Source organism: Musca domestica, unplaced genomic scaffold (assembly GCF_030504385.1).
Source record: "Musca domestica strain aabys unplaced genomic scaffold, Musca_domestica.polishedcontigs.V.1.1 12, whole genome shotgun sequence".
Lineage (NCBI taxonomy): Eukaryota > Metazoa > Arthropoda > Insecta > Diptera > Muscidae > Musca > Musca domestica.
The window spans coordinates 644592-705539 of NW_026712155.1; the positions used below are offsets into that span (position 1 = coordinate 644592).

At 38.8% G+C, this 60948-nt stretch overlaps 3 protein-coding genes across 6 annotated transcripts; all 3 read left to right on the plus strand.

The window, feature by feature from the left end:
• The first annotated feature begins 25885 nt into the window (after positions 1–25885).
• On the plus strand, positions 25886–35361 carry LOC101901324 (uncharacterized). Of its 3 annotated transcripts, none has more exons than XM_059132337.1 (9): positions 25886–25910; positions 29074–29190; positions 29250–29422; positions 30638–31378; positions 32133–32366; positions 32438–32879; positions 32932–33960; positions 34021–34341; positions 34413–35361. In XM_059132337.1, the coding sequence occupies exons 2-9, from the start codon at positions 29148–29150 to the stop codon at positions 35216–35218; spliced, it is 3789 nt and encodes a 1262-aa protein (XP_058988320.1). In that variant the 5' UTR covers positions 25886–25910; positions 29074–29147; the 3' UTR covers positions 35219–35361. The 3 variants fall into 3 exon arrangements, with proteins under 3 accessions (XP_058988320.1, XP_058988319.1, XP_019893881.2); XM_059132336.1 differs by having other exon boundaries at positions 25901–26019; XM_020038322.2 differs by lacking the exon at positions 25886–25910 and having other exon boundaries at positions 28919–29190.
• Positions 35362–35426: 65 nt separating this feature from the next.
• Positions 35427–45004, plus strand: LOC101901154 (uncharacterized). 2 transcript variants are annotated; one of them, XM_005187888.4, is made up of 9 exons: positions 35427–35567; positions 37045–37155; positions 37216–37388; positions 37709–38458; positions 38515–38751; positions 38814–39255; positions 39318–40346; positions 40406–40726; positions 40783–45004. In XM_005187888.4, exons 2-9 carry the CDS (start codon positions 37065–37067, stop codon positions 41586–41588), a joined length of 3849 nt encoding a protein of 1282 aa, XP_005187945.2. In that variant the 5' UTR covers positions 35427–35567; positions 37045–37064; the 3' UTR covers positions 41589–45004. The 2 variants fall into 2 exon arrangements, with proteins under 2 accessions (XP_005187945.2, XP_011294330.2); XM_011296028.3 differs by lacking the exon at positions 35427–35567 and having other exon boundaries at positions 36984–37155.
• LOC101900980 (uncharacterized) lies at positions 44875–49362 on the plus strand. The gene is given in 8 exon segments (XM_005187887.4): positions 44875–45073; positions 45134–45306; positions 45374–46111; positions 46179–46412; positions 46475–47083; positions 47085–48443; positions 48505–48982; positions 49060–49362. Coding segments are annotated over 8 exon segments (3816 nt in total). The 5' UTR covers positions 44875–45033; the 3' UTR covers positions 49245–49362.
• The last annotated feature ends 11586 nt before the right edge of the window (positions 49363–60948 follow it).

Below are 60948 nucleotides of genomic sequence, written 5' to 3' on the forward strand. Positions count from 1 at the left end.
GAGGAGCTGCTAAACACGTTTCTATCGGCGATAACTAGCGTTCGCCACACATTATCCACTTTAGCGTAGTTCGATCGGAAATAATAAAACAATGCAAGATGTCCCTTTGCAGAATTCACCCAAAACCCGTAATGCAACAAAAGACGTACGTACGTACTTGGTCTGTTCAATGGCGATGTTATCATATAACCCAGAGCCTTGTCAATTGCGTGTTGGGAAATAATCGAAATCACTGCAGTTAGAGACAATTTGTGGTTTGTTTATAACCTCCGCCATAAGATGGGAGGTAGATTAAAGTTGTCATTCCATTTTGTAACACCTCAAAAATGTCTGCAGGATTTTTTATTTGAAGTCCTCACACTTACAAAAGAAACAAGTTAAAAAGCAGTATGTTCCGCTGGGCCGATAAATAAATAAATAAATAAAATAACAAAAAGAATCCATAAAAAACTCTGTTAAAATCTTACAAAATACCGAATATAGGGAGTTCCCGTTATTTTGGGGTCTATACGAAGACGTGAGTTACCGACAAAAGTCGATAAAATTAAAATGCCTATAATTTCGGTAATTAACGAAATTTTTCGGCAAGTTAGCGACATAATCAAAACTATCAACTTTAACTTCTTTTTTATATCAAAAATTTGGTTTTCAAAGTTACCGATTTTTGTCGATCAAAATATGAGTTAGAGAATCCCACTACAGGATATGCATCGTCAATTTTGTGTCAACGGCTGTAGTACCCATTACGAAGTGTAAATACCTAATTTGAAACAATTCCGGTGAATAATGTCGCTCAAATCCTCAAAATAACGAATATAGAGAGGTTCGGTTATGTGGGTGTTATAGGAAGACCTGCACCCGGCATATGCAATTTTTTGTCATAAGCTGTAGTATGAGCTTCAAATACAAAATTTGAAATAGATCCGGTGAATAATGCATTAAAAATGCCAAATGTATGGAAGTACCGTTACATGGGGCTATACGATGATTTGGACCATATGCATTTGCAATTATCTCTCATAGACTGTAGTACCCATTAGGAACATCAAATACGAAATTTGAAACAATTCCGGCGAATAACGTATCTAAAATCATCAAAATACTGAATATAGGGAGGCACAAATATATGGGGCTATACGAAGACCTCATAGGTTGCAGTAACCATTACGAACTATCTTTACGAAATTTAGTTCGGAAGCTAGAGTGATTTCCACAGACGAAAAGACGGATGGGCAGACGGTTAAATCGACATTGAATTTTATGCTGATCAAAAATATATACACCTTGTGGGGTCTAAAATGTATATTTCGGGGTTTACAAACGGACTGACAAACTTAATATACCCTCCATACTATAGCGGAGGGTATAAAAAACTCGGGAGTTGTATGAGCCAACTTAATTAGTTTAAGAGATTGTCACCACGTGAAGAAAGAAGATAATAAAATACGATGACTTGCTGTTGAAAATGTAAAGCTACCCAGCAAAAAATCTCATTACCAAATAATGGCTTTATTAAGTAAACTGTATGTAATAGGTAAAGCAAGTACTTGCCAAAATGCCATCAATACCAAGTAAATAAGTACAATGCGGCAATTGTTCTAAACTAGAGTCGAATTTGTTTATTGCCTCCATCACACTTCAATATTTGTTGTTGGTTTATTATAACTGGTAATACTGATGGTATCTAATAAGCCTGTAACGTTCGTAATCGTGGCACAGTATGTAGTGTGTTTAACTTCGAATAATAAGAATGCGGGTTTAATACCAGCAGTGAACAAAATAAAAAGTTTTAGTGATCAAGGAAAAGCTACTTGTAAAATTATATTGGAATTACTGGTGCGTAGGTTGATTCTTAAGTACCTAGCTAAAGAATACTTTCTATGAAATGAATATTTCATTGTCTAGGAGTATAAAAATATTTCATGATCAAAGCATATACACTTTCCCAGCAAAATATGCTATATAAAATATACTATATAGGTCGACTATTTGTTCATTTTAGGATCTCATTGAATGTATACTTTGAATGTCATTACTACATCCAACATTCCCATATTAAAAATACGAATTATGAAACATCTAAACATTTGAAAAAATATATATTTTATTTTAATCACTCACACAGCCGAACGCAAATAAGTAGTTCGTAAGTAAGTTAGTTATAAATTAGGAGATTGCTAGGATGTAGGACATATTTAAATTATTCACATTTAATTATTATTTTTGGTTTTATGAGAAATCATCAAAATGAGATAATTTATTAACGTCTGACGGCATTCCTGTTGCTTTTATGAACTTTAATAAGTACGTTACCGTACTCATCATTTCGCCTTTTGTTGGGTCGTTCCCACCGTCCCATTCCCCGTCGCATGAAGAGAAACCATGACATTGTACGACACAATATCATCACTGCTGACAGTCAACATTAGCAATGACACATTAAACAAATAACTTACTCGCAACAGCATCAGCACCAGCAGCAGCAACAACAACAACTGTTTAAAATGTTACACTCTCATTTGCCGAGCATCGTGCGTATACAGACATGCCGACGGACGACGGGGGGATGGCTGGATAGACTGATAGATACACTTACTTGTACTGTTCTGTTAAAAACATCTCATATTGCATGAACACAATAAAACAAACATTTGACAAGTACTTGTCAGATTTATGACAGACATGGTACTCGTGGGACGTTTGGGGGCGAAACAAGTTCCTTGGCAGAGCACGGCACAAGAACTCACTGTCTGTCCCTGGCCCTCCGCCACTGACATGCAAACTACCAAAGGACTCCGGCAGGATGATGACGATAATGGCAAAGTACGAAAATAACAGTCTGCGTGTTCATACAGAGCACAGAATGTAATATTTCAAGCAATTTCACTGGCTGGTGTTTCGGGGCAAGGATACTGGAGGACGTTTTAAGGATGATAAATTGAAGTAGCTCCTCGAACAAGTGTTTGAGCTAGTCAATGTTTTAATGAAATAATCCTGGGAAGATCTTCTTCAATCCCTGACAATATGCAGTATTTGCAGCACTTCGCACAGATGCAACAAATACATGACGCAACAGCAACAATAGCAACAACATTGCAGCGAATTAATTGTGTTTTGGCTTTCAGTGTAATAGGATTTCGAGAATGCACTCAAATGTTTGTTCGGTACTTGCCCGTTGTGGCGAGAGGCAGAAGTTCAGATGCACATCTTTCATAATGAACTCAACGTTGTCGTGCAGACTGCGAATGCGACTCGAAGCAGAGTACATTTTGGCATGTTCTTCCCAATGCCACCACGAAAAAGGCTAGAACTTGGAAAAAGGACCAAATGTTTCCACACTCGTTACTTAGTTGGGGCGTTTGAAAACCTGATCCCACACAGAGTTATAAAAGGTCTGCATTCCCTCAAATCTCTCTGACTCTCAAATTTCGATTGAATTAAAATGGTTTCGTTCAATACTGGAAGACTTAAAGCAACCTAAAAGTAGCCCTGAGCGTAGAAAAAGAGATATCGCCGAATGTAGAGGCTTTTAATTTAGTCCTCTAATGCGGATATAAAAGATTCTACAAATGTTTTCGATATTTACATAAATATGTCCATCCATGCTTTTCATGCGTCATAAAACGAATGTAGTCAAGTTGCCCATTTAATTTTTCTCTAAAGAGGCAATCTCTTGAACTGGTTATGACCAACATTTCGGCCACTAAATTCAAATAGCATCTGCCCTCTTTGGCTTCCATTTACTTGAGCAGCAAGCGGAAGGAGTAGCTACAATCAATGCCTCATATATTCAATAAGCATTCCATAAATGTAGCAGTTTGTTGCTCTGCATGGGGGTTAAGGAGAGATAGAGAACGCTTGTATTTGAAAGAATGTGGCCAAGACTTAATAAAATGCTTTACATAATTTGGGCAGGATCTCATCCGGAGCTATTTTGAAGAAGTAACCACACAACCACAGGCCTCTGCTTCGATGCACGAGCAGAGCAGGAAAACTTAATTAAAATCAAATCGGAAAAAATCTTAAATGTCAAGAATGTCATGCATACATGCACGCACACACCTACCGTACACAAACATAGTACACGTACATGTGGGCCACAGCCATACATAGCAATTTATGCTCGCAAAACAAAAAAAAAAAAGGAAAAAAGAAAATATTTGTCCTGGCATAAAAGAAACTTGCCAACGCACACCGACACACTTCATTATCCACTTCCCAAAAGCCGAACGAACAGCCAGGAAGGCATTAAGTCATTTTATAAGCTGTAGGAATTCGTCTCGTTTTTTTTTTTTTTTTTTGCTCCTCTGACTCATGGAATTTTGATTATTTTATGCAATGCTCTCAATCCACCATTGTCCTTGTTATTGTAATCGCAAGCTGTTGTTGTAAAACCTTGTCACGAGGGTTTGTTAAGATAGCCACTTGGTTTCACTTCACTAGCCCAGCAAATGATGACGGCAAATAGCAACAAGCCAAAGCTGTTCTAATATTGAAATATTTTCAATATTGTCAAATGGATTGCAAATTATATTCGATCTTATAACCGATACAATTGTGGATTCTAAACCACAATCATTCATTCGTGTCGCATTATGTTTTTCTGCTGGTTGGTGTGTCTAATGGATTGGGGAACATGGCTCATTGTGGGAGCATGGCTCAGAAATTAACTATATCGGGACACCCTTGATTGTCATATACAGATAATTTAAAGATTTCAGTTCAAGCACATTTGATGTAATTTGGAAGTTTGGGTCATCAGCATGGACAAATCTTCTTAGCTAAAAGAAATTCAAGATAAGTCCATGCTGTGGCAGCTGAAATAAAATACCTTCAACCATATGGATAGAGACGGTATGTATCATTTGATACGGCTACGTGCCTCATCGAAATAACGGGTTTAGACCCTAGGTCTCTTTGTACCAAATCCTATGTCCGTCCATCTGTCTGGCTGGTGCGCACGATAACTCTCGAAGGGAGAATCCGATTTGGTCCAAACTTGGTATATAGTAATATTATTATCAAACATAGATCGAGTTCCGAGATAGGCAATATCAGTCCACTCCTTCTGGTACCTTCTCCACAAAAGGTCGAAATATTCAAAAAATATTTTACTGCACAGGAAAAGAAGCAATAATCCGATGTTGTTCCAACTTTGCAAATCCTAATATTTACCAAATTCTCGGTCAAGTGCAAAAAAGGATAATATCGACCCACTCCATCAAGTACCTCCCCCACAAAGGGTCAACATTTTGATTAATTACAACTCTTAAAAAAATGTGATATAAGAGTTCGATTATCTTCAAATATGACACATCCCAATATTTTTATTAACCCAAGGTCTGGTGTTAAGACGGCTCATAAAACGCGAAATTAGCATTCGATTTCATTTAGACTTAGAACATCTGAATATTCCCATCAACACAGGATCGTTATAAAAACGGTAGAGATCGGACCAATCCTTTTTGTCCCTCCCCTACAAGGGGTCAAAATTTTGAATATCCATGATGGTCATAAAACGCAAAATAAGCATCAGGTTCTCTTTATATTTCGCACATTCCGTTATTTCTGCTAACACAAGATCTGTTGTAAAGATGGATATATCGGTCCACTCCTTCTGGTACCACCCCAAAGGTTCAAAATTTTGAATGTACATGCAGCTCATAAAAAGCGAAATTAACATCCGATTCCATTCTAGACTTTGTACATATCAATATTTCCATTAACACAAGATCTGTTATAAAGATGGTAGAAATGGGACCTATTCTTTTGCAACCTCTCCCACATAGGGTTCAAGATTTTGAAAAACAAAACGCTTAAAGAAAGCGAAATAAGCATCCAACTCTCCTCAAATTTCACACATACAAAATATTTTTGCTAATACAAGATCTGTTGTGAAGATGATATAAATCTGCAAACCCCCTTCCCTTCTGCCTCACCCAGGACTGGTCACAATTTTCATTATTTAATTAAAAGATGTGATTGCACGAGCAAGCCTTTACTACTCTTTCGTGAAAAACTCTTAATACATTTGCACTTCTCGTCATAAATATTGGATATTAAGAATTTTCTGTATTGAAACCAAAGCGCATCCAAAGATGGATATAAAATCTTTATTGAGTTGGTTTTAATTGCACAAAAACCTTATTTAATTTAATTTCCCTCTAGTACCGACATATGCATCTGTGAGGGACCCAAGGGAGTCGCTCATGTCCGACATCTGCCAAAATGAAATTTCGTCATATCGTTATAATCTATCTCTTGAGAAAAAGTAGATACTTTGCCCAATGTGCCCGAAACGTCGGTGTTACATTCCTTCATTTGTATTTGTGGCGTACATGTATGTATGTGTTCATATTCGGCAAATATTGATTGAATGTTCATTTTAGTCAAATAAGTTTCCTAATTTGATTTTATAGATATTTTTAAATTTCTTCAGCCCTTTGTTTTGTTTGAGAGTCGGTACACCGAGGAGAGTTCGATGTTTGTGCGGTGCACGAGGAATTGCAACAACATCAAGTTGCACTCAGTGAACAAGTGGCAACTTAACAACTTTTGTTTGCCAATATCTAAAATGTTCCGTAGCCAAGGTCCACAGCAGATGGACAAACACATACAACCGCACAATACAATCGAAGGCACTGATCAGCAATTAAGAAATGAAATTTTACCAAAGTGAAGAGAAATTGTTTGCTAAATTCAAACAGAAAGATTGGCTCATCGACTCGTTCTTATGTTATTGAATTAGGGATAACAATTCCAAATACCAAGGTCCGTTAAATCTGTTTATGAGGAAAGTAGACTCCAAACTAGTTCAAAAGCCACGTCAGGCTTTAAAGTGTAAACGAAATGCAAACTCTAATCAAACGATGTCACGTCAAGGTCTGGGAAGATGGAGGGTGGAGGGTGTAGGAAGGCGTGCGTCGGCACTTTTAGCAAGAGCTTCGACCGAAAGACGCTCGGCACCTTGAGCGATATAACTTAACAACATTGTTAGGAATAATTACATTAGAAATAGCTGTCTTTGTGAATTTCTTTCAGACTTCTGGCAATGTGGGAGATGTTAATGGCATTCAACAGTAATTTCTCCACTAAGGAATTTTTCGAGATTCAAAATGAGGGGATGGGAATGGTTCCCATGTGAGAAGTTGGTAAGTTCACAAACTGTGATTTTAAAATTGCAATACTTATTACATTGAATGTGTGTGCCTGTTCAAATTTTCAAATGGCAAGAATTACAAAACTTACAGTTTGGAACGGAGCAATGAATAGCTTTTGCAACGTTGAAATGAACCTAGCCGCGACCCGATTCTTTCACACATTTCAAAATGCTGTTGGAAGCTTTCATTCTGGGTGTTCCTTCCCATTTAGCTGACACATGAATGAACCATGGATTTGTTGTCATACACGTTGCAGTCTAATTTATGACGGATCGAAATATTAGGGCGGTTTCACTACCATTCCATTAACTGTTTAAGATCCTCTAATTCCAATACTCTCGTTGTTTAATCGGGCCATTCAAGAGTAAATAAACTAAAATATTTTTTATTTATATATAGTCATAAAAAAGTCAAATTGTCCCCCAGATTTCGATCTGTCCCATTACTCTTTGCGAATTTGCGACAAGCTGTGAACAAAAGCTTCATTAGTTGTTTTCATTGTTTTGGAAAGCGTGCGCCAATATGAATAAGTTTAAGATGCCGTAAAGGAAAGCGGAAGAGAGTTACGTGAACCATAATAGTCTTCCGTTAACATATAAACGTCTCAGGGTCTGCTACGGTTCTAAATGTGTGTGTTCCGTTTAAAGGAAAAAAGGGGATATCATGTTTAGGGTATTCCAACAAGTCTATCTCTCTGAATTATAATTTCATTTGCCTACCACGCCGTAGCCAACCAATTACGGTGGTGACGGTATCTCCAAAAGGAAGAGTACACTTCACACACGCTTTCTCATTTTAGAGTTTCGTGTCTCTACAGACATGATTGTTATAGGACTCTGTCATTGAAGAAGACGAGCATTCATGATGAGACGATTTTTTATTTGCGCTTGCATTATATAATTAAATTTAGAACATAGCAAGGCACACAAAAGGAGAACATCATGGAGGAAAGAAGTCCATTAAGTTATATGGACGAAAATGACGAAATTTTTACTACACATCAGTCTCAAGAATGATATAATTCTGTTTTTTTTATCAAAAATTAAATTGGATTCATTAAATATGTAGGTAGTAATAGTCCGAAGCAACTATCAAAAAATCAGAAAAAATATGGATAACAATTTAGATCTTTCAGGTCGGAAGCATTTCTGTATTTCACAACAAATAGCACTTTAGCTGTTTTTTATATGAAAATTTTCTAGGTATGCTCTTAATTCCATTTGGGATACGATTAAATTTAGATCACAAATTCTGTTCTATTCTTAGATTAGATGTTCAAAGTGTTTTTTCTTTCACTTTTCTTAATATCTTCTCTATTTTAGTATGGTAGTTAGATATCAACATTTGGTGTTCAGCTAGATCAGAACGATTTCTCCAAAACTCACATTGACCTTCTAAAATCTAATTACAATAAGGATTCAATCTGCGAGGAACAGATTTATGTATATAAGAGTACATAGTATTTGCTTCATATTAATATTCAATGCTCTATCAGACTATACGCTTCTTTTTTGGTTTATTTAATATGAAGTGTCAAATTTTCCATGTGTAGAAGTTGCACACATCGTGTAATACATGGACGACATGAGTAAAGTACACAAGCACTTTTTCGATGACAGTGAGCCTAATTTTATTGGCAAAATATAATTCAATCAAAATATATAAAATTATAAATATATTATAAAATTTTTGCGATTAGAAGCATCATATATTTTTTTTTTTAGAAAATACTATATTAACAAAATGTAATCAAACGAAACGAAAAAAAAACATACTCATATGTGTGATAGCAAGAATTATGAAAATGGCAATTTTGACATACGCGCGGGAATACACATGGATAATAAAAGTGGCAGCACATGTGTAAAACTCTTACCGTTGATAGCAGCTTTACAATATAAACCCTCTTCACTTCAATGGAATTTGCCACTTTAATAACAAAACTTTTTTTTTGTTGGCGCAAAATTATTTACGTCATTTTTAGAATTTCCGACATATTTGTAATTCTTGCGCCAAAAATATTTTTTAGAATTTGAAGCTTTACGAAGACTATTAATTACGCTTAAACTGAATAATCATCACATATTTATGAAATTTATTGTTTTCCTTTCTTTTGTTATCCCGACAACTCTCCCTGCTATAAAACTAATATCAAAGATTTTGATATTAGTTTTATAGCAGGGAGAGTTGTCGGGATAACAAAACCGTTTTTTTTAATCCTTAGGAATTGAAACTAATTTTGAATGTTAAAGGTAAATTAAATAGTTTAATTCTAAATTAAAATTTAATTCTAATTTAATGAGTTTGATACATGAAGAAATTGCTGCACCTTGATTTTACTTACAGACCGAAAGTAAGATACGAAACATAACATTTGGGAGATTTAATCTAGAGTTGGAGGCCTTTAAACTAAATAGTAATAGAACAAAAAATTATAAATAAATGACTTTTGAAAGCTACAAATCGCATAGTGTTTCACTACAGATCGGCATAATTTTTTAGTCACTTCTCACAAAACACTGACTATCTGCGGTACACTATCTACGCCATGCAATATTCCTCAGTGGTCAATTACTGCGACCATTTTATGGACTAACTTCCTTCTGGACACAACAACTCACACACACACACACACACTTTTTCATCAGTCAATTATTGGTGATATGCAAATGAAACGACATGATTGGGTGGTGTGGGCTTGGATATTGACTGACTAAAGAAACCCCATCGACAAACGAAGATGCTGAAGAGAAACCAACAGAAAAGGAGACAACCCGAAAGTCAAACAAGTTGCAAATCGACATATTGACAAGTCAAACGGAGTTAACAACTTTTGGGGTTTGGGGCTGTAAATCATGTTCATGACAAACAACATAGCTTAGTGGATCTACGTATGAATGGCTGGCATTTTTTGTTTTTGGGCCTCAGCCCTCTTCCTACAAGGACGACGACGAAAAAACAATAAAACAACATAAACTATCAGTCATGTGTCCCAAAACGGAAACTGCCACAGAGTAGCAAAAGTGTTTTCCATGTTTGTTTTCACCATTTCCATCCATTCAGTACATCATTTAGTCGCAACGGTCCAGTGGCCAGCAATCATTTTGCCACAGCATAAACTAACAAATGTAAGCAGACAATTTGCATATTCCTCAATGCTCTGGGGAATCGATTCACAATTCCATGTGTGTGATGAGTTCAGCATAAGCAGATTGTCTTCATCCACTCCCTTTTCTGACCATGGGTGATTTTGCTGGGGATTTCATTGGCCACTGAATGTTTAAGGTATGACAACTTTTTCGGATGGCAACATGTAGAGATGGAGAAGAAACTGATTCTCGTTTGGTTGCACTTTGTTGTATGCGACCGCTGCAATCCAAGTAAATAAAATTAATAAATTTCTATGTACATTTTATTATCTTAGGTCATTTATTGCTACAGTTGAAAAAAAATCTATAATCCGTCATAATTTTTTTCGGATGATGAACTATTATTGAACTTCGTTTGGGAGTAGTGCTAATATTTTCAAGAGACTTTAAAAGAGTAACTTTGAAGAATCTAATATTAAATATAGCCACTGACGACGTTAAACCAAATTTCAAATTTGAAAAGGTTATGAACCATTACTCACTACCGTTACGCATTACTTGGTAAATTATTGAGCGAGATAATTAGGTTATTTTTTGGCTTACTGGTAATGACAAAAAGTCATGATTTGGACAAACATATTTAGATTATTTGTTTTTTTGTTTTCAGATTCGAGAAGTAATTTTAACAAAATCGGGCACTTGATGTACTTGTCTTAAGCCTTGATCTACAAAATTAAAAGGCATCGACGTCCGATAATCTTTTTTTAAGAAGTATAGTTTTAACTTAATATGAATCTGCGTTCGCAAACATTTTTATACCCTACACCACATAGTGGTAAGGGTATTGTGACTTTGTGCATTTGTTTGCAGCAATAAGAAGGAAGCGAGATAGACATAGTTACTTTTGAGGATCTACATAGAATCACTTTCTGTGACGATTTATGCATGTTTGTCTGTCCGTCCATGGATCGGATCGGATAAGATTTTGATCAACCGATTTCGAGTTAATTGTGCACCAAATAGCTAATATAAGTCCGAATGTACTGTATTTCGGTACATCCCACTGAAATCAGTCTAGAAGAAAGTAACTGAAATTTGGAGAAAGTAGTAAATTTGGACTTATATTAGCTATTTGGTACACAATTAACTCGAAATCGGTTGATCAAAATCTGATCCGATCAAAATCTTCATTCGAATTGGTCTTTTAAGTCCCTCACATGAGTAATATGCACTCCAGAAGAATGATATTTGGTACCGGACATCAGATACTGCTCGAAAATACCTCTGTCAAATTTTATCGAGATCGGTTCAGATTAGGATACAGCACCCATATATATCTTTATCCTCTATCAGGTTTTTGTGCACCAAATGGCTAATATCAGCCCAAATGGACTGAATTCTGGCAATTATGACTGAATTCATCCTTTAAACCAGTACTTCAAATTTGGTGTAAATCGGTTCAGATATAGCTATAGATCCCATATATATGTTTTATCTTATTTGGGGTTAAAAGTCTCTCACAAGCGTAACATCCATTCCAAAACCAGCTATCAAGCTATCATAGACAGCTCTGAAATAAGTATATCATCCGGTTCAGATTTGGATATAGGTCCGTTTACATCCTTAACCGATTTTGGGTTACTTGTGCACCAAATAGCCAAAATCAGTCCAAATGACCTGAATTTTGGCATATCCGGCCGAATCCAGTCTAGCTATAGCTCCCATATATATGTTTCATCTGATTTGGTGTTTAAGTCCCTCACATTCGTAATATGCTTGCGACAACAATGGTATTTGGTACTAGTTATCAGATACAGTCAAGAAATACATCTTCCAATTGTTATCATGATCGGTTTAGATTAGGATATATGTCCCATATATATCTTCAACCGATTTCGGGTTAATTGAGCATCAAATCACCAATATCTGTCAAAAAGTCCAGAATTTCGGTACATCCGACCGAATTCAGTCTAGACACAATAAAACAAATAAATAAATTTGGAGAAAACCGCTTCAGATATAGCTATAGCTCCCATATTTATACTTTATCCGATTTGGTGTTCAAGTCTCTCACATTCGACAACAATGATATTTGGTACCAGATATATTATAAAGCTCGGAAATTCCTTTGCCAGATTTTATCGAGAACGGCAAAGATTTGGAAATAGCTCCCATATATATCCTTAATCTGATTTCAGTTTTATTGCGCAAATAATGGCTAATATCGGGTCAAATGGAGTGATATAAATTTTTTAATACAATCCTTCTCCAAATGATATTATGCACTCTAAGCAAACTATAACTGCTATAACTGCAAATGTTGATAGGTGGTATGATCAACTTGAAATAAATTCTTTTGTTACGGGAGCTCTACTAAAGATGCATAGTGCATAGTGTAGGGTTTCATATAGTCGGTCCCGCACGTCTTTTGAGTTTTCCTTACTACTTTATTCTTAAAATTTTAAGACTTTAGTTCTCTGAGGGATTTTTTCTCATTAAAAATGTTTTAAAAGTAGAATAAGCCAAATAGGGTATTTGACCCGTAGTCCTTTGGTATGTAGACTATGTTCTTTCATACTAGCCTCTATTATCACCTTTTTCAATGAGTTTAGTACATAAGACAATAAAATATAAATTGTATCAAAGCTCGTCTAAAACTAACAATAGAGGCGATGAACAAGAGTTTTATTTGAAAACAAGGTCAATAAAAGTTAACTTCGAACACTTAAACATCTTCGACGGTTCCAAAATTGCCATATAATGTAAACTTTTAATCACATTAATTCAGATTGCAAATGCCAAAATAAATCAATAGCAACGAACAAGACAACAATGCTATTTATTTATCGGCCATCCCCTATTTCGCATACTTGGCTCGGGAATTTGTCAATATGAAGACACCGACAGGCGTAGCCAAGAAGAACTAAAAGTTTTATTTGTTGGAACATTTGTTCCCGAAATATAGTCCTACGGAGAGAAAAGTAACTTGGGAACCAGCGAAACCACAGAATCGAAGAGGGCGATTGGCGAGAATCACTTAACAGTAAACGTCAAACAATATCTCAACACTTCTATGCATCTCACCGTCAGAAATGACCATAGTTGGTGTTATGTGAGTGGCATTGCCTTAAATTATCTTTAGGCAGTCAGTGGAAGAATCTTCATTCAGGAGTAGTACATCATGGACGTGTATAGCTCATTTAAGGGCATGGATTTCCCAGTGTATACTCAGAGTTTTTTCATGAACATCCCACTCTGAACGATGAATCCAACAAACGGTCGGAGATCTAACTATTGGTTGCTGTTACTCTTTGTATGGGAAGCCAAACATTTTTCTAACTTTCCTCTCGCCTCTTCAACAAAAAGTTTGATTGAAATTTTATGGGATTTGTCAGAAGGAATCATTGTAAGCTCTTTATTAACCAACGCTTAAATGGTTTTAGTGCTAATTGGTGTGTGTGTGTGTGTGCGGCCAGACCACCAGCGAAATCGCTCAGCTCATGCCAGTACGGTCCACCACACATCCACAATGAGTTGTCTAATTAAGTGAAAACTTTCGACCAGAGGAGACAATTGTTTTGTGTCTTTCCAAGAGGCAAAGTGACAGCGTGGGTGTTTGTCGTGGTTCAATAGGACAACTTAATTCCACTCTAAGTTGTTCCATTTAATTCCTTACAATAGGTATTCCTCCATCTTACGAACCAACACACACACATACAGCCTCAATTAGTGGAAGACGTCAGACTGGCATTCGAAGAAATGGTCGAACGGCCGGACGGACGGATAAAATAAAAGCTTATTTACAGTGCAGTGCTGTTATCTTCATGAACACAAATTAAATTATGGCCCTAAGCAAATGGCAAGTTGAGACAAAAAATCCGAAAAATAAGTGGGTGGTGCGTTGTGTATTTGAACTTTGTCCCGCAGGCATACACAAGATAATGGCGCCCACACTCTCAACCCTTTGCTAGACAATTTGCAACCTGCAGCGCAAACAAGGAAGTGACAGCTGTCGGTAGCAGGCCAAGCTGACGGCCATACCCGAATTTTAATTCACTAAAAACTAATTTTTATTTATTCCGACTGATTTTTCATAGTTTCTTATAATATCTAGCTGTAACGCGTTTCCCAGGGACAAGCCACTGGTGTAACTACTTACACTACAGACAGAGGTACTTTTCTTTGAAGCGATGGTGGTTCTGCAATAGCAAAGGGACTTTGACATACACACATGCTGAATTTCGAGCTGCCCTCTAGATTGCGCCATAAAAGATTAAAGCTATTGTAATGAGGAGAGGCGTAGGGGACGTTAATAATAATAAGATACTTCAAATGCTATCATTACTTTTTAAAGATTACCTCTGCGAACATATTTTCTCTGTAAACACAATCAAATATCCTTCTGCAACAAGCTCCCAGACCCGTTCGCTCGCGCTTCTTCATTCAAGGGGTGGGATGTTTACTGCTAAACCGAACGTGCCGTTATGTGCGTATCCGAAAGGAAAAAACTCAAGTACTTTGCTTTAGCATATGTCCTTGTCATTTACATGCATGCACGTTTGCGATTACAAAGACCAAAGGAATCAGAAGCCCTCAAGGTAAATATTTTTCACATTTAAAATCGAGCATCGTTTCTCCCACACCTAAACGGAGTCCGAAACGACGATGGGATTGCCCTTTCCACGTTTGCCAACATCTCGCGGGTGCAATAAAGTAACGTCAAACAGCTTTTCGCAGTGACAAACTACCAAAAATATTTATTATTCTCTGACTATGTATGTGCACATGTATGTACGAAGACGCCTCTGCTCTAAAGTACACTGAGAAGAATCACACGGAGTAATCACCCACTCGTGACTTTTAACTTATCAAACGGTAACTGATTGTTTTAACGGGGGGAATGTCATAGGAATAAAATACTTCCCTGTATGTATGCGTAATAAGGTAATGGATGATCACATACATGCGACCGGGAGTAGTGGCCAGTCATCCAAATATTTTCAATTTCAATCAAATTTAAATTATGAAAACAGAAATTTTAGTAATCAATTAATACATAATTTTTTCAATTAGTTAATATCATATTCTAGTTATTATTGCAACTATTTAAAGGGCAAGAGCGTTCAAGAGCGTTTTTGACCTGGTCATCCCACAATTATTGTTATTGAAGGTATTTATTTTTCTGAATGGTGTCTGGTAATAGAATTCTCCAAGGGTCATTGATGATTGAACGCCAGGTAGCAGTTAGGTAAGCTCCAATTTATCCTCAAATAGTTATCGATTTTTTTCGGTGAGACACGCTATAAGGACTATTTCGTTCAGTGTGCATAACTCAATGGAATTTGTGTGCGTCGGAGGACAGGCGCGTGTATCCTTTTAAATTCAACACAAAGTGTTGTTCGCTTATCCTTCATTTTCTTTTGCCTCATCAACACGACTAAATTTGAAATGTGGGTTGGTCTCTCCCATTCGATCTCTGAATTTCCACATACAAAGCCACAGTGGCTATAAAATGTAAAAGAAAATATATACTCTAATACACACTTTCCTTCCTTCCTTTCTGAAACTTTCCATTATAGTAACGATCCAAATCACAGGAGTCAGGTATGTATCTCTCATCGGATTTGAAGAGTTGGCTTTTTTTCCCAACAATCACCTTCGCCTGCATTCCACTGTGTATCCATTCACTCCTTATTGCTATTGTCGTTGTTGGTTGGTGTTTTTATTGCGTTACTCATTTCTCCCAGAGTCCCAACACGGCTGCAATGACAATAGCGTTTACGAACTTGTACACGAGCAGTATTTTTGATAAGTATTTCTTGCGCGATGAACTTCTCAGTTTTGTGGTGGCTGACTCCAATATAGTTCTCCCACATTAGTCGCCATGAATATTTACTTGCATCCATATGAATACCTATGAAGTGAATTTATGCATACAGCGAAGAAGTAGAAGTAGTGAGTGTGTGTGCGTGAGAGAGAGGAAAACACTTGATTGTTTGCCCTCAATGCCAAACGCAAACAAAAAAAAAAAAACATACGAACGGAAAAGAAAAACGTATCACCTCACATAAAACTGACTCGACATTTCAAGTTGTGGGTCATAATTTATTTAAGCCATGGCATAAAACTGAGTGCACACGTATAATGTTTTGGGTTCCAATCTTCCCATGCCAACCAAATCCTGGCAACAGACTGTTCGCTCAAGTGTGAAATGTTGTAGCCGTTTGCCGGTTTTCCCCCGATTTAATGCTTGCAGCCAGGACAATTTGAACAGAAATTGATTTGTTGGGCTACTTTAAAGCTTGTGTCGGCCATATTCGAGTGTTTACAGTTCCCGTTCCGAGGTAATGTGTGGCAACAACAAAGATTCATATACATTTAATGGGAGTAAACTAGGGCCGAGATATTTTTAATTATCCCAACCATAAAACGTCGGTAGACCTAAACGTAAATCTACAAAGTAATGAAAATGTGCCCCAAACCAAACCAATGCCGCTGTTCCCCCAATAATTTGAATGCTTTTTGTTAGCCCCAAAATGCCTTTAACAATAAACATTCAACTGTTGCCGAAGAGTCTGTGTGTCTTGTTGGCGCATTTGTTGTTGGTGTTTTATTTTATTAATAACAAACATTTGCCTTGGAAGTCTTCCGCAAGTAGTGTGGCCCAACATCTCGCCATAAATACCGAAAAACAAGAGATCTCAGTAGAAATGCCAAACGACCACATGGCAAACACAATTTTAATCAAACTCTATCCGAATAGGTATAAGGTATACATGTATATGTGCCTCACACATACAGACGTACCCATCCACAATATTAGTGTTAAATAAAATAAACATAAAAAACCTGAAAGATCAAGCGAATGGCAAACAAACCACCCTCAAACCAAATATTCAAACGCACGCACACGTTCAGAGGCTCTCTTCGAATGGCCGTAATGAAACTGAAAGCTCTGCCAGGACTAAGAGGATAGTCCCATAGGTATTTACTAAAGAACATCATCCATTTTGAAAATGTTTGCTTCCATACTTGAATTAACCCCAATGCGACCAAGGATCCATATCCAGGACGTTATGTGCTTCGCAGCAAAAACGCAAAAACAATAACGAACTCACAACAAGTGGAAGTGGACTACAGGGTGTTGCAATTAGGAATTCCCATGAACACACCGAAGCCGCGACTTCAAAAAATTCTTGTATACAGAATTGGGCTTTTAAAGATTCATAATTCAGCTTTGATTAATAGACATTAATGGGTATTATTTTTCGTTTTTTTTTTTGTCGCAAAGAACTGATTGCTGTTTTATTCTTTTAATGCACACTAAAATGTACAAATTTCTTTTTAGTTCACAAGTCAAAATTATGCTATGAAAAATACAGGTAAACCAAAATTACAGTTACGATGTCAACTTAGGGAGCACCCTGTTCATAGTTGCGTTAGTTGTTATCCATCGAGCCGTCTGAAGTACTCGTTTCAGATTACACCCATCACTTAACATCCCCAGTGATTTTGCAGCACTCAAGCAAATTAAATGAAATGACTACAAAACAGAAATCATAAAATTTATCTCTGAAGGAAGATCTGCAGATTCATTCCCTTTTACACGGACTGGCGTGTAAAAGCGCCATACAACCCCCATGTAACAACATCCCACTGCCACCTTGGCATTCACTACACCAAGCAGATGACCACAGAGCCGTTGGTGTTCAGACTACAGCTTGTGATTTCAGTTCACACATTCCCGAGGTGCTAATTTCAGCATAATAACCCCAACTCAAGTACGTGATGTAGGCAAATTACGCAATTTATATGCACCCTAATTCAGCCCAGAAAAAAGCAAAGACCAGCACCACTACACCGCCACCAACAGAAATGTTTGCCCCTCCTCTCCAAATATGTCTTCTCTATCTGTCTCCATCGATGGTAGCCTTTGTGTCATTTATTTATGGAAAGGAACAACAAACCTAATTACACGTTGACCAAATATTTAACAAATACACCAGAAAAAGAGTATCAAATTACCTTTAATCAGGACGATTCCAGCCCACATATATAGGAAAAATGCGGTATCCCCTTTCAAAATAAACAAAAAAGGGACAAATCTATGTACTACGCAGACGAAAAAAGTGCTTCAGAAGATTCCATAATAAGTAAGTCGTCTTATGGGAAATGAAATTATATTTTGTGGAGCAAAAAAAAAACTCATCAAACTCGCTCGTGAAATATTACATATATTCACTTCTCTACTATCATTGTCTGCGAGGAATTTGAACAAACAAAGGAACAAATGCATTGTGGGAATTACAGGTGTGTTTCATAACTCGGTTATTTATAAATTTTTGTATAAACCGTTACTTGAGGTTAAAATGGGAAATCCCAATTTGTTCAATTTTTCCATTTTTTCTCAAAAATGACAATATTTTAACAATCGACCCAAATTATTTCATATTTGCTCTGATCCAGAACCTGCTAGATTTGCATTTTTCGATATCATAAAGGGAAATCGGTCTTTGCATTCTTGCAGTTCTGGAACAGACCATTTTTATTTAAGACGCCATTAATCGTTGCCAAACTCATTTTAGAAAATCTAAATGAATGAAATAAAATATACCTGTCTTTTTATATCCTCCACAATAGTATGGACGGTATATTTAGATTATCATTCCATTTGTAACACTTCGAAATATACATTTTAGACCCCACAAAGTATTGATATACTTGATCAGCATAAAATTCTATGTCAATTTAGTGATGTCCGTGTTGTAAATGTTGATTTGTACCTCCCTATATTCGGTATTTTGACGAATTCGAATTGTTTCAAATTTCGTATTTGTACTACAGCCTGTAACAGAAAATTGCCTATGCAGGAACACCATCCTAGCCTGTGCACATCCTTGTTTTCATCTGGACCCCAATATAACGGTAACTCCCTATATTCTGCGTTCTTAAGGCTAACAGAATTGGTAATGATTTTTTTTTTAAATTTAAAATTTCGTTCCCTTTGGTGGAGGGTACTCAAAGTTCGGCCCGGCTGAATTTACTTGCTTGAAGTACATTCTTAATGTTATAAAAAAATCTTACAATTTATTTAAAAAATAATCAACCAAAAATCTTAATTTAATTAACCAAATTGAGTTATTATTCATTAAGCAGAACGTTATTAGAGGTAGTATTCATTTAAAGGTATATTTTGGTTAATATGCAAAAGGTGATGTTTCCCAAACTAAACTTCATAAGCCCTAATTGAACAAAATAGTTAGCACTTTTATTAATTTTTATATATAACTTGCAAATCAAATATTCAAACTTTTTGATTTTTATTCATGTTCATTTAAATGTTTAAGATTTATTGATCATGAAGAGATTGTTAGATATTTTTAAAGATTAACTCACTTTTATTTAAAAAAAGGACAATGTTTGCAATCCGAGTTTTGGGACTAATGCAGTAGAATATCTCTTAAATATCTCTTTTCCCGAATCATGTGCTATCACACGCTTTTGAGCAAAGATACTTGCTCACCTGTTCTAGAGATACTTGCTAGGTTAATAAGTGAGACGAAGTGATTTTTGTCAGACGTTAAAAGCCGTATAAATGTTCTTTAATTTCTAAGAATAGTTTTGAGTATTTAGATTTTCAAATAATTGGCATTCTACATAGCCTTATGTATTTCACAGTGGCACTTTAGGATAACCTGCTGCCTTTTTTTGCTCTCAACAAATATATTTTTTTAAGTAGACATGAGTACTTTTCCAGCAATATTGACTGGGCAGCTGCATTTACTGTGATTATGAACACTAGACAATTTCATTAGTTTACAAATGTTTAAAGTACGAAATCTCTGTTCAGAGAAGAGGTTTGAGCAAAATCGACGTTCAGAAAACAAGCATATACTTAGGTTAAAATACGTTGAAGCATATAATAAATTCTTCCTTTGGCAACAAGTTGCGTGTCATCGGACCATTCTGCAACTGGACAAAGTCAAAAGTGGATAGACGGTTTGGAGCGTTTTTGTATCATTGAAACCGAAGTTGCACACATAGGAATATATGTGATCCGCAAACAAACGAACTGCACCTGCTGCTCACCATGACATTGTCATGGAAACCAACGAATTATTTAATTGTCTCGTTTCACTTTGTTCACTTGTAGCTTTCATGCACTTAAACGCATTTTACGCAGAGGCAATCATCCGAATAACAACAGACTGCTTCCAATTCTAACATGCCCATTGTGGAGAGCATATTTTATCAAATGAAAATAGATCAAAACAAACAAATAAAAATGCTAATAGCCACTGCCATAACCACCAACCCACTCCCGCCAGCCCATAAAATGTATGGCACTCCACCTAATGGCCACAAGCACGCGAATCTGGCCATTGGAGCGTGAAACCAGCTAATAAAGCCAACAATGTCAAACCCCAAATGTGTGATGCACTTGAGCAACGTCGGCTGCCGAAGTTGATGCAGCTACACTACAGTGTCACAAAGAGCCCGACAGACGTACGTACATATGTACTGTGCGTTCATCAGCTGAGCAGAGCTCCTGTATTGAACAGATAAACCGGTTGGCACTGCATGGAGCGCGTCTTAGGAACAAAGCAACTTCTACATTGTTATGCTCGCGGCTAATCATGCGACAACTTTTAATGAATTGGAAATTGGTATTGTCTAATGAAATCATTGGCATTGTCAACTGGGTTGGTAAGCAACAGACTCATGAGCATATGCAACCTACATATTGCCACGCACGAGACAAGTGTTTCGTCCAGCTGTTTCACTTCCAATGAAAAAAATAGGCAAAACAACAAGCGGTTGTAAAACATTCGACACATTAATCCTCAAAAATATTACCAAAGTTGGCTTGTGGGTACCGAAAAGACCCACGACTTTGCAACACTCAGCCTTTTTATTTTGAATTTCATCTCGAAAGCCGTGGCACAAGTTTGGCCAACCCTCGAAGATCAGCTTAAAATGTTGCCTCCTTTTGTTGACTTATCAAACCCACAGACACACATCCGTGTCCGGCTTCGTTGTCTTGCCCAAAGAAGATACAATTCGCTGCCGAGGATAACTGTTGGTCACGACACTCCCAATCTTACACTCCATTGCGAAGCGAAGCAGACAGCCCGAAATAAGTTTTAACACAGGCGACAATTAAGTTTTCTGTCAGTTTCGTGGGCGAATGCTTAAATGGAATTGAAATAAGATATCACAGGCTTTGTTTGCGCTGCGTGATTGAGTATCTGAACAGCGATAGGAGGAAGCATCGATGTCACGAAAGGATGGTTACAAATGTCACGGGCAGAGTGTTGTACGAATTTGTCAATTTATTAAAAAAGAATGCAGTCTGCATCCAAAACAATTGATGGGAATTCCCACACATATGAGCGCACTCAGACGAGGAACTGAATATTATTCGATCGCAAAAAGTAGTCATTGAATACGGCCAGTGATACTCACTTTGACGTCAGCCTTTATTTGTACAATTAATCGTCTACAGGGGAGTTGATGAGTATTGATATTTTTGAACGTAAAAACCGCAGTGGTCATAAAACTTTCCCAGAAATGTAAAATTCGTTTTGCTTCGAATATAATTCAATGTCATTTAAAAACATTCTTCCTTACTCTCTTGAAAATGAGCCGAGACAAGAAAGTGAAAGGTTATCAGATAAAAAGCTAAGACCTGGGTAAAAAGTCAAAAAACACTTTTGACTTTATGGTTCAAATATCTTTTTTGCATCTAAAATTTTGCCCGCCCGCCCGTCTATAGAAATCACTCTAGCTTCTGAACGAACTGAAGTGGATTGATAATATTTTACCCAAATGTATTTTAGGTCCGTAGAACCTTAGGTGTTGAAAACGGACAGTATTTTGAGTTTTTTGCTGTAAATTGCCAGTTGGTGTTCCTAGTATGTGGGCAACATTCTTGCATAGAACTGTCCCATATAATTGTACCTCCAAATATTCGGTATTTTTATGACACTTTTATCGGGATTGTTTCAAATTTTGTATTTGGAGTCGTAATGGGTTTTACATCCTATGACTGACAATTGTAAATACTACAGAAAATTGCCACACACTTGTATGACCTCCTCCATATAACAGTATCACCCAACTTTCCATATTTTCATGATTTGAGCCACATTATTCAGATCAGATATTTGGATTTTTTATATTTTAGCAACATTTTTCAACGCATTTTCTTACATCTTGCTAGTTTTTTTCCAAATAGTGTAGGATATCAAAAGATCGGCAATGCCGCACTAAGCAAAATGTTTAGTTTTATATCATATTCTCATTTTATTAATACGTACATTTTGCTAAGATGTTTACATAAAATCAAAGATATATCTTTACACAGAGAATTGCAGCTATATGAGCTCGAACATTTTTTATCTTTGCAGGACAATGGCTTTTCTCTAACTCAAATGAAAACAATAAGAAAAGCTCCAAAGCCGGGCGGGACCGACTTATGATACCCCACACTACTATGCATTTTCACTAAAATGATCAAGCTTGATTCTAGGCTAAATTCGGTAGTATTTGCCAAATTCGATCTTATTTGTACTAATTTTACCCATATGGACCTATTTTATGCAAATTCAATAGAGTTCGTCATACAATGACAAAAGGACGGGCAGACGGACATACATAAATCTACTCAGAATGTGATTGTATGAAGATCATCAAGAAGAACGTTGGGTCTACCTCCTTCCCTTCTGCATGTTTTTCGAGCAAATGCACATGGACATAATAAGGTATAATACGGAGTGATATATTCAAGTTAAATTGGTACCCACTTCACTGGGTCATTACTTGAAAAATGTTCAATGGAACAATGTTATGCTCAGCATTGGAATACCACAAGTGTTTCATCAGATTTTATCCCATTGTGAAGATCGTTCAATGCAAGTTGGCCAACACACCAAGCGTTAGCACATATATTTTCATTCAACAAATGCACACCAAATGTGGGACCGTGGCTGTCGATGAGTCGCACTGGTCTGTTCTTTCATAGTTGATTGAGACAGACGATGATGACTCAATTAAATGGAATCTTCTGCGGTAGGCCAGTACAAAACAGGTATGTATGCTAAAGGTTGCACATGTGGTTTTCGCACAAAAGCTTTGGTTTACATTCAAATTGGCCTTAGTCATACTTTGACAGATACAATCAGCGAATAGCAGACTCACAAGTTTCAATAAAAGAAATATTCCGGAATAGCACCAAGAGCTGGAAAAGCTACACAACTGTTTACCAGAAATTGTTATCAGATTTCACTCATCTTCTCTGGTATCAGGGGTTTCAGTTATCGACAAAATGTATACAAAAGTTGTAATAAATTGTAATAACAATTTCTGGGTGTCTGAATGCTTTAGTTTGTCCTGGCACCAGCATATATATGTACTCCTTACCCGACCATGTCATCGAAGAAACCCTAACGTGTCTAACAGACTTGTCATTCGACAAAAGAACGTTGTCAGTGAGATGAGATGGGTTTTGATGGAACGCATGACATCACAAAGTTGTCAAACTGAGTTTGATAAAGGGTTCGATGTGTTCATCATCATATCCCAAAATTCATTGTTCGGACCATAATGTTGTATGCTTGTGAAATTCTGTCAAGTCATGTGATACACACCTGCACGGTCATTCTGAAATGTCAATTGCGCATAACTACACACATAATTACCTACATTTTTTTAACACTAGGATTAATTAACTATGTTGGGACAACAAAAAAAAAAAAAGAAATTAAAAACCAGGTTAAGTTGTCATAAATCTAACCAAAAGGCCAAAGACAAAGATCCAGAACAAATAACAGCACTTTCCGCACACTGTGCAAAAATCGGAGCTTCAAAATTTGGCAGAACACTTTGTAATTTGTCTATGATGGTTGGTATTGAAAATGAGGTACATCGGTCCGCCGCCATGTAACGGTACCTTCCGATATTCTGCACTTTGATGTTTTTCGCCACATTTTCCAAGGATTTGTCTAAAAATTGGTATTAGTAATTCGTAATGGGTTCTAGCTTAGTTGGCGGAGCATAGTATATATAGGTACATGTTTTGGTATAGCCCACATAAAGCTCTAACGGCATTTATAGATGACAATCCTTGAAGTATAAAATTGTCTATAGAGTTTTCCGATTTGGTATGGCCCCCATATGACGGCCTCACCTACTTTATGGCTTTTTGAAGTTTAAAGAGGAACGCGTTTAAATTCAGATGTTTCCATACAAAAACTTAATGTTTTTTTTCTTCTTTTGTTCTACTAACCTTGAGCCAAATTCAAAAATAAAAAAATAAGTTCAAAATTCAATTTTTAAATTGTTGAGGATGAATCTCAGTGGAAGGTAGCCCTTTATTACAGCATAAGTGATATAAACACTTTTTACAAAGAGCCACATTCGATATTAAGTTAGATACCTGGCACTTGCTAGTAAATAAAATCCGAAGTTGTTCGTCGAATTCTATGTATATGACTTTTTTAATATTTAAATGGAATGGGTGTTATGTTAGTCATTAATAGGTAAACGATATGCACCGCTTCCTTTTATTTTGTCAATTTTTATGAATTCATGACACTGGTCTCCAGGTTACAACCCGCACAAATAGGTATATTCCAATGGGGAGTGTTTCTCAGACTGTCATGCGACCCTCTTATTTCATCACTCTCACTTCAAACACACAGAAATGTACATCTTATTCATTTCGTCATAATTCTCTATGCGCTAAAAAGCACGAGCGTAACATGGGCTTACTCTCCATATTCTCTTCGCCTTTATTTAAGAGCCTCAGGGTGTACAAAAAGAAAACACACGATTTTTAGCAAGTTTTTGGTAAGCTATTATAGCTCAACTAAAAACAAAAATGATTATAAATAAATGCTTCCTCATTACAAACGCTAACTGACACTGGAGAACAAATGTGTGAATACATGTTCGAATCAGAGTAGTTGGTACATGTGTTCCTACTCACATGTGTTCAATCTTAAGCAGGACACAATAACAACAATTATTTATGATTTTAATAAATTTTATAATTAGAACTGAATACTTTCTACATGAAGGTAAAAAATCTGAAACTATGGTACGACACAAAAGTAATCATTGCGCTGATTGGTGGTAAAGTGTTAATCGTAAGACCCAGCAGAAAGTTTATTGCGGTGTAACACTTTTATCTGCGACTGTTTCGCCTTTGGAGCATTTACGAGTTTGTTGTTTTCGTTTTGTGAGTTGTTGTTTTTTAGTTGAAATACAACAATTTCGTAGAACACGCATATGCTCATTAACAGTGGCCCAGTGAGATAACGGAGAGCCCGAATGAATTATAATTTGAAAGATAACAAACACCTACGAACCTATTATCTATTCCTCACATTTGTTGTTTGTGTTGTGGTTGGCAAAAGGTTTCAAATGTCTTGCTTTAAGACGACGATAACAAGAGCTGTATAATACATGAATGATTTGACTAAAAATTTATTTTCATTTTCGTTTGTCATGGCTTTGGGTCACCGTGCCACAGAGCTTTTGGCAACTTTAAATGCCATGCAGTTGGCTGTCGCCAGTCTTACAGTCGGTGTCTGCAGAGACTGGACATTTTGGAAAGAGAAGAAACATCGGACATTTTCGCTTCACCAACAACGACGAGGTATAACAAATAACAAATTCTACAATTCCGCACCTACAGTTGTCCAGTCTGTTGTGTAATTCTTCCCAAACGGAGGTCGGTTGGCTAGCAGTGTTCTTAGCATTGGAACGTGAGTAATTCTAACACAGTAATAATTGGAAACTAATGGAAGCACCAAACTAATGAAATACCCGCGATTTGGCCGCGATCAGCTGAAATGTTTTTTGTGTTATGTGAAATGAATGGGACATAAATCTGTGCGAATGAATGCATCGAATGAGTGGATTTATGAAAACAACAATAATTGGGGGATAGTAAAAAACGAGGCGAGCGCTGTTTCAGTGCAGCAAAAAAACAAACAAACGATTCCGCAAATATTTAAGTAATTTGGCAAGACTTGCACAGTGGAAATTTAGGAAATTTAGTGTGAAAAATCTACGGTTGTACGGACACTCACTTTCGAATGAAATCGTGCTTGCCTGAGTGTAAAATAATGGTTACAACAATGAGAAATACAAACAAATGTCCAATCCAAGGTACAGGTGAAAACAAATTAGAACGTATCAGATTGTTCCTCTGACAGATGTATGGTCCTCACTCCACATGTGTCTGTTCATTTAAACATATTCTGATTATTAAAAAAATGTTGTCCCTTTATGGGAGCTGTTACGATGGTGTGGAACAATATTGGCCATTTTCGAACCTGACCCTCTGATTACTTCCTCCATATTATATGACATAAATGTATATATTTTTTGGACCAGAAGAAGCTGACCGATGTTGCCCTAGATCTAGGTTTGGTAAACTCGGACACTTTCTTCAAGAGTTATCGCTAGATCAACTCAAAATGTCCCGATACGAATTTCGTGCAAAGAGACCTAGAGCTTAGAACCATTATTTTAAATGATATATACACTATCTTTAGCCATATGACTGAGGGCATAGTTAGGGGTCACCAGCAACTTTCTTGAACAAAATATAGGCATTAAAGGAGTAAAAAGAGAGATACCTGTAAAGAATGTAAGAACAGGCATTAGTATTTTTCGGTAGTTTGGTTCCAATCGTACTTTTGTAAAAACCACGTACAACATGGTGGCATAAATAAATATTTTTTTCCTTTCAAAACATATACAGAGTTTGTGTGTGTATTGTTTTGAACGAAAATGAAAATAATTTGAAATTATTATGAATTTTGATGTAACAAAAAGGCATAATTTCCAGGTTAACGGCCAACAAAATGTATTATTTTGCGATAACACAACACTGTCCCTCTATTTTGGATTCGATTTTGTGGAGAAACCCCAATATATCACTTATATTTTGTGGGTTTTCCCCAATACAGTGATTCTGTGAGAAAAGTACAACAAACAAAACCAATTGTTAAATGTTGGAAAATATATTTGAGACTATAAGACTCCGGTACAGAGTCGCATTATCCTCGATTCTTCGAAGTTGAGCAACCTTTCCTATTGACAACAAAGCGATAACAGAACTACTTTTTCCTTGTGGAGATGCATGGTAGAAAAATACGGGTAACACCAAGTGTTGTTGTACAACAATCGTAACAACAACCACATACATATTTGTTTTTGTAAGTAATACAAGTGTCAGAGTTATATGTCCAAAAATGTAAACAAAATAATTAATTTTCAATAAATTATTTAAATTTCAAAAATATACATTTTTGGAATTTGGTTCATTAAATTGAAAATGCAGAAGAATACTTCTTAAAATATGTAATTTTAATGCATTCACTCACATCATTCCCCTGAATGCATAGTTCTTAGCTGTTGGTCCTAATTTCTCAACACTTCAAGCAATCGCTGGAAAATCGCGGAAAAGGCAACATCCCTTTCAAGTTGAAACCAAACAGCATACATACAGTACAGTATTCTACATTTTGCAATTTTAGGAAACATGAAATATACGAATATATTATCTAACGAGGTGTCGCTGTTCCTTAACCACAAAAAAGTTTCCGAACCATCGCCTTTGGCGTTTTGTTAAGTACAACGGCGATTTTTTCTATTATTAGTCAAAAATGTGTTCACATTGCCCTGCAGTGAAATTTTATATCAAAAAAGGGTATACCTATTGTATATCAAGAAATGGAATTAAATCACAAAATGTCGTATCGAGTTTCCGAACCATCGCCTTTGGCGTTTTGTTAAGTACAACGGCGATTTTTTCTATTATTAGTCAAAAATGTGTTCACATTGTCCTGCAGTGAAATTTTATATCAAAAAAGGGTATACCTATTGTATATCAAGAAATGGAATTAAATCACAAAATGTCGTATCGAGTTTGGCAGTAGTATTACTATAGAATCCAATCAGCTGGGACTTGCTGTACCTGTAATAATTATACCATGGTGGAGATGGGTATTTACATATATTTTTTTTTTTTTTTTTTTTTTGCAAACAAAAACCTTTTCAACAACAAAATATTTCATCACATAGTAAAATATTCTAATAATTACTCCATTGAATTTGTTTCTCGCAGTCGCAGGCTATATAATTTGATGTCGAAATTTGTCATGTCACGTTTGATGTGAATAGAATACAAACAATGAGTTTGCAAATTTTAAAATGTAATCTATCAATCGTGCACAGTGACTTCCAATGATTTTTATTTATTTTACTTTTTTCTTGTTACTTATCAATTATATAAATCAGGATTCCTCTTTCTCAATATTTGGGTCTATGAGTGCTTCCAGAGCTGAAATATTCGGCGTGCTTCCAGCCGATGTATTTGCATTATGTGTGTTCAAATGCAAACAAATGCAGAAAGCCCCAAAACACTGTTGCAACAATTTAATAAATTAGGTCAATCGCATTCAGTTAACGACGCACAACAATGGCGTGATGACGTTTTGCACTTCTGTGGAGAGAATTGTCGCTAACAAATATTTTTTTTATTTATTTGATTATTTTTTGTTGTAGACATTAAGATAAAATTTTGTAGCTGTCTAACAAAAAACCCAGTGTGCCTGCACTATCCGTTTGTTTACAATACAAATTACATTTCAGTTTCAAAACGAAAATACAATTTTATAGTTTTTTAGCTTTTAGTTGTTTAGTTTTTAAGTGAACGTGCAGCGAACAAGTTCCAACCGTCTCACAAACACACCAACTTCCAATCGGATTGTTGTGGCATTTCGGTTAAGTAAATTTACCTTTTGCAGATCCAACAACAGCAAATTCCAGTTACTCTTGCATACCTGTAGCTGACACCGCCAAGAGCTATTGAGTTGTGAGGATGGCTACAACTACTTTCAAGATAAATGGGGTTCCATACACAGGTGTGTCCGATCAGTACTTAAACAAAACGTCGGGGATCTTACATTTTTTCTGTTTTCAGTGAATCTCTCAACTCTGGCTCCCGACATTACGTTAAACAATTTCATTAGAGACCATGCCCAATTGACGGCTACCAAATTCATGTGCCTGGAGGGAGGATGCGGGGCCTGCGTTGTGTCAGTATCGGGTAAACATCCCGTCACTGGTGATATGAAAACATGGGCCGTCAATTCGGTGAGTGTACAGAAAACCAAAAATAATTTCTTTAATTATTTTAACTTTTATTGAATTAACAAAATTATTAATTACCCAATCGTTATATTGTTTCCCACTTTCAAAAAAGCAAAAGAGCAAAGTTAATAGAAAATAAAAGTGGGATTTATGGGAAAGAAGGTAGTTGAATGAGGCAAATAACACTCCTAAATGGAACCACTCTCTCTCTCTCTGTCTCCTAAAAATTTACTTTCTTTCCGGTAAACCTGTAGTAGTGTGAGTTTAATGAAGTACGTAAAAAATAAGACAATATCATACCTTTAAGTGACTGCTATTTAATTTAAATATCTTTCACCCGATTCGGTTCCAATCAAAATACATCCATGAAATTTAGATTAATTTTTTTTATTCCTTGATCTCATACCATTTATTACCAACCGATTTTAAATAAGCTGCGGTTGCTTGAAGAACAAACGCTGTCGCTGCGAAACATTCACAGAGAACTTGCGAACTTTCAGGGTGACGAATGTGTTATTGAAAATTTTGTTTTGGGTTTCGAATTTTGTCGAAAGTAGTTTTATAGAAATTAATTGTTGGCAAGGTATGGCAGAAGGATTGAATTTGAAAAACATGTTTGATTTTTTACACTTTTCTCCCGATATTTTTATATGAAAGAAAATCGCAAAAAAAAAAACAAATGAAACGCCTTGGATTTTTTCCTTTCTAATCCCAAAACGGAAACATTTGTTCTTCCCAAAAACCGGAATATGAATTTAAGTTTAACCGAATTTTGTTTTTTTTTTTTTAATTATTTTTTTTATTATTTATAAGAATAGAAACACATACACAAAAAAACCGTATACATGTTATGACATTTCAAGAGTACCAATAGAAAACGTATTCAGGTGACAGCTATGGCCTACCTTGTCTTCATTGTACCATGGGTATATCGACACGGAACAATGAATATATTTTTTTATTCCATTTAGAAAAAAAGGTCCTCTAAAATTAAATTACAAATTTCTATTTTTTTCAATTTGGTTCTGTTAGTAGAAATTGCTGTCAAACTTCCGTACTATTCTCACTTGAAGAAGATAATTTCGGCGTACATTTCAAAATTCCCTTAAAACTTAATAAATCTTTGTCTGATAATCAATTCTAATTTAGTGATCTTAAAACTGTTCTACAAGAAAATTTATTTGAGCGTTCCACATTGTTGTTCTATCATCTCTTTAGTGTCTAACGCTGTTGAACACGTGCAGCGATTTGGAAATTACGACCTGTGAAGGAATTGGCAATAAACGTGATGGCTATCATCCCATACAAAAGCGAATGGCCAAGATGAATGGAACTCAATGTGGGTTCTGTACACCAGGGTTCGTAATGAATATGTACAGCTTGCTGGAATCGAAGGATGGAAAAGTAACCATGGATGAAGTGGAGAACTCTTTCGGTGGCAATATCTGTCGCTGTACTGGCTATAGACCCATTTTGGACGCAATGAAATCGTTTGCTTTAGACAGCACCATAAAAATACCGGAGGAGTGTCAAGATATCGAGGATCTTACAAACAAGAAGTGTCCGAAGACTGGACAAATGTGCGCGGGTCAATGTCATAAGTCCTTAGAATTTCTACTTTACGCCGACGGCAGTCAGTGGTATTGGCCAAAAAAATTGGACGAACTCTTTGCCACGCTTTCGAAAATAGACTCTAACGAACACTATATGCTCGTGGCTGGCAACACGGCTCACGGCGTCTATCGTCGATCGGATTCGTTGAAACATTTTATTGACGTAAATGGAATAGCTGATTTGAAGAAACATGACTTGTCCAAGGATGGCTTAGTCCTGGGTGGTAATCTCAGCCTCACCGAGGCAATGGACATATTCACTGAGGCTTCAAAGCAACCCGGATTTGAATACTGTCAACAGCTCTGGCACCACTTCGATTTGATTGCAAACGTTCCCGTGCGAAACGTAAGTAGACGAGCGTAAAATTGGTTTGATTGCATGTCGTGTTTGCGTCACGGCACGCCTGAGTCGTTCCGGTCGATGCAATGATGAGTTCACAATAACAATGTAGTTGGACTGAATGTTGTGTGCTTGAGTTATACCAGAGTTCGGATTGAACGGCGATACAAAAATATTGCATATTGTCATCATCTCACATCATTTCTTGACAACAGCACACAACACCATTCATCAGAAGAGAATACAACGAAATCATTTTACACTCATTCACAAAATCATTGACACCATATCGAATCATGCGAATGATCGCACTGTTGCTTGATTTAAGGATAAATGGTTTTCTTGCCGAATATTTTATTTCTAATTTATTTATTTTTTTTTTTTTCGACAAAAATTATAAAAGTTTTTTTTTTTTATATTTCGACCTCGATTGTTCGTTGCACTGCATTAGAATGTCAACGAATAGTAAACGAATCATTCGAATGTTTTCGTATTTTTGGTGCATCACCTACAGTAGTGTTTGCTTGACATGTAACGGCTCCGACAAATGATGTGTTAAAATGCAACAACAGCATTGTCGTATTGTCGAATTAATGCAATTCAATAGAAGTGAAAGAGGGAATACATGAAAAATATGGATTATTTCATTCCGAACTCTGATGCATGCCTGTAATGGAACTAATTATCGACAACAAAACCTTAAATATATTTGAATTTGATTGCAATTTAAGTTAAATTAAAATATCTGATTCCATTGCAGACTGGAACATTGGCCGGCAACATTTACACCAAAAGGGAACATGAAGAATTTCCATCGGACGTGTTCCTGACTTTTGAGGCCCTAAACGCCCAAGTCGTTGTTGGTTATTCCAGCGAGAAGCGCGAAACCATGTCCTTGGTTGATTATGTCAGAGACAAAACTTCCAAAACAGTAATCCTTTCATTCAATTTACCGGCGTACCCTAAAGAAAACTTTATTTTCAAGTCGTACAAGGTAAGCCACTGGCGTACGCCCGACGCAACAACTACCTAACCCTTCCAACCCTTCTCTTTTGGAATGCATAGATAATGCCTCGAGCTCAAAACGCTCACGCATTTGTTAATGCCGCTTTCCTGCTGGAGGTAGAATCGTCAACGGGCGTTGTAAACACCTGCAGTCTCTGCTTCGGTGGCATACGCCCAGACTTTGTCCACGCTTCTTCAGTGGAGGCAGTTCTTAAGGGGCAGTGTTTTTATGAAAAATCTGTCGTGGAGAAAATCTTTGCAGAATTGGCAACTGCGCTGCAACCCAATGAGGTCCTGCCCGACCCCTCCCCCGACTATCGCCGCAAGTTGGCCTGCGGTCTTTTGTTGAAGTTTCTTTTAGAGAGTGCACCCGCAGATAAAGTGAAGCCGGAATTTCGCAGTGGAGGTCCCATTTTGAAGAGAGAGCTTTCATCGGGTATTCAGACCTTTGATACGCAGAAAAAATTCTACCCCGTCACTCAGCCAGTTGAAAAAATAGAAGGTAAGGTAATGATTGAAAGTTTGACAACGCACTCATCCAAACCTATTCCCAGGTCTCATCCAGTGCTCCGGCGAAGCTACTTACATGAACGACACACTGACACCCCACAATGCTGTGCACTGTGCCTTTGTTACAGCCACCAAGGTTGGCAGCACCATCGAACAAATCGATGCCTCCGAAGCTATTCGGGTTCCTGGAGTTGTGGCATTCTATTCTGCCAAAGACATTCCGGGAAGTAATACTTATGTAGACGAGGGTTTCGGCTATGAGAAAGAAGAGATATTCTGTTCACAAACAGTGCGTTATTACGATCAGCCCTTGGGCATGATCGTGGCATTGAGTAGTGATATTGCAAACCGCGCCGCATCCAAGGTCAGAGTTATTTACTCCAAAGGGTCCGAGGTGATAATGCCGACACTACCAGACGTTTTCGCCAACAATTGTCTGGAGCGAATTCACAGTATTAGCCCTTCGAAGATCGAGGACATCAAGTTGTCCGAGGCCGCAGATATTTCGGGCAAGGGTATTTTTGAAATCGGTCTGCAGTACCATTTCACAATGGAACCTCAAACGTGTGTTGCAGTGCCATTTGAACAAGGTCTGCAGGTGTGGGCCACAACTCAGTGGATGGATCATACACAAGCGGTTATTTCGAAAATGCTTCAAATCAAGGCAGCTGACGTCCAGTTGAAAGTCAGGCGTCTTGGTGGTGCTTACGGCAGCAAAATCAGTAGGGGCAACCTGGTGGCTTGTGCAGCATCATTGGCCGCGTATAAACTGAACCGTCCCGCCCGATTTGTCCAGACGATTGAATCGATGATGAACTGTAATGGCAAACGCTGGGGTTGTCGTTCGGATTACGAGTTTCACATCAAGGCCAATGGCAAGATTGTGGGCTTGAAGAACATTTTCTACGAAGACGCCGGTTGCACCTTGAATGAAAACCCCATTGACGACCATTCTACCGTCTGTGCAAAGAATTGTTATGCATTCACAGAAGACAATCTGAAGATCGAAGGCAACGCGGTCGTGACGGATGCCACCAGCTCCACCTGGTGTCGTGCACCAGGATCGGTTGAAGGTTAGAAAAAATAGAATTTCCTTTTGCGAACATTTTTAAGATCTTTAATTCGTTCTGAAGGTATTGCCATGATTGAGAATATAATGGAGCACATTGCCTTTGAGGCCAACATAGACCCCGCTGACGCTCGCATGACAAACATTGAGGATGGCAACAAGCTGAAGGAGCTGTTGCCACGCTTTATTGCCTCTACGGAGTACAGGAAGAGACGCCAGGAAATCGACGATTTTAACTCGAAAAATCGGTGGTTAAAGAAGGGACTCGGCATCGCTATAATGGATTACCCCATCTTCTATTTTGGCCAGTATCCAGCAACTGTATCCATATACCACACGGATGGCACCGTTGTTATCTCCCACGGTGGAATTGAAATGGGTCAAGGTAGGAAAAAATGTGTATTTTGCTCTCAGCTTCGTATATTCACACCCCCGCCCTTTCTCCGCATATTTTAGGCATGAATACTAAAATTGCACAGGTGGCCGCTTATGTCTTGGGAATCCCTTTGGAGTTCATAAAAATCGAATCAAGTGATACCATAAATGGTGCCAATTCGATGGTCACCGGTGGTGCGGTGGGAAGTGAAAGTTTGTGCTTTGCCGTACGTAAATGCTGCGAAGTACTAAACGACCGCCTGAAGCCCGTAAAGGACTCATTGAAGGACAACGCGTCGTGGGTCGACGTGGTGCAGACAGCGTGGGGCAAAAATATCAACATGATTGCAAGTGACCACTATAAGAAAGGTGACATGCCGAACTACCACATTTACGGTCTGGCTCTTACCGAAGTCGAATTGGACATTCTGACTGGCAATCATTTGATCAAGCGAGTGGATATTCTGGAGGATACGGGCGAAAGTTTAAGTCCTTACATAGATATTGGGCAAATTGAAGGGGCCTTTGTGATGTGTCTCGGATACTGGCTAACGGAACAGTTGGTCTACGATCGCCAAACCGGGCAGCTTATGACAAACCGTACGTGGACTTACAAACCTCCAGGTGCCAAAGACATTCCCATAGATTTCCGTGTTAAAAAGCTGCAAGGATCTGCTAATCCAGCAGGATTTATGCGTTCGAAAGCGACTGGTGAGCCGCCCAGTTGCCTAGCCATCAGCGCAATATTTGCCATACAACATGCAATTCAATCGGCCCGCAATGATGCCGGCCTCAAGAGGGAGTGGGTTCGCTTAGGTGCTCCCACAACGCCCGAAACGATTGTCTTGAACGCTGGCAACGACACATCCACCTACACGTTGGAATAAGTTGTATCCGTAAAGAAGCTTAGCGATGTTGCCGCACGTAGAATAGAATGGTGATTGGGCTCAAATCTTATGGTCTTACTCTAATTTGTTGATACACATACACACACATATAAATGTATAAACAATAAATTTATTTGCTTTTATTCCTCTGCTTTGTTGGATTATTGCGTCGTATTTGCCAGAGTGGTAATAGGTTATCGAAGCGTGTGCAAATACAAGAAAGAAAAAACTCGCACTTAGGATTACAAATCGGCTAATAATTAAAAACCCCATTAAAAATACGGAATATATGACAGACACACTTAACGCGACACATATTTTGGGCATTATATTCTGTTAACCATATAAGGTGAGTATAAAATATGACAAAAATTAATACTTCCAAATTGTACAAACCGTCGACGAACCCTGAAAATTCTGATGAAATAATTTAGAAAAATATCAAAATACTCATGGTCAAGGAATTAATATTTATTTCGTGTGACATCGTCTTGTTAAAATAATGGGTTATGAGATTATTTGGTGAACTCAGCAAAAACCTGTAAATTTATATTCTCACTGATTTTGGCAGTCCCTGTCTCATCGAAATAACGGTTTTAGGTACTATGTCTCTTTGGACCAAATCTGTTTCAGGATATTTCGGGTCGATCTAGCGATGTCGGTCTGTCAGGCTGGCTGGTGCGCCCGATAACTCTCTAACGGAGTATCAGATTTGGTACAAACTCGGTACATCGTCTTGATCCATCGTATATGATACATAATATTATTATATACGCTCAAATAAATCGAAGTAAGCGTCCAACTCTCTTCAAATTTCGCACATACAAACATTTTTGCCAACACAAGATCTGTTGTGAAGATGACAGAAATCTGCCGAGACCTTCTGGTATCTCAGTCCCACAAAGGATCATAAGCTTTAATAATTTTATCTATCATAACTTTCGAAACAAGTAAGCGATTCTTTACAACTTACCAAAATATCTAAACATTTCTCTCAGCTAGAAACCTGAGACGAATATGGAATTTATGATTTCGCATTAAATTGGATATCGATGTTCGATTTTCTTATAATTTTGCCCATGCCAATATTTGTATCTGTAGCAGATGAAGTAAGAAAATGGAATACACGGAACGACTATATCTGGTACCTCACGCACATTTTTACATTTTCTAAGAATTATCACAATCCTCTCATATACAGTGAAGAAAGCAGTTGATGTAGTCCAATATTGGCACGTCACAATATTTAATTGTTTGCATTACCTTATTGTTTAGCTGCGAAGGTGTCATCAATGGAAATTAAAATGTGAAAATCAAGCATGGCCACATGAAAAACACCATAATTTAAGTCCACATTGGAAACCGCTTACATTAAAAAAATGTATCTAAGGTGTTGTGTTGATGTTTCCTACTAATGTCCATGAATTTACATTATTCTGTCATACCAACCTCGTGGAAGAATATAGGTGCAAAAAAATTGAAATTTCTGTGACGGTGAATAACACACACAGACACACCAATTTTGATTCGGACCAACCAAAATGCCTTTATCAAAAAGGTGCCTTATTAGAACGAAGAAAGAATTGATTAACCTTAATATTTGCTCCCATGCTTCTTGACAAAGCTTCAGTCGAATGATCAGGTTCTCAACATGATATAGCTGTTGTTGTTGTTTCAATTAATTACTTAATTCTAATTTCGTTGTTTGCAACTAAATTGAATTTATAGCTCCTGTATTATTGTCTGAATCATTTTTTTAATACCTGAATGTTCAGATTTATACTTTTGTTTGCTCAGTTCTTATTTTGAGTTTAATTCGATCACAGCTTACAAATCGTACTGGACAATGGGCAGTGAAACAAGCAAATCTGCCATCGTCAACAATGAAGACACAGAGGCGACCATTTCGTTTAAAATAAATGGAATCCCATATTCCGGTAAATGTCTGCTTTTAGTCTTCTGAGGCCAAGACTGAGAAGGCAATCTTCCATTTTCAGTTAACCTTGTGCAGTTTCCGGCGGATATAACTCTCAATACGTTCATCCGGGATCAGGCACAATTGACTGCAACCAAGTTTATGTGTTTGGAAGGCGGCTGTGGCGCTTGCGTAGTGGCTATCAGAGGCAGGCATCCTGTTACGGGGGAACTTAAAACATGGGCTGTCAATTCTGTAAGTATTTGTAAGCTAGACGAAAAATCGAAGCTGATGAATAATCGCCGTGTCCTAAGCTCTAACGAGTTAACATACACACACACACACACATATATTCAAACTCATTTTACGGCAACAATGCCAAATATAGACGTTTGCATTAGAATGCTTAATATAACAGGTTTTCGATTTGTAATCTGCGTTCTATGCAAATAGTGATACTCAGACGAGTTGTTATAATTATATATATATATTTGTACTGTTGGAGGACCCCGAGGATGGTCTTCACATTTTGTTCCAAGCGATCTTCTGTGTTTTGACATGTCTGAACATTTCAGTGCCTCACTTTGCTGAACACTTGCAACGGCCTTGAAGTACTGACCTGCGAAGGCATTGGCAATAAGCGCGACGGATACCATCCGATACAGAAACGTTTGGCTCAACTGAATGGCACGCAGTGTGGCTTCTGTACTCCGGGATTCGTGATGAATATGTACTCTTTGTTGGAGTCCAAAAGTGGCGAGCCCACAATGGATGAAATTGAGAATTCGTTTGGAGGGAACATTTGTCGTTGCACGGGCTACAGACCAATATTGGATGCAATGAAATCGTTTGCGTGCGATAGCACGATTAGCCTGTCGGAAGAATGCCAGGATATCGAAGATATAGTAACAAAACAATGCCCTAAAAGCAATCAAACATGCAATGGTCAATGTGCCAATGCGTCGAAAACTCAGCTCTCACTCAGCTATTACGACGGATGCCAATGGTATTGGCCCAAAAAACTGGAGGAACTAATTGATATACTATCTAAGATCGATTCGGCCGTTGAGTATATGCTTGTCGCGGGTAATACGGCCCACGGTGTGTATCGCAGATCTCAGTCTCTGCAACACTTTATTGCCATCAATGAGATTGCGGATTTGAAGAAATGGCAGATGACAAATGACATTGTAACATTGGGCGCCAACATCAGCCTCAGCGAAGCCATGGAAATCTTCAAGGAAGTCTCAAAGCAAACGGGATTCGAATACTGCCAACAACTTTGGGAGCATTTCGATTTAATTGCAAATGTGCCTGTTCGGAATGTGAGTACATGCAAATGATGTAGGACCACGTTTTAGTAACATCCAAATAATTTTAGAGTGGAACGTTGGCGGGAAACATCGCCATTAAGAGAATGCATCACGAATTTCCTTCGGACATTTTCATAACCTTTAACGCATTAAATGCCCAGGTAAAGGTGACCGGTCCCGACGGCAAGGTGGAAACGATGTCACTCTACAATTATGTTTACGTACATAAGACGCCGAAGACCTTTGTGACCAGCTTCGAATTGCCAGCGTATCCAACTGAAAGATTTATTTTCAAATCTTATAAGGTAAGTTGAAGTTTTGACCAACACTTCAGAGAGGTTACAACGACAACAATGTCCTCTATTAGATAATGCCACGTGCCCAGAACGCTCACGCGTATGTGAATGCTGCATTTCTCTTAGAATTGGAACCGAAAACAAGTCAGGTTATAAATTCGCGCATATGTTTCGGTGGCATTAGTCCAAATTTCGTCCACGCCTCAGCCGTTGAAGGTATCCTCAGGGGACAGTGTTTCCACGACAAACGGGTGGTCGAACAAATATTTTCCGAAATGCAGACAAGCGTACAGCCAAACGAAAATTTAACAGAAGCATCGCCGGACTATCGCCGTAAACTGGCTTGTGGTCTAATGCTTAAGTTCCTTTTGGAAGCTGGCCCCGAAGATAAGGTAAAGCCGGAGTTCAGAAGTGGGGGGCCCTTGTTGAAGAGGGAACTATCCTCAGGAATTCAAATATTTGCTACCAACGAAAAATTTTACCCAGTCACCAAAGCCGTTAAGAAAATAGAAGGTGAGCGTTTCAAATAAAACAGCATTGCATTACCTCACCCCATGCTTCGATTCTGCTTACAGGTTTAATACAGTGTTCCGGCGAAGCCACGTACATGAACGACATCCTTACGTCCAAGAGCACCGTTTATTGTGCCTTTGTCGGTGCCACCAAAGTGGGCTGCAGCATTGAACGCATTGATGCCTCCGACGCTTTGAAAGTCCCCGGAGTAATTGCCTTTTATTCGGCAAAGGATATACCGGGAATAAATTCATTTGTCGATCCCGCCTTCCGCTACGAGTCAGAAGAAATTTTTTGCTCCGATGTGGTGAAATACTACGACCAGCCATTGGGAATGGTTGTTGCCCTGAGCTCGGATATTGCCAATCATTCCTCCACCAAAGTTAAGGTTCTCTATTCGAAGAGTACGAATGCCATAATGCCAACTCTTCATGATGTCCTCTCCAATAACCGCCTAGAGCGAATCCATTGCCTGCGACCTTCGCCGTTGAAGGAGATCAGATTGACGGCCACAGCAGATATCACGACAAGGGGTATATTTGAGATGGGGTTGCAATACCACTTTACAATGGAGCCGCACACTTGCGTTGCAGTGCCATTCGAACGAGGCCTGCAGGTGTGGTCCGCAACCCACTGGATGGACCATACTCAGGCTGCCATCGCAAAAATGCTTGGCATCACAGCGGCAGAAGTGCAATTGAAAGTGCGACGCCTGGGTGGCACATTTGGTTGCAAAATAACTCGAGGCAATGCAGTGGCATGTGCTGCGTCCCTGGCCGCCTTCAAACTCAACCGCCCGGCGCGTTTTGTACAAACCATTGAATCGATGATGAATTGCAATGGGAAGCGCTGGGGTTGCCGTTCAGATTACGAGTTCCACATAAAGGCCGATGGCAAAATTGTGGGCTTAAGGAATACCTTCTATGAGGATGCAGGTTGTACCCTTAACGAAAATCCGATCACTTTGTTCGCCTCTCCTCCGGCCAGAAACTGTTATGCATTTACCGCAGACAACTACAAACTGGAGGGCAATGCTGTGCTCACAGATGCCGCCAGTTCGGCCTGGTGTCGAGCTCCGGCTTCGCTTGAAGGTCAGACATTTTCTATGAAGATACTTGTTCCATATTTCTGAGGTTTGTTGATTCCGTAGGTATAGCCATGATAGAGAATATTTTGGATCACATTGCTTTCGAGGCCAACATAGATCCCGCCGATGCCCGTATGATCAACATTGCAGAAGGCAACAAGATGAGAGAGTTGTTGCCGAAATTCCTATCGTCCACCGAATACAGGCAAAGGCGCAAGGAAATTGATGATTTCAATTCAGGCAGTCGTTGGCTGAAACGAGGAATTGGCATGGCCATTATGGACTTTCCTTTGGAATACACTGGCCAGTATAGTGCCACAGTGTCTATTTATCACATCGACGGTTCGGTGGTTATATCTCATGGCGGCATAGAGATGGGACAAGGTATGCCTCTGACAAGTATATGGAACAATTTCTCCTAATGAATCTTCACTTTGCAGGTTTAAATACAAAAGTGGCCCAGGTGGCCGCCTATGTCTTGGGTGTATCGATGGATTTGATAAAAATAGAATCAAGTGATACCATTAACGGAGCCAATTCAGCTGTCACCGCGTCCTCGGTGGGCAGTGAAAGTCTATGCTTTGCAGTCCGCAGTGCCTGTAACAAACTCAATGATCGTCTCAAGCCCGTAAAAGACTCCTTCAAATCAGATGCGACATGGTTGGAAGTTGTTGGTGCTGCATGGAGTCGTTCCATTAATTTGATAGTTAGTGACCACTACAAAAGTGGCGACATGACCAATTACCACATCTACGGCCTGGCCCTCACCGAAGTACAAGTGGACATTTTGACGGGCAACAATGTGGTGAAACGGGTTGATATTCTCGAGGACACCGGCGAAAGTCTGAGTCCATACGTGGACATAGGACAGATTGAAGGTGCCTTTGTAATGGGGTTGGGTTACTGGCTAACCGAACAGTTGATTTACAATCGCCAAACAGGCCAACTTTTAACCAACCGATCTTGGAATTATAAGCCACCTGGAGCCAAGGATATTCCCATCGACTTTCGCGTAGAGATGTTGAAGGGGTCAGCAAATACGGGTGGATTTATGCGTTCCAAAGCCACAGGAGAACCGCCAAGTTGTCTGGCGGTAAGTGTTATTTTTGCCCTGCAGCACGCTCTGCAGTCAGCGCGTAAAGACGCTGGCCTTAAGAAGGAATGGTTACGTCTGGGAGCACCCACTACACCAGAACAAATCGTTCTGAGTGCTGGTCACGAGGTGTCATCGTTTTCATTGGAATAGAACTTGACTGGCGAATGGAAGGTGGACGGTCTATCAGTACGTCAAATGTAAAACACTAACAAAGTTGTTAATAAACACATTTTAATCCCAATGATCGGGAGGAAACAAAAAACCAATTGAAAATTAAACTCACTAAGCTGTTATCGGTCAGAACCGAAAAACTCTGAATATTTTTCAGATACAGTCTTCTGAGCAGATATATAACAAATTCTTGATATAAAACGAATTATTTTTCGGGGGTGTTTTCTACCCTTTAAGACATTTAAATACTTCCTCCTCCAGATTAGAGTAGTCATGTATAGAAGTGCTTGGAACCGTCCATGGCCCTAAGGGCTAGGTAACTGTGTTAATGGAATATAAATAAAAAAATATGTAAATAAATAGAAAATTTGTTTAAGTCCGGTGCAGACACATGAGACCGGTTTTGACCGATATTGCAAATATTCGCAGGACCCATTAATATCTATCGAAAAATCAAAATGTCAAATTCCGGTTGGCGATAAGGAGTGAAACCTTTAAAATATCGAATATCAGAAGAATCCGCTAGGTGGAAGCTAATCGTGGACCTTCATTAAAAAGTATTTTTTGCATGAAAATGTAACTTATTCGATTGGAAATTGTTAAAGATGTAAATCGGAAGGTATGCCATACATGATGAGAATAATATCAATGACAAGAAGCTCTAATGTGAGCACACCATGAAAACATGAATGGAAATCTGATAGTCGACTTTGAGTTCATGGTGTCAAACACCACGAAAACAGTTCTGAATTCTTTACGAATGGGGCTCACAATGGTTGACACAAGTCCACATTTTTGGGTAGCCACTTTATTTGGGGAAAAACAACTTCTATTCTCGATTTGTCCTACATTTGCTAACGGTTTGTATATTTTTCGCCTCTCTTTGAGAGAGACCATAAAATCATAAAACTGATTGCTATTTTGCTTTTATTATCTGAGACCAGAGACCTACCACACTTCCACTGTAGTTTTTATTATTATACATGTTTTTATTTACGACGTTATTTTTTTCAAATTTAAATTAAATATGGGAGATACGTATGTAATACAGTTGCTTCGAGTGTGCAAAAAAGTATATATTGTGTATAATGTAGCGGCATTGTTAATTAACTGGAAGATAGCAGTGCCCGGAATGCTCGACAAGTGTCGTGTTCAAAATAAACATTTTACACTCCCATCGCCATGACATTGACATTCATTCAAGTGCTGCCCACTCACGCTATCTTCATTCTTCTCCTGAGCATACTTGGGACTACTCTCTTGAACGGCGATTGTTTTGTTTAGAATTGAAATATAAAGCGTAGTACTGAAAACAGCAACAACAACAAAATGTGATGAAAGTCATTAACAACTAATGTTCGACCGACAAATGATGCCAGATGTCGTGATTGGTGAATGGATTGTAGGTACCTAGACTCCCATTGGAAAAGCACCAACGTTGGAGACAAATAAAGGTATGGACTAAAAATGTTAACGTTTACCCCACCCGACAGAGGCACTGAGCACTGATGAGCACTGGGACGGTAAAGTCACTCGACTTCTACTATTCAAGTTGTAAATTCTTATATTTCACAAAATATTTGGATAATATAAATGTAAACAAATGGCTTGTAAATAATAATTGCTCTGTTCCAGAACATGCAAAAATCTACCAGTTTTGCCATTTTTTCCTTCGTTATTATGAAGGGAAAATCGGTTATCGTAGTAAAAACTTTCACATTCTTGCAGTTCTGGAACAGACGAAATAAATCATAAAAACACTCGCTACTTTTTTTGAGAGGGAAATGAGTGAATATATTTAAGCCCTCCCACATCATGCACGACATCTATTGAATCACTTTTTTCAAAGATAACAGATGAGACAACTTTTTAGTCTGTACAATGGTAGAAGAAAACAGGTAGTCGCAACCAATTTTGGAATTGCAATTTATGAATGAGAATTACTCAAATTTGTAAAATTGTTAAAAAAATGCATATCATAATAACCTCCGATGGGTGTCATATAGGAAAACATATAAAATTTTAAAAATTTCGGAAAAAAACTTTAACATTTTTTAACATATCAATATTCCCAAGCGTTGATGCATCTACCTGTATTCTTCTATCATGGTCTGTACCTTTATTTGTCTATGATATTATTATCTTATTGCACTGCATAAAGTGACATCTTAATTTTAGTTCAAAAAATTAATAAACAAAAATAATCTGTTATTAATTTCCTCAAATGAATCGGAGGTATTTCTGCAAACAGAGTCTGAATCGAAAATGGATAACCAAAGGGTAGCCAGTTCATTACCATATTACCAATATAAAATTTGGCAACATAAATTCAGTAAATTATGCATGGTCTAGCCTGTTGCTCATTGGACAGTTCATATTGAAATGAAACTTATATTAACGAAAAACGATTTATTTGTCCGACAACGTCATTTTTTTCTATCGAATGTAATAAATGACCATAGACGTGGGCATTCTTATTGTATATTTATTTCTATTATCGTATCTTCGATGATTTAGTCGATACCAAGGATAAGTATCTGTAAGAACAGTACCTTATCAATCAACCAAATACATGAACTTATTTAAGGCGCGGTTCGCATTGATACGAATCTTCCCCGTTTGACAATTCCGATCTGGTAACATGAGAATAGTTTGACTAGTTGATAGTGAATTCTAAGAGATATTTACAAACCTACATTATTCGTGTTTTGTTTAATTTTTTTTTAACATTAGAGCGTGTCAGATGAATGTGATATTGCTACATATTATGTAACGAAGCCCAATGAAGACTACTTATTCTGTTGTTGATCTTAGAGTTTTTCGGCCGTTTTTCCTAATTTTCCAAATTATGTTTTGTGGTTACTTGGCGACTGGTGGGAGGAGTATAAATAATCTTTGTTGCCCATTAGTTTGTTATCGCTCTGCAAAATGTCTTAATCTAACTAAGGGCTGTCATCAACGGACTGATATCAAATGCAAATCAGTTTAACGGCTTTCTAACTCATCAATGCTCTGGCTATATAAAAAAAAATCGAATACGTAGTTCCATGACGACCTCAAAATGTTTCCCCCCAAAAAAAACCGGTCTAATGTTGACAAACTAATCGTTCGGAGATAGAACGTTGTTATCTTGTTTGATATACCATTAATGAATAAATAATCAAAACGGCATTTGATCGTTTCGGCAGCGATAGGCCAACGGCAATTCGCCGTTCTCTTCCAGAACGAAACCATTCATTTCACCTAATCAGGAAGTCATTCCCACATCGTAGCGGTCAGTCGTTACGGATCGCAGCTACGGAAAAGTACCCACTTTTAGTTATCGCAAGTGTTACATAACAGTAAACTATAACATAATATTGTGAAATTGCCGAGCGTTTTTTTTTTTTTTTTTTGAGACAACGACCGAAAAAGGACAAGGAGGATGTTGACTACATTTTCAATAAACGGGAGGGAGTATAGCGGTAAGTGTAATGCGATTCGATGGCTCCGAAACTGTTTCTGACAATAACGACTTTGTTCAGTGGACTTAGCTAGGTTGCCGGCCGACATAACGTTAAACACGTTCATACGGGACTATGCTGGACTGCCGGGTACCAAATTCATGTGCCAGGAAGGCGGTTGTGGCGTGTGTGTTTGCACGGTGACCAACAAGGATCCTGTCTCTGGAGAGATCAGAACGAGAGCCGTGAATTCGGTAAGACCAGAATTTGTTCATGCATTCACAGCGAGTTCCTTAGGATCGGATATTTTTACGCTTTTAGTGTTTAACTTTGCTAAACTCGTGCATGGATTGGGAGGTAACGACCAGCGAAGGTCTGGGAAATAAACGGGACGGCTATCATCCTATCCAGAAGAGGTTGGCCACTATGAACGGCACCCAATGCGGCTATTGTTCGCCTGGGTTTGTGATGAACATGTACGGCCTGTTGCAAGAGCGCAGGGGTAAAGTTACCATGGAAGAGGTGGAGAATGCTTTTGGGGGCAATATTTGCCGCTGTACTGGCTACAGACCTATACTGGATGCAATGAAATCGTTCGCGGTGGACAGTGATATCGAAGTTCCCGAAGAATGTCGCGACATCGAAGATCTCTCGAAGCTCATGTGTCCAAAGACCGGTCAATCGTGCAGCGGCTCCTGCAAGGGCAAATTAGTAGAGCTCAACTGCATTAACGGTGAACGATGGTTTTGGCCCAAATCGGTGAAGGAGCTATTCTCTATTTTGGGGCAGTTCCAGGACGATGACTACATGTTGGTTTCCGGCAACACCGGTCACGGCGTCTACAGGCGTCCATTGCGAATCAATAAATTCGTCGACATGCATAGCCTTCGTGAGCTACATGGATACCAAATAACATCAGATACTCTGGAACTAGGTGCCAATCTTAGCCTTTCCGATGCCATGGCGGCATTTAGGAAGGCGTCAACCCTGAGGGGCTTCGAGTATTGTTCAAAAGTGTGGGACCACTTCGATTTGATTGCCAACGTTCCTGTGCGAAATGTAAGTAACTGTTTATGTGATTCCGATCCAACTTCTGACAGCTTTAACTAAACCAAATCACATCTAGATGGGCACACTGGCCGGCAATCTGGCTATTAAACACCAACATCCGGACTTTCCATCTGATATATATGTGGTATTTGAAGCTCTTGACGTCCAAGTGGTTCTACAGAGTGCCGTAGATCAATTGCAGACTGTGTCGCTGTCGGAATACTTACGAATGTCGATGAGCCAACGAATTATCCGGTCATTCATACTGAAACCGTACGACAGCAAAGAATATCTGTTCGGATCTTACAAGGTAAGTAAATCAACAGGTCAAAGGCTCTTGCGGTACATACACTGAAGAATTTGTCTTTACAGATTATGCCCCGAGCCCAGAACGCCCATGCCTATGTCAACGCCGCATTTCTTATTCAAGTGAAGAATCCGGACTTTATAGTTAAATCAGCTCGGATTTCATATGGTGGACTTTGTCCAGAATTTGTCAGGGCTAAACAATTAGAAAACAGTTTGCTGAACAAACCACTTTTCCACGCGCAAACAGCTCAGATGGCATTAGCTACACTCAGGGGTGAAATCAAGGCTACATTTGTTCTGCCCGAACCATCTCCTGAATACAGGATTACATTGGCGCATGGTCTATTCTACAAATTTTTATTGGGCCATGCGCCGGCAGAGAATATCTGCGCCTCTTTCGCATCCGGCGGGGGTGTTCTCAAGAGGCCTGTCTCCAGAGGAAAACAAACATTTGAAACTCACGACAGTTGTCTGCCTCTAAAAAAGCCCACCCTCAAACACGAAGGCTTACTTCAATGTTCTGGAGAAGCTGTTTTTTCGAACGACCTGCCGCCACAGGGCCAACAGCTGTGGGCTGCCTTCTTCACAGCAAAGAAGGTTGGTGCCAAAATTGCCGATGTTAACACAGAGGAGGCCTTGGCCCTTCCAGGTGTTGTGGCTATCTTCACCGCCTAAGGACATACGCCAGGGAGGTAATCGCGTCGCCGTTAAGGACAATTTCTTCTTCATGGAAGACGAACCCCTGTTTTTGGATGGAGAAGTCAAATATTATGGCCAGCCAGTTGGCATTGTTGTGGCCGAGACCAATGCTCTGGCAAACAGAGCTGCTGAAGTAGTGAAGCTTACATATGAAGGTGGGTCCACGGAAGTACTATCCACGCTAAAGGAGGTGTTGAATGCAGCTGCTGCGTCCGATAGAATTCGACATGAAATCAAGTCGGAATCTACGCAGGCAGGGACGTCAATTGATGCTCACAAAGCGAACGCTGAAGTCTTTGATGTGAGCGGCAAAGGCGAGTTGGATATGGGTCTGCAATATCATTTCTTCTTGGAGCCTCATACCACAGTGGCCGTTCCAACCGGGGGTGGCCTTCAGCTGTATGTGGCAACACAGTTCATGGATTTGACCCAGGACATTGTGGCCAAGATGCTGGGTGTGCACAGTAATGAAGTTCAGGTGAAAACTCATCGTCTGGGTGGTGGCTACGGAGGCAAGGCCACTCGCTGCAACTTCCTCGCTTGTGCTGCCGCGCTCGCCGCATATAAGCTGAATAGACCGGTGCGTTTTGTCCAATCCATAGAATCTGCAATGGAATCCTTTGGCAAACGCTGGCCTTGTCACATCGACTACGACTTCTACGTACGCAACTCGGGAAAAATAGTGAAATTGGTATCTTCTTTCTACGAAGATGCTGGCTTTTGTCCCAACGAGTCTCCCATGGGCCACACAGTGCTGCTGTCGAAAAACTGTTACGAATTCACCAACGACAACTTCATTCTGGACGGCTACATGGTGCTCACGGACTCTCCATCCAACATAGCGTGCAGAGCACCTGGTTCCGTTGAAGGCATCGCCCTAATTGAAAACATAATGGAGCATGTAGCCTTCCGATTGAACATGGATCCCTTGGACTTACGTATGGCCAACATAATTGCGGGTCACAAGCTGTCTGAAATGCTTCCAAAATTCATAGAATCGACAGATTACAGGGAGCGGAGGGCGGGCGTAGTAAACTTCAACAAAAACAATCGTTGGATCAAACGAGGCCTCGGACTGGCTATCATGGAATATCATGTAGGATACTTCGGACAAATCCCGGCGACGGTGGCTATCTACCACGGGGACGGCACCGTTGTTATCACCCACGGCGGCATCGAAATGGGTCAGGGCATGAATACGAAAATTGCCCAAGTTGCCGCTCACATCCTGAATATTCCACTTAATCTGATTCGTGTCGAGAGTAGCACCACCATTAATGGTGCAAACGCAATGGTCACTGGTGGATCGGTCGGCAGTGAGGTTGTGTGCTTTGTAAGTGGCAAATCTGATTTTTGTGTTTGGGAAAGGCTTTTCATCTTTTATGTTTCCTTAGGCGGTGCGCAAGTGCTGCAATACCTTGTTGGACAGACTTAAGCCCTTCAGGGAGGAATTGAAGGATCCCTCGTGGCAAGACATCATCAATTTAGCGCACATGCGCTGCACAAATCTAATAGCTAGCGATGGTTGCAAGGCTGGCGACATGGACCCGTACACCGTGTGTGGCTTGGGCCTGACCGAGGTCGAGGTGGACATGCTGACCGGCAACTATCTGGTGAAACGTGTTGATATTCTTCAAGATGCCGGCGAAAGTCTGAATCCCAATGTTGATATAGGCCAGGTGGAGGGTGCGTTTATAATGGGCCTTGGTTACTGGACCAGTGAACTTTGTGTGACAGACAAAGCAACGGGTCAACTGATGACTAATCGCACGTGGAATTACAAGCCACCCGGTGCCAAAGATATTCCCATCGATTTTCGTATCGAGCTTTTGGCTAAGAGCCCGAATCAGGCTGGTTTTATGAGGTCGAAAGGTAAGTCTCATGAGGATCAAAACAACTCAGTTTCAAAAATCGTATGCGTTAATGTTTGCAATGTGCTTGCGTTCCAGCTACTGGCGAGCCCTCAATCTGTCTGGCCATCAACGTAACTTTTGCTCTCCAACAAGCCATACAATCTGCTCGTGATGATGCCGGTCTTGAAAAGAAATGGATCACCCTAAATGCACCCATGACACCCGAGTACATTCTTCTGAGTGCCGGCACCAGTGTGGATATGATGACCTTATCAATGTAATAGTCATGAAAAAATCCTGTACAAACATGTTTGTATATTTTGTCCCTTTACCCACCATTAGTCCATGGTTTTGCTAAAAAAATAAACAAACACTCGTCATTGAGTTTTAAGAACCGAGTACGGAGCTTGTAATAATAACTCGTCCCTGCTTTTGAGTATTTCCTTTTTATCGAAGCTTTAAAACAGTTCACATTTCGCAGAGATACAAAGGTTTTGTGCCAAACCTAAGGTTTACATTAAACACGCACACGCACCGCCAATAATTAATTCCCTGGTTGTAGGTAATGTCAACTTCCCTTTGACCGCTTTGTATAAATTAGATACTATCCAGTTCCCCCCCCCCCCCCCCCCTGGGTTTTGCTGTTTCTCATCAAATCATTCAAGTTCGAAACGATAAAAGCAACTCCCTATTTGTATGTTGTTCGCACCTTTGCCACAAAAATGTCATTTGCAGTCGTTTAGACGCGTTTCAGAACAATTTGGCCGTCGGGCATGCGCGCCTACACAACAGAAAGCATGACAGGAAACAAGTCAATGGATGTCGTCGCCCAACCAAATGTGGCTCTGCTTAGGATCGACGATGTCAGCGCAACCATTCCGATTTACGTTTCCTCAAGCCGCAATCGGGACCACTAAACACTTGGGTGGTGAACGCTCGCGTCAAATGAACCAATTCATATGCAATTGGTAAACACCAGTAAAACATAGCCATATAAACGCACTTATTCGGGCTAGGTTTTGCTGTCAAGTTGTGTGTGAATTTATTTGCCAAACCACCTGGCGATAGGGAAGACGATAGTGAAACGCTTATTGTGATTGTGAAAACGCTTATCTGGAATATTGCAAAAATTCAGATTTGGAGAACGATTGATCGGAGAGAAGTTGACTACCAAACCTTTTTTGGTCGCAACAATTGCTCTCTTCTTTGACATCATAAAGGGATGGCTCTGCATCGGAGCAAAGTTCTTAAAAATATAATTGGTGGGGCCATAACAAACGGTAACCCATGGAGACATATTTTTACTACAAGGATCTATAGCGAGTCTTACATACCATATTTAAAACAATTCGATGGGAAATGTGGGTAGCATCACCAAAATAACGAATATCGGTGGGTACCGTTATATAAAAGCCATTGCGGACTACAAATTCCAAATTTTACATAAACCCTTTCTGTCACTGAAGCGAGAACCTGTTGCGAATTACAAATACCAATTTTTATCCGTTTTAATTATATGCAACTATTTATGAAAAACAATGAAGAATGTGTTTTTGAAGTACTTTAGACAGTTTGTAATACACGTTCGTCGGTGGTCAGTTCAGCGAATTATCAATGTGTCCAACCAATCTTCTTCAAAATGTAGTTAACAACAAATAGTTGAGTGTATCATGAAATTAGGAGAGTAAACGGATTTTGAACAAATATTTCAGTTTTTTTTTTTTTCAAGCAACAACAGACTTGTTGTTATTACACCGCAATTTAGAAACGTTGCGTTCAAATGTAGTCGTCATTGTGTGAAGCATTTTACTCAACAGGAAATCGACTCGATTCGCACAAAAACTACAAACTATACATTCGAGTATTTATACTTTGTAAACATAAATACAATCAAATCAATTTGTCGTGTTTTTTGTTTCCCTCCAATATTATTTAATTAATGCCAGAGGCTCACAATTTGGAGTAGTTCCCATCGAAACGTATTTGGTGTCGATGCTATCTGCCATCCCGGCACGACATTGGCAATGCAATTGAATGGAGGCGAAACAATTCAAATCTGGCTAAAATAAACACAAACTGTAACAAATTAAATTAATAACTTTGAAAGCTCACAGGACAATGGGTCCTGGTAGGAACACATCCTCCTCATTGATTTTATTTGGACAAATGCTTCCTAGTACCTACCTCCCCCACATTTTGGGCCATCTATGTAAGCGAGAATCGACCATCAAACTATAAAAAGAAGAGGGAGCTGCTGCTGTTAAAGGACGACCATTTGCGGTTACCATTCACTGCGGCATTCAGAATGCTGTTGCATACTAAAAGCTCCAGTCGAATGTATTAATTACAGCCACGCCGCAAGGAACTCGTTAAAAGTCTGAATTCAGCGATTCACAGTGGTTCCAGTGGTCAACGCTGTTGGAGAAATGTTTTCATCTACCTCATTCTGATTTACCCGATTACAACATCTCTATTGTCATAGTGACAGTGTGTTTCAGACTACTCAACGACTTCAAGTTCCAAAACCCAAATGCTGAATGGGGGGAAAACATACATAAGTGGAAAATCATGTATGTATCCAGTAAAAAAGAAACGAATACCCAATATAGCTTAAACTTGGTAATGCAGGGTGGGATAAAAAACATTTTTTTAATTGCATGAAAGCAAAAAATGTCGGAAATAGCGTCAAATTTTAGAATAAGTTTAGATTTGTTCGATTCGGTTACTTTTGCCACGAATTATGGCCTTCAAACGGCCAATGAAACTGTCACACGTTTCCCGAATGTTGCTCTGCGGTATTTTGGTCCATTCCCGGCGAAGCACTTGCTTGAGTTGATCTAAATTTTGGTATTTATTAGTGCCAACCTTGTTTTCCAAAATACTCCAGACACAATAGTCCAACGGATTGGTATCCGGAGATTTTGGTGGTCATTGTGCTGAGTCCTGTTGGAATGTCCAAGGTCTGCGGCCAAAATGTTTGCGTGCCCAAGGCTTTAGTACACCCTCCAGAATATTTTCGCTATAATACTCGGCATTTATTCTGATGCCACGGTCGATTAATACGAGCGGAGAGCGACCATCGGCTGTTATGGCTGCACATACCATCAGCATGTCTGGCGCTTGAGTGGTGGACAACCGAAGGTACACATTTCCAGCTGGCCTTTTTCGGCAAGTAAACACGATCATTTTGTTTTGTTGTTGTTTAGAAACTGCTGGACAACGAAAATTCGGCAGTTCACCACTTTCGTCCGAGCGAAACAACTCTTTAGATCTTTTGAGTCTATTTTCTTTCTGTTGCGGTGCAAGTTCTTGCACTTTTTGCAATTTCAATGGCTTTACCCCGAGCTCATTTTCAATATTTGCCGAATGGAATATCACGAGCCATTTTTCGGCCACTGCGACGCGGGTTTCGATCAATTCGCTTCCTTACTTTTCGAACCATTTCTGCTTATGTTGCTGTTTTCTTCCGTCCACTTCCTGCACGGCGGTCGGAATATCACGAGCCATTTTTCGGCCACTGCGACGCGGGTTTCGATCAATTCGCTTCCTTACTTTTCGAACCATTTCTGCTGATGTTGCTGTTTTCTTCCGTCTACTTCCTGCACGGCGGTCTACGCTACCACGGTAACGAGCGATGGTACGAGACACAAACTATTTATTCACATTCAAATGCTGGAGTGCTCTAACGTTAGCCACTTGCACTTTTCCAGCCAAATATAAAGAAATCACTATTACGCTTGAATTCCATCACGAATAACTTTTTTCAGGAAAATTCTCACCAAAATGCTTTTGTACGCTTGTAAACAATATAATGAGCTGTCACTGTCGGAGTGGCTTAGCAGTCTTCAGTTGGTTGCAGTTTTTTCATCTCACCCTGTAAGCTTCCATACCTCACCCCTAAACGACAATATTTTGAATACCAATAACTTTCGTAAAATGTACACCCAGTGCTCGACTTTCCGCAATTTTATCAAAGCCCAGCTTAACAAAATTTGATAGCACAGAAGATGTGATTTGTCGTTCCACAAAGGCCAAAAATATTTATTGGCCATAACTGCAGTATTTCTATCAACATTAGATCTCCTGAAAAGATGGAATACATGATGAGCGTATATATCAGTCAGAACACCGGCTGAAGCTTTCTAACTTGCTTAAACACAAATAGAGCTCTAGCCAAAGGTCTGGAAAATTAATTCGAAATATTTCATTTAATTTTTTTGTGACAAACATAAGACAAATGCGTATTTACATTTTAATATAAAAAAAACGGAAAATGTGATTTTTGCTATTGAAAGCTCTCAGCAGGCACAAGGGCGTAGTAATACCAGTAACTCAAAGTGGACCTAAGTCGATCTAAGGGTTTTTTCATCCGAAAACCACTTGTAGTTACTGTCCGAGTTAACAAAAAAAAATTTCAATTCACTGTCCGCAACAGAAGCCTCTATCGGCTCCCATTGCTGGCGAAAGCAATAAAATTCAGGACATTGTTAAAGGAGTGCGTGATCTGCCCCTGATGTTGGCTGTTATTACTACCGTACTGTGGTGCGGCATGGCCATTGCCGATGGCCGCCGGGGTTGTTGGTAAAAATGTTTGAAATTCAATTTAAATACACTCATCGTCGTCATTGTAGTCGTCGTCATCGTAGCCGGGCATATTGAAATACAGCAGACCATAAAGGACACATTATATTTCATAAGAGACATGATTCCTGCCCTTGCCAAAATTTATTTGCATATGCGAATGGAACGAAGCAGATTGGTTGCATATGTATTTACTCACTAACACCCACACACACACAGGGACATATAAATCCAGACACGCACTCCACAATGGGCGAACGTACTCGCAGGACATGCGAATGCATAGTGGCGAAATTATCGACATTGTGTAACGAATAACTCTGTAATTATGTAAACAAATTGAATTAATTACATTTGTCTCGATCGTCAATGCGAAAGGACAATGGAATCAACAATGCGACAGCAGTTTCAGAACAATAACCAAAGCAGTTGTTTCCCTTGTTTTCACTGCCATGGCCAGTCTGGTGAGGGCCAAAAGAAAGCTAGTGGCGTACGTAGAGGAGCCAGTTTACGGGTTTGTGGTCAGAAAATGACCCCGATTTGAATTGGACCGCCGAAGAATAATAATTCTGGAGGTATTTCATTCATTCATTTCTTTCTACCAACTTCTTTGCTAATAATGTCCGCTAATAATGTCCGCTTTGCTAATAATGTCTTAAATGGATTTCTGTAACAAATACTATAAATTGTACAATACGCCACCTCTGCCCGCCGGACAACCTGAAATGCCATTTTCAATTTCATTGCTGGCCTCTCCTCCCGGTATCAATTGGCAAAACACGCAACAAATTCAATTTCATGATTGAATTATAACGCCTGATATTGGCTTATGACTTCTGCAATAATAAATCGCCAATGCATCCGTCTGTCCACCCACTCGAGTGTCTGCTACACGTACTGCAAATTAACAACTACCCAATGTTCGATCAACATGTGAAATTGTTAACAAAATGGAAGAAAACAAAAAAAAAATAATAAATGAAAAACCAAATTCCAGAACAAACATTCAACGAGGTCTGCCCGCGCCCGGGCGAATGTGTGGACGCGAAACATTCGGTTGCCATATTTAATCGGTTCAAAACAAAAGTATCGAAAAACATTGTAACATTTTTAATTACATTTTATGAGTTCGACAATAAAGACGTGAGCGGATTTACATATGAGGGGGCCAGCCAGACAATGTTGCCACAACGGGACCACACACGTTCCCAACATAGCGCAAATGTCATAAGAATACGACACACTCACACACACAGGCGAATATGACTTAAGTACCCACCAAATGGGTTCCGATTCACTTGAAAGGTGTGTTCTGGCGTTTACCGATGCCTATATTTACGGGTTCCCCTCAAAACATGCCTTAACTGTAATCTAATAATCTCGAGAGCCGGCACAAAAAATAAATAAAAGCATGTTTGTTTGTTGTAGGGTAGCTCACTGCTCAAGTGTATGAGTTCGAGTGTGTGTGTGTGTGTGTGAGAGAGACTGCAGTCTGCTGCAACTACTTGGTGGCCATCACTTTGAAATTTTCTAATTTCTATTGAATTTTGAAATATTCATAATTTACGATGAAAATCAGATGAAAAGTGAAAAACAAACAAAAGCCAAGCTGTCGACCCTCCACAAAATGTTACAGTTTCGTCGTTCGTGACGAGTGGATGATGATTCAATGTTTTTCCATCCCAAATTTCGTGGAATGGATGTCGAGGGGAATCTTAAGAGCTCGGCGATATGGATTATGTCCATGGCCTGTCGCTGCTACTTGGAGTGCCACTCAATCAATCACTTCCCCCATCGAGCCCCCGTGTCAGATTGGGAGCAGCAGCAAAACAAAGCATGGGATCACCGAGTTTGTGGCTGAATGACATATCCACAAATCACCGAATATAACCGAAGGTAAAAAAGCCACATGGCCTGCAGTCGCACACTTATGTGCGTGCATTCGTCAGTTCGTACCGTTTGCAATTGACATTGACAAAAAAAGTTTTAGTTTTAAAAATAGTACGAGATAATTGCGTATGTCATTGCAGTTTCTAATGCTTGTCCGAAATGATCTCACTTTTAGATACTTCTCAAAATTTGAAGGTTTCAATAATTTTCCGCAAAGACTTGACTGTACAACGCTCGTTTTCTACTCATCTGAGAATCTTAAAGGTCAATGAAGAGGGATAGCGAAATGTAGACATTACAAAATCGCATGGGCAGGGAGATTACATCACCGGATGTTTATGTATTTGTGCGGTTGTTGTTAATGACCGCAAAAAGCATCATCAGTGGTTTTCATTCATTGAAAATACGCACACAAACGCCGGGTGCCCACATTCAAATCTAAACTGGCCAGTGAAGGGTGATTGCATGTCATCACATAGGTATTTATATTTTTGTGTAGATGTTGCATGTGTGTTTCGAAGGACATACTTGAGGTCATTGGACATTTAAAAATGCCCTATGTCCTTTGCTTGTTGCCTACCAACGGCTGCGTAACACCTACTTGCAATTTAAACATCGGGCTGACAAGTGAATACAATCCATTCTCTACCATCCATCATGGTCATGATAGATCGGTCGAATCATTTTTCCACGACCCAGTCCACGTCCGATTTGTAGTGTCATCTCATGTTAAATGGACTGTTCATAATGAGTTGCATGCACAAATGAGTGTAAATTAACCGATAATGAGGCGATGAATGGGGCAATAAAATTGTTAACATACAACAATGACAACAATACAACAGAACTGACCAGTGGAACCAAATAAAAAAAGCCATGTTTCAAACATATCTTAGCGGTTTAGCGACATAAGTGCTAAATGGTACGATTTATCGCATTTTCCGAAGCAAAACAAAAAATACAACAAAGCGTTTTATAGGTACCGCATTAATTAAGTGTTCTTCGCGCCCAGAAGTCATATACTGAATCCAACGAATTTAAAAGGCGTTACGTTATGCCGAACCTAAAAATTTAAACCACGAAACCCATAAGGGAAAAACATAACCAAATTTGTTAGAAAAGTTTCGGAGAGTCCAAAATGTAGGATTCTGTCGTTGAATGGAGAAGTTCTAAAACCAATGTCCAATACACCTCAAAAACCTTTTCAATAGCACAAGTTTTGAAGGAAATATATGTCCTCAAATAATTACCGAGGAGGCTCTAATTCCGGCTATCGATAAATAAAAATTTACCCTGCACCGACAAAACATCCCCCAGTATCTAGACTAATATATACTACTTAGTCTAGATACCGGGGGATGTTGCAGGGCCTTGCGTAAAAATACTCACTGTCACTGAAGTCGAAAATGATAGAAATAATAAAAACTGTGAGCTGTTTATGAACTGAAAACAGTGAATTGGAATAGAAAATCTGCCCCTATTTGATGATATCGAGAAATATTCAAATTAACAATTGTAGTTCTAGGAAAGTCATTTTCCATTCTGAAAGCCCTCATCATTGAAATACTCATTAGTCTGGGTACCACACTCAATTCCAGTGATGATTCCGACGAAATCGGAGAAATAAGTTTAAAATTTTCAAATCTCTTAGAGTATAACATTACGTTGGGCCTTGATATGGTGACAGAACATTATTCACATTATTATATTCTTCATTTGATCCTCCAAAAATATTCAAATACTCTACAGCTTACCGTAGATCCATTCATCTGTACTTGGCTTAAATCTTACTTTTCCAAGTTTTTCTTGACGGTATACAACTGAGGTTTCAGCACTGCTGTAGCATTTCACTGTGCTATTTTAATATTGCAGCTATACGTAGGTACTCCTAATTCTAGATCTCTTACAGAAACAAAGGCGATTAAAACACAAATAATAACTCCATGTGACAATGGGTCCGATTATTAAATGTACTACAAATTGGTATTAAGCTATGTACCATCGCTTATGGAACTATATCACTTATGGAACGTTCCGTTCTCTTAGAGCGGATATAACATTTACATTATTTTAACTAAATTTACCATTAAAATCTACAACACGTTTTACTTTGTAACTATTTCTTGCTAGTCCAACAATGGATTTTTGCCATCCATACTGCCGTTTCGCGACAGTGCCAATGGCAAGCCGTTTTTACTGTTTGAACTTGAACTTGACACCGGCTATTGGGGTTGCTTTATTGTGATGTTGCATCTCCGTACTGGATGTTAACAAGGCCAATATGCGTTCGTACTTTCACCCATTTGTGGCAGTTATAGCGCCACATCCATATCATTTGCTGAACCCATCCTTATCTATTCCTTTGTAATTTGCATTTCACAACGACCGGCATGCATTGGTGTGCTAAGCTTTTATGTCGGTGTGACGCTGGGCTGCATGATTTACTTTTTGAAACATTCGCCTTAGCCTTTCTCCATTTGGCTTCGTCATCATAACCACGATTATCTCTCACGCTTGTCTAGACAATATGGTGCAGAGGACGCGCCCCGAGTTAAACGCTTAAAAATGCTTACATAGACTTGCATTTGAATACAAATTTGGTTTGTCGTTTTGCCTTTCCTTTCCATACCAGAACAGCTGTTTATCTTCGGAATGAAAGGGAACGCGAGAATTTCCAGGGTGTTACTTGGGTAATGTGTGTATTCGATGCATATGAAATGAAATTGATATATCCAAGTACACCCATACAAACATACGTATGTACATATGTGGCATGGACCTTTGATGCATAAATCATCGATCATTTACTCAAAGAGTTTCGTTTTTTTTTTTGCTATTTCTACGTTTGCTATTTTATCTTTTTGTCGAATATTGATGTTGATTTCTATGGAACTCAGGGAATTACCGTGTTTTATAGCCTACGCCATAGCCTCTTATGTCTTTGGGCATTTGTTTGTATTTCGGCACATCCAATCGACTTTTAGCCTAGAAGCAAGTACTTCGACGTTATGGCTCCCATATTTATGTTTATGCAATACGTACTCCAAATATGGTATTTACTACCAGATATCTACAGCTCAGTAATTTGTCGATATCGGTTCTGATTTGGATATAGCTTTCATACATTTCTTCATTCAGTTTTCTAAATTGCATGGATTTTGTACATTCAAATGAATTTTTCTATTTGGTGAAACCCGGTTCCCATCAATTGCTCCGATACATAGGTTCTAATATAATACTTGTCGAAGTCATATCAGACACTCTATACCAATGTTTTTTGGTGTGTGAAATCGATTCAGACTTGAATATACCTCCCATAAAAGTTTCCTCTGATACCAAATTATAACTGCTCTAAAGCCACAATACACATTCCGAAAAGGTTCACAGTTAATATGATGTACTTCTCATAATTTCCCAATACGAACTTTTATCTGTTATGGGTAGCTCTAGTAAGTATGCATATTGGTGTAGGGCACTATATATTGTCGGTCACGCCCGACTCTTAACCTTTCTTCACTTGTTTACTTGGAGTTTGACATAGCACTTAAATAATTCAAACCACGCTTGATTTTGCACAGAAGGATTTAGCCGTGATGTCTGGCGACCTTTCTGCAAATTGCTATCTATGTAGTTTTGTATCTCTGTGTGTTATAATCTTTTAAAGTCGGCAAGTCAAATTTCGATTGAAACTACATTTTTTCAGATTAAGATGAGCCATGAGTGTTTTGACAGAAGTGGTAGAAGTGGAAAACACATTACCTTTATCGCTAAATATCAACGGACATTAGAAACGCGCTTGATTTTTATGGTTTCATTGACGTGAGTCAAAAACTGGTAGATTAAATATTTGTTTTTTTTTTAGAATTCGAGGATTCCCAGCAAAGAATGCGTAATCGTCGTGAATTGACATAACATTAGCTTCTTGAAGATAACATATTTCATATCAGGTATGTTCGAGAACACAATATGTTTTAATATTTTACACAAAATGTTGTTCGATAACCCAAAAATCCAGTAAATGAGAGCAGTATTTTCAGCTGATTGAAAACATCTGCAGCAATATGGCCACTGCAATAGGTTTACAAATTTGGGTCAATAGTTTATATATTTGAACTATTTTTCAAGTAATAGGCACTTAAAATTGTATTGCAATTTCGATTTCATTTTCTCAACCATTTAAAAGTATTGCGCATTTTCTTGCGAGATTTCAAAAGATCTCCTTCGAAATCTTTTTGCAATGTCTTGACGTGTTAAGAAAATTTATCGTACATTCCTATTGTTTCTAACATAGGAAATACCAATTGCCTTGGAATCCCGTCTCTGACCCTTGTTGGAGAACTCCTTTTCCTTATGAATGTATGACATCAGCCCCACCTCGCTTTCAATGCTTATTTATTAAATTTTCCATAGTTTTTTCTACATTTTTTTTTTATTTTCTATTTATTTATGACATTGACTTGCCAAGACAAATTTGCTGTGGTCTATAAATTTTTGCGGTCAATGATTGCGAAAACCCAATTTTTGTAAACTGTAAGCGACTGAGCATATCGTAAATTTATGAGTTGGTCGAAACTTTAACAGGTTCACTGTAATGGCCGACAAGCCACCCGTATTCGGCCCGACATCAAATGACTAAATGGCAAATAAATGACTTTCAAGCCAACCAACCAACCAACCAACGGGGGGAGCGTCGTCTTTTTGCCAATCTGGCCAAATGAAACGTAACTTTGTTGCGTCTTTAGCTACAGTACGATTGTATGGGTTGTATGTGTGTATACGCATACACACACGTACATTTTAGCCGTATTTATGCTCCAAGTCTTCAATAATATCTAATTTCATGGACCATTAGTGTGTTATGTTACAGGCGGTGGAACATAACACCATACTTAATGTTGCAACAAACGCCACCCCAAGCAGCATGAGGGTAGCTTCTGGCCATGAACTGATAGGCCAGCAAGTGAAGTAAGAATAGCGGGGGGAAGTGGGTTTGGAGTTGGTCAGACGAGTTCACCTCACCAAGAGCAAGCACTGTTGAGGTTACAGCGGTAGCCAATTAAAAAGAAACTATCGACTAAAAGTTTTGTTGTTAATTTAACAACGACATCATTATCTGGAACAGGCTGTGAGCGTTGCACTAGGCCAATGGGACATGTTGCGTCTGATCGTCGTAGGCTTATCTATCACACCTACTCAGCAGGCCCGCAACACAACTTTTGTCATCACATACAAATCTTGCTCTAGACAAATGGTTTTCTCGTTCTGTTGGCTTGGGTGGACGGACACAGATGCGTCTTAGGTACACCAATGTCAATGGCAAAAGCTCTCCACAGAACGTTTCATGCAACTGTGATGCCATACAAATAGCTGGTGTCAGATATGTCAATACTTATTTGCTGGGCTATCCCGGTGACATTTCATGGGCGCTCGTTCGCACACGCTTGGCACAATGTTCTGCTGACCCAAGCGAAAAGCAAATATTGATAAACGACATGCTGGCAGAAACATATCGAT

Bases quoted from the DNA above. Each gene is read 5' to 3' on its own strand.
- LOC101901324 (XM_059132337.1), top strand. From the start codon at position 29,148: ATGGCTACAACTACTTTCAAGATAAATGGGGTTCCATACACAG. The intron at 29,191-29,249 runs GTGTGTCCGATC...TTCTGTTTTCAG, and splicing joins AAATGGGGTTCCATACACAG to TGAATCTCTCAACTCTGGCT. The intron at 29,423-30,637 runs GTGAGTGTACAG...TCATCTCTTTAG, and splicing joins AAACATGGGCCGTCAATTCG to TGTCTAACGCTGTTGAACAC.
- LOC101901154 (XM_005187888.4), top strand. From the start codon at position 37,065: ATGGGCAGTGAAACAAGCAAATCTGCCATCGTCAACAATGAAGACACA. The intron at 37,156-37,215 runs GTAAATGTCTGC...TTCCATTTTCAG, and splicing joins AAATGGAATCCCATATTCCG to TTAACCTTGTGCAGTTTCCG. The intron at 40,347-40,405 runs GTCAGACATTTT...TTGATTCCGTAG, and splicing joins AGCTCCGGCTTCGCTTGAAG to GTATAGCCATGATAGAGAAT.